We start from the raw sequence: 72,089 nt of genomic DNA on the forward strand, positions 1-72,089 counted from the left end.
TTCCCACGGCTAGACCTGGTTCTTAGCGCTGCGGAAGCGAGGGTATCATATTGTTTGTGTCGGCATCGGCGGCGTTGTCCCTGAAACCAACTCCGCAGCTGGGGTTGACTCACTATCGGCGTCAGCGGCATCAGTCAGTCGCTGCTATCTCTTCCCTCCTCCCTTTATCGTGTTGTCCGCTTGCTGCGCGCGCTTCTGCCCCCATCGTTTGCCGCTGGGTGTACACGCCGCCCCCCTCCCCCCTCTTCCTGCGAGTCTCCGGTTGTCAAAGCGCCGGCTCGAACTTAATTCCTTTCTTCGCTCCTCCTCCAATGCAACCCCTGTGCGGTGGCAATCAGAGAGCCAGATCGGTGGCGGCGGATCTGTATATGTGCACCGCCCGAGCCGAAATTGCCGCTGCCGTTCGCCCTGTGCGGTGGCAATCAGAGAGCCAGATCGGTGGCGGCGGATCTGTATATGTGCACCGCCCGAGCCGAAATTGCCGCTGCCGTTCGCCACTGTGAAATTATCTGCCAGTTCTTTCTGAGCCATGAGCGAGACGACCGATGGAAGTCCTCCGTCTGCTGCTGCTGCTGCTGCTGCTAAACGAGCTGCCAGAGCAGAGGCCCAGCGCCGTCGCCGTCAGAATCTAGAGGTGCGTGCCGCCGAAGCAGAAGCTTACCGTCGCCGCCGTCGAGATGATCCAGGAGTACGGGAAATATAAAAAAAAAAAATTCTGTGATAGCGCATACATGTGTTGCTCGATTTCTTTGCCTCAATCTATCGAAAAGGTGAAACAGCTTATTTGCTGCGCTCAAATTTCGCATTAGGAAGTAACGTAATCGTCGGTAATTTTTTTCTCTATCAAAAACGATAACTTAAATGCTTCCACTTCAGTTCCTTTGGCAAATAGTCAAGATTGCGTCGCATTGCGAAAGCAAATTGGCGGCTTACGTTTGCCATCAGCGCGTCGGGCATTCTTCACGCCCCGAAGAAAATGTCGGAATGTCGAGAATATCCCCTCACTTTTCCTACACCTGGAGTTCTATGCAGTGACGTAATACGCGGCTTAGTTCAACCTAAGCCCCAACAATTAAAGTACCATCGAATCGTGCGCGCCTAGGTGACATGCTGGTTGCCTGCACAGGGCTACGGAGTGTTGCGTATTAACTCGGTATTAAGCAGAGTCAAGATAACCTCTGATAACCTCAGATAACCTCATCGAGCGAAGTTGCCTAGAACCTTTCGTGGCTGCCTAAATGGGACCTGCACATATAGCGCAAGTAAGGCTGACTACTGGGCGAGGTTTACTTCGGTTCGTTGGTGTCAGTTCGTTCGACATCGCATTGTTTTGCTGTATGTTCCGGTTATTCACTCGACAGCTGTTATTAAACAAATAAATCACCAAAATACTTCAACCGACAAGGTCTCATAGCAGACATTAAGAGGTTATGGAGTGATTCACTACCAAGCCGTCTTGTTCACTTATACAAATTTTATATGGATGACATTTATTCCGGCTCAAATTCATGTTAGGGCCCCTTCAATTGTAATATGCATAGATACAAGCACTCTGGCTGATTTGCATTCGTAAATTACATGGTATACTATTGTCACAACGTCTTGATAAGGCCACTTGCCATACTTTATTGCTAGTAAAAAAGGAGCGAATTATGCACTAGTCGGGTAGGTTAACTAACACTCAATCCCGACAGGAGCGCTCTAGACTACCAAGAGACTAGCCAGTACCAACTTGTGCTTGAAAGAGCCACCAGTGAAGCAAGCCCTCCAGAATTCGTGCAACTCGCAAACAGCTTAAAACATTTATTACTTCTAGCTACTTCCTTGTAGAGGAGTGCGTTAGTTTTTCTGCGCTGCGAATAAAAAGCATTCAGCGTAAAGGTGCATGCTTAGCTACTCGGACGCAGGTAATCTCTGTTCCGTGTACGAGAGTGATCATCTCCTTACGTATAATTTATGACAGCCGTGCCATTGTGCCGTCTATCTAGAATGGTCGCTCATTGATGGCCAACCGCGTTTGGCCCAAAAATTTGGCGTCGCCTTGGGCGAGTTGGCTATATGGCTATATTTGGGCTACTGAAAATCTGCGACTTCGCTTTGTTTAGGCTATAAGGGGGGCCGCAATCCACAATCCAGAGGTGGCTCTCATCGAATAGAAACAAATCTCGAAGGCTATGTTTTAGCTTGCTGAATCGGCAGCGCGGCACAGGTGCATGTGTGTGTGCGCGAAAAGCCGCACCCCCCCCCCCATCTTCCCCCCTTAGTGCGCCGTTCTCTGAGCAGACGGCTTTGATCTTTGGTACACTTAAATTTACATCGTGCTTCACCGAGCTAACATTTCCACCCGCAATAACGCCTCATCTTCGTCTTATCCTGACACCCGATCACCGGGCATCGGGATGAGCCTGGTAGTAGTGTTTCACAGTACACTGTACTAACATGGCTGTGCTCAGAAACGGAGAGTAATAAAATAGGGTGGGTCGGACAATCGTGGTGCTGGCATGAAAGAAGGGAAGCACGGGTAGATGACACGCTCCAGTGTGTTCATGACCAAGGCTTATTGTTGAAGTATCGCGTCGTGCAAAGCTTTCGACTACTCCACGTTTCTCACGGGAAGCTTTACTGCCATTTTGCTTTGCGTGCGAAATGAATTTTAACGCGAGAGCGTTAAGGGACCGGTGTCGTAGAATATCCGGTGTCGGCTCTGTTGTCCGTATGAGAAAAATGATCCCGAACCATGCAGGCCCTTCGGCTGGGGCATAGGCGTTGCTGAACTAATTGAATTTCTCAAAGTAAAAGGCTTCAGAAAATTCATAAAGTTCGACTTACACACACCCAACAGACATGATAGCGTCGAATTGTAATTTGAGTATACGAGAAAACGTCATTCTGGTACGCGGAACCTCAAACACAAACCCCTTTTCTAGGTAGCGTTTGAGGCCGGTTTTAGTGTGAACGGAGCGCCCCGTTCGGTTCCTTGCAACATCATCCAGATGGCACTCTTGGCAGCGGCGGCCCCAGACGTGCGGGGGGAATGAAAAAAAAAGAACCAGAAAGCTCGCCTTCGTGCATAGCATTTGCGGCCCACTATTGCAGGTAAACATGGTTACGTAAGCTACAGCCGCCGGGAAGTGCGAGAAGCAGCCAGGGACCTTTGAATACTATAGCGTTCCACTCTTAAAGGCGACGCTTGAAGGGACTGAGAACCAATTTTCATGGTACCTATTTTTTAATGCAATGGAAAGCTTAACGGTCAGAGCAGAATCATGAACTGGTAATGCGGAAAACGCTGTGTAACATATTATCAGAATTTGGCGATTTGCAGTGAGAATGTAGTCGTTCATTTTAAGCATGCTGAAACCGGTGATAGGAGAGCGCGATAGCGATTATACGCCGGCATTAGTGGCAGGCAGACGACAAGTGCCGCCGTAACAGCGAGAAAGTATTATTTTGTCTGTCGAGTCGACGTTCCTGCGATTCATGTTTTCTTAAGAGTTCCATTATTGCTACCATAATAGCTCCGTGTTTTCATTGTTTTCTGTCCGACTACTTTGGTCAAACCAGTCAAAACGAAACCAATTGAATCGAAAACAAAACGAATCTTTTACACGTGATACGCAGTTCAGCGTGTTGCCGTAGCCATGCATGTGATTTTGATTTCCGAAGCCTAGAAAAAAACGCAATTGTCTAATTATATAGCAACTGCAATTCTACGCAATAATTATGTTTGTACTTAATAACAGCCGGCTTATGTACAGTAATCTCATAGACTACATACGAAGTACCAATATTTCACTGCTAGGCCTCGCGACTTACTGGCTTTTCAGACTTTCTTTGCCAATTTAAAATTACAATCCCTACTCGAATCGCCAACAGTCTGCTGGATACTGTCACTATAAATCATGGTCATTTCATTTACATCAACGTATCACAACACATTCTGGCCAGTTGTCAGTCCCTTTAAGCGTCCTCCAAGGTTTTTGTTTGTGCTTACTGTCGAGATGGGTTCTACCTCTGCAGCGATTCACTGGAACTTCCGGGGCCAACCGGAAGTTCCGGGGCCAACCAAGAAAGTGTTCTGGGTGCAAGCATCATGTAATTGTTGTTCTTGTCAAGTGTCGACCGTCACGGCGTCAAGGACATTTTATTACGACGGGTTTTGCAAAAAGGGATTACCGTAGTCGAATGTGTAAATGTATATAAAAATAAAAACAGCTATATTGGCTACAAATTTGCTTTGCTCTTTCTGGTGTGTGGCTACGTTTGGGCTACCGTTTGTCTAGCTTTGGGCTACGCCGTCTTGTCCGACCTGGCAACACTGCGTTTAGCTAGCTTCTATTTTAGCGCGTCGTAGGCACCGAAGGCAGAAGTCGTGGCGTTTGCGTTGACATCCAAAATGAAATTTGAACAGCGTGCCCCGGTGATATTTAGAAGGTGGAGCGTTGTGTGCACGGCCCACTGAGCCGTAGCCTTCGCAGTTTTTGACGGATATGACTCGTTCTGTGTAAAAGAAGAAAGAAAGCCTATTTTAACGAGTCGCACTTTCTTGTTTGGAAGGAGGCCAACCTAAGCGTGTCGCCGAAGGCGCAGCAAACGCTGCGTTGTGCTGAACGGCTTTAAACGAATAACGCTACCGCCGATCAGGTGCTTGAATCGATAGCACTTAGAAACAAATTATTATGGTTCTTTTGTTTTTTCAAAATGTGCGCAATAAGGACAACACACAGATTTGGACTTGCTTGTTGCATTAAATGAGGAATAGCGACATTTATCAATAAATGGTAGAAAAAAGAAAAATAATGTGATATAGCATAATCAGCCTTTCAGGACTATTAGGATGCGCCATACTCAGAAAAAAGCCAGTCAAGCTTCGTTAAATATTCAATAGGCATTTCTTAAAAGGCAGAAGCATTATAATTTTATTGCATAGCACGTGGGGCTCGTTTCATGCCTATCGAGCTCATGGTGTCTGCGGCTAGTAGAGTCTTCTGAAAAACCTACTTCGACGACCCATCGCACTTTTCCCGAAACCCTATTTCCTACCGTCTCGAGGAACGCAGTGCACAGATTAGCGGTTACCAGTTTAAGAAGACCCTGGCTAGCGCACTGCTATGCATCATCAATGGCATTGGTTCTGTTTGCCTTGGTCCTTTCTTTTCGCAGGTGAGCGGCATAGATTTGAGTTTTCTCTTTTGAAACTTCAATGGATACTCAGAAGTTATAAAAAAAGTATTGTTTTTCTTTTGAGCCTTACCCCTCAGTTGAACCTCCACATTATTCCTACAAGTCATCCGGGGTAAAGATTTCTGCGTCCATCTATATACGTATGCGACACGGCAGCCTACAGCGTGTGGGCAGCTGACAGAAATAGGTTCTTTCATGATAGTAATATACCTATAATTCACAAAGCGCATGATTCTCCTGAATATGCTTTTGCTACTGAAACGGAAAATATAGCAAATAAGGCGATGCTTGATAAACAAGAACATTGCATTTGAGACGAGAAGAAAAGGAAACTCAGACTCCAAATACAAAAACCACAGCCACTGTGCAGAACACGAAAATCGTAACGTATTCCTGAAATTACGCTTCGAATTATTTACCTTTGCTATCTGTCAAACGCGTTTAGTTATACGTGCCAACACGCGTCGAGATATCGTACGCAAGCTATTGTATGGCCTGATTTCTCATCATCATCATCATCAGCCTAGTTACGCCCACTGCAGGGCAAAGGCCTCTCCCATACTTCTCCAACTACCCCGGTCATGTACTAATTGTGGCCATGTTGTCCCTGCAAACTTCTTAATCTCATCCGCCCACCTAACTTTCTGCCGCCCCCTGCTACGCATCCCTTCCCTTCGAATCCAGTCCGTAACCCTTAGTGACCATCGGTTATCTTCCCTCCTCATTACATGTCCGGCCCATGCCCATTTCTTTTTCTTGATTTCAACTAAGATGTCGTTTACCCGCGTTTGTTGCCTCACCCAATCTGCTCTTTTCTTATCCCTTAATGTCACACCCATCATTCTTCTTTCCATAGCTCGTTGCGTCGTCGTCAATTTCAGCAGAACCCTTTTCGTAAGACTCCAGGTTTCTGCCCCATATGTGAGTACTGGTAACACACAGCTGTTATACACTTTCCTTTTGAGGGATAGTGGCATCCTGCTGTTCATGATTTGAGAATGCCTGCCAAACGCACCCCAGCCCATTCTTATTCTTCTGGTTATTTCAGTCTCATGATCCGGATCCGTGGTCACTACCTGCCCTAAGTAGATGTAGTCCCTTACCCCTTCCAGTGCTTCGCTACCTATCATAAACTGCTGTTCTCTTCCGAGCCTGTTAAACATTACTTTAGTTTTCTGCAGATTAATTTTCAGACCCACCCTTCTGCTTTGCCTCTCCAGGTCAGTGAGCATGCATTGCAATTGGTCTCCTGAGTTACTAAGCAAGGCAATATCATCAGCGAATCGCAAGTTGCTAAGGTATTCTCCATCAACTTTTATCCCCAATTCTTCCCACTCCAGGCCTCTGAATACCTCCTGTAAACATGCTGTGAATAGCATTGGAGATATCGTATCTCCCTGTCTGACGCCTTTCTTTATAGGGATTTTGTTGCTTTCTTTGTGGAGGACTACGGTGGCTGTGGAGCTGCTATAGATAAGCAGCAAGCAGCGAAGCGATGTTTAACGGCTTTTCTGGTAAACGTAACCACTTTATTTCCGTTTCTTTTTCTGTATTACGTATAGCGGGTGGGGGGGGGGGGTCTTTAGCTGAGAGATATATATGAACAGTCGTTTTTCTGGTGGTGTCACATCTTCATTTTTTGGTTAAAAAGTAATTCAAGCACCCGCTCGTGCTCCCGGCATTGCGGACACATAGTTTGCTTGTGCATACTTCAATGTATTAAGGTGACTCGCCGCAGTAGCTTATTGGCCACATGGCAGTGGCTATGGCGTTGCGCAGCTGAACTCAAGGTCAGGGGTTCGATCCCGGCAACAGCGGCCGCATTGCGATGAGGACGGATTGTAAAAACGCTCGTGTACCTTGCATTCGGTTCACGTAAAAAAAAAACAAAAAACCGGGCAGTCCAAATTATTCCGAAGCGCTCCACTACGGCGGGCCTCATAATTATTTCATGGATGTGGCACGTAAAGCAACATATTCATTTTTATGTAAGAAGGTTTTTTTACCATTGTAATTAGCAGGGGATACGTTCCTCCGCATTAATTCATTCCTGGATATGTTAATGCGTTCTTTGAACTAGTGCTTCCATATGTTGCTGCAGTTCAGAGAGTTCAGGCAAGAAGAACTATCTGCCACCGGTAAGAGAGTCCTTTAATAATGTTTATTAAATGACTCCTTTATTAACTTTTATGAACTTACTCCGCCACTATCTTCAAAGAATTCGCATTAAAGAAGTCATTACAACTTCGACACATAAAAAACATTTAGGATGAGGTTCTCCGAGAAAGGTTTGGTAAATGTTCCAAGTGTTACAGGACGAGGGGAGTAAGAGGCGTCCGCAAAGTTCAAATTATAGATTGTTTTTTTTTTTTTGCCATGAACATGAAGAACAATTGGATAGACATTAAGGGGGGATGTCTGTCAAGGTACAGCTGTAGCTTCATGGTAGATCTGTCGAGAAATGCTGCTGGTGACACTTACCGTTAAACTTATGGGTTACAATGCTATGAGGCGCGCGCGTGTCGTGACTTTTCACTGCCTCCAGGATCATCATGTGTTGGAAACCGCATTAAACCGTTGGGAGAACACATATCGTGCACCTGTATCAGGATCAGTCCACAAAGTTATCACCCTTGTTACACGCTGTATCCAGGATCAGCCCAGTTTGTTTGGATAGGCAGCCGTTCACGCAAAGCTAGTGAGAAAAGCCAAATGAAGCTTTGCTTGAAAAACATCACTGTTTATATCGTCAGTTCGAGTGACGCATTGGCTGTTTCACCAAATGTGTGCCGCCTTAATGATTTGTCATACCATAGGACTGGTTTTCATCAGGCTGGTTTCACGGTAATTGATGCCACGGACTGCGAGTTTCAGGTCTGAATGAGGCACTGTATGAGCCGTCCGCATGAGCCATTCATGAAACGCTGCCTGCCATAACTTTGGACAATATCGCGATATACAGGAGGAGGAGGAGGAGGAGGAGGAGGAGGAGGAGGAGGAGGAGGCAGTAACTTAGAAAAATCCCCGCCCCAACACTCCATACACATGGTTAACCAGCGAAGCTGAAACGTGCGGTCCCAGTGTTTATCCCAGGGTTAATCCCGATGGTTCATTATACACTGGCTTGGTAGGCTGTCGGATTCTCGATAGGCATTTGCTGCTTGCGCTCGGCTGCACGAGCCTGTTCTTGTGTCCGGGCTGCAGCATTGGCGCATCGTAAACGAGCTCGTTCCCGGTTCTGCTCGTGCCGTTGCTGATCTAAAGCTGCCTGCTCTTCCGGAGTACGTATGACGCGTAGCCTACCCATTTCGAAGCCGGAGAGAAACTGCTGCGCGTGCGCTCGGCTGCGACGGAGAGCAACGACGTCACTACTGGCGCAGCCAATCGCGCGCCTCTCTTTCTCTTTTCTTTTCGCGCATGCGTATGGGGTTGCGCTAGAGGAGTTTTCGGCGTGCAGGCGACAGACGGACGGACGGACGAATCGGCTAGCCATATACATGTTCGCTGTAAAAAAACACATAATAAAGGGCATGCGGTAGGTAGTGGTTGATATCCAAAAGATGGGCGCAAAGCTATCAAATTGTGAAGCGTGAATTGCTTGCGCACACGCACTTCAGTTCCGCAACGAGTGACAGCAGCTACTACGGTCTTAATCATTCATATTACACTAGAATGTCATGTACACATCAAACTGAAATAGCTGAAGCATCGCCTGACCATATCGTATTTCATGACGTCTGGACCATATACACTTCGCCCAACTGCCAGTGGATGTCTGAGGGCTTCATCTTCTTGGTGTGCCAAATTCCCAAAGCTTCTCGGGCAGAAATGACAAAGCTCTTCGTTCGTTAGTAGTCTCAGCCATTAGCTCGCTGTGTCAGCTAATAATATGCGCACCATTAGGATTGGCTGGAATTTGTTCTTATGAACAATTTAAGAGCAAGAACTTTTTGTGAATACGCACACTTGTTCGTAGGAGCTGTTTTCTTTTGGCTGGTCGTCGTTTGTCTGGTCGCCACCAGACAAACGGCGTTTGTCTCACTGGACGGTGTAATGGTTGGGGTTGGGCATGAAATAGATGTTAGCTGGCCCATGTCGTCGTCGAACTCATCCACGCTGAGGACGTTGTTGAAGGGAGGGACTTGTTCTCATCGAGAACGAGGAATATGGCATTTATTTACAGTATTTACATGAATGGTGGAGAACGTTCAGTTCATTAGTCTAGCATGACTGAGAGAGAATGCAAACTACGCAGCCGTCAACGGCTCCTTAAAAACACTCTATCCTCCCGATATACCAAGGTGAGGGAAAACGGCCGTTCAACCTTCGACCAATGGGAGCGTCCAAATTCATCGTAGCCGACCCGCCTATGAGGGGGAGGGTTTACACACTCACTTCCGCACAGGTTTCACTGAACACACCGAGGATGAAAGGGTTCTCGCAGACAGGGGTCTTGCCCCGAGCAGGCGCCTCTTGATCCCAGAGCTGACCCCGCAGTCAGTGGCCGCCGCGTTTGTCCATTGTCTGTGACGACCGCTGGGGCCCGTGGGAAAGCACCGCAAAACATCCCCTTCCAGCAGTTCACGTGCTCCAAACAGACCGTGAACGCGACAGCGAATCAACTAACAATACTCAGCCTGCCGGATGTGGCTAAACATGCCGGCGCCGAACGGCTGTTGAGGCGGCGCATTGTTGTCCACAGAGAGCGAGTCCTCGCAGCGGGCCGAGAAAATTTTGCAGATTGGTACCCCATACTTCATAGTTAGTAAGGCAGTTAAAGATAGGTTTGAAAGTTTGCTTTATTAAATGGATCGTGCTCTTCATGACGTATATTTATTGTAATTAGAATGCTTAGGTATCATTTGTTTAGTCTCTGAGTTATTCTTTAGAAATTATGGCCGGCAGCTTGGACACCTATAAGAGTAGAAAATACTGTAATCCTTGGAATTCTCTTGCAGTCTAACCGGTCTAAATCAGTCGGTGTCTACGCATGACACCGTTCCTGGCACGTTCCTGGTGTTTTTGGAAGCTTCTCTACGACAACTTTTATCGCTCGGTGGCGTCGCGGTGGCTGATGCCATGCTTTATATCAGAAATATCAGATTAACCAGAGGTTGGTGGGCCGACTCGCTTTGGGGGCCCAAGGTAAAGCCACAAATGAGCAGTGCATTGTGACATGGGTTGCGATTATTTTGTCGGCAGAGAAGAGCAGAGCAAAATTAGTTTTTGAAAACTAAGGAACATGAATGAAAATAAATGGCCGGATTAAGTGCACAATTGGTACCACAACAGCGTGGACAGGGAATGGGGGAACAGGTCGAGAAAGCTGACTACCAAGTACAGGGTAACTGATTTTGAGTAAAGTTGTACGTTGGGCTTGTTGGCATATCACGATGGAGGCAAAAGGCGTAGCGCATCAGAAACAAGCAATGAATCTTTTGGACGTTAAGGATCCATTCCTTGTTAAAAACTCTGAGCAGGTTTTAAAATGTCAACTCACATGCTAGCAAAGGGCTTAAAGTTTTTTCCATCGATATCAAAGACCTATACTACTCGTTACCGCGGACTGGACTTATGACTTGCATCAAACGCGGGATTGATGACTATGACATTGTGAGGTACAGCAGGAACAGGAACTTCTGTGGCTAACTTTTGTGAACTTTTACGTTTTTATTTATAGTCTGCCTTTGTGACTTGGAATGGTGTACCGCACCTGCAGAAAAACGGAGTGTCCATCGGTTCCTGCCTTGCCCCAGTCTTAAGTAGTCTATATCTAGGCATGTTAGACAGATGCCTAGACGAAAGTTTGAAAGAATCAAATGTTCTTAAAGTATTTCGATATGTTGACGATTTCCTGCTCATTCTAGATTATCTAGAATATCTAGAATATCTAGAATATCTAGAATTCTAGATTCTAGAATATCTTGAGCAGGAATGTGACAGTGTAGTATGCGTTGTACGAGAGTGTCTTAGGCTGCTAGAGATTATCTTTGAGTTACCTAGTGACGGTGCCATACGGTTTTTAGACTTGCAGCTTGCTGTAAATGACCACCGAACATACTGGTGTTATCATCCACGTGCTAACAAATCATTGCTCTCATTTCGTTCTTCCCACTAAGTTTGTCAAGAGAAGCATCGTAAAGATGTGCTTAATCAACGCTCTAAAGAAATTGTGCAAGCATCTAATGAATATAAGCTTCGCCCATCAAGTGAAACGCTTTCGTGACTCTGGATACCCTAGCCACATCATCGTATCGGTAGCTGAGGGATTACTGAAGCAACTTCAGTCGAACGTTTCCTCGCTAGTGTGCCCCAATGCAGAGAATAGAGTAGCAGTCATACCGTACACGCATGGATTGTCGCATCGACTCAAGAAAATAGCACAACGCAATAACATTCCTGTGGCGTTTTCAGCGACTAACAAATTAAGCAGTCTATGCACAAAGACCAGTCCAGTAGGTACAGAGAAGATGACCTGCGAAAAGAATCACCGGAATAAGCTTGTAGGCTGTATAACAGGTGTCTACTAGATACCTACGACCTGCGGAGCTTGCTACATCGGCCAGACTGGACGATGCTTTAATGATAGGCTAAGAAAGCATAATAGCAATCTAAACAAAGAGCAGGTCGATGGTTTTCTTGCACAGCATTGCAAAAGATGCCCCTGCCGGCCTCTTTTAAACAAGCAGTGATCCCAGGAAAAAGCCTTAACGAGATGACGAGGCTCATCATCGAAGCTTATCACATCGCCACCTTCAGTCGGTCTTGTATCAGCAAACCACCCATCTCATCACGAAAAGAGGTGGAACTTATGCCCTTGGTATTATTCTTTAACACAGATTTCCTATTCTGCCGCGACAGGCGCTATCAGGTTGCTCGGAGCACGTGTTCTAATGCATGCGGGAGAAGGACATATATGTATGCTGTGATCCCGCAACAAATACTCGTTATTGAAAGTTAGCGCCAAACGTGCGTGTCGTCTGTGTTCTTCTTTTGTCCTGTTTCTGATGCGCTACGCCTTTTGCCTCCATCATGGTGACTGAAAGTGTAAATAGACGATCTGAAGTCATAAAAGAGAGAGTGAGAAAAACAGAGACGGTAAACTGGAGCCAAATGATGGAAACAAAATATACCACAGAGGCTTACAAAACGGCAAGAATGAAATCAGGAGGGAAAATCTGCATGATAGCGCTATTTGAGGATTGAGCTGGCTGCCCGAGGAGAAAATATACCCGAGGAATGCGCCACACAGTATATGTGTGCTGTAAAAAAAAAGAGCACCCGGAAAAGGCTCGAAATATCGTAATTCAATGGCAAGACGTTCACCAAGGGAGACCCGTAGGGAATGTCCACCTTCCAGAAGAGTTGGCATACCAAGAAGATAGGATGATTAACTGGCCAGCAGTCGGCGATAAGTAAGAGACGTTTGACTATTGGCGAAAAGAAAAAGAGAGCAGAAGAGTGATTGACAGAAGCGGAGTGATTGCAAGTGTAAGTAACGGTACAATATAGTGGTAGAGGTTTTGAATACGAAAGTTCAGGTCCAGATTACATAGGTGAAAGGCTAAATGGCGATAGATCTGGTAAAGCCTCACTGAATCAAGCTGGCTAGGTGGTTATATTGTCACGTGGTAGTGACGATGAAGAAAGAAGCAATACGGTGGAATACAAAACTAGCTTTTATTGGGCGAACCTGTGCCCACAAAAACAGGCTACACTTATAGCACAACGATAGCGGCGAACACGTTCGGCGATCGTCGGAAAACTGATCAGCGGGTCAAGCGCGTCGGCTTTTATAGATCAGTCGTCGAATGTTCCAGATTAACTGATGGGACCCGCGTGTCTTCCACAAAGTTCTACACCATTCGTGTTACGCGATGAAATCTGATAACACAAGGTTTGGCGACAACAGACACGCGGATAGAAGCGTCGATAACTTTCCAGAAACATCGGATACATGCAGGCGCGTCCCTCGCTGTGGGATTACAGTTGTTAAGCGGCGAAACGTAGTTGCCCGATAAAGATAAGTACACGTGTCATTACCCCCCTCTTAAAAAGCATCGACCCGATGCTGTAAACAAACGAAAGTAACAAAGAAAAGCACTCGTAGCAAAGATAACAACAAACTAAAGGAAGTTCATCAGCGTCCGTAAAATGGTTTAAGGCGCACCACGTGGACCACTTCAGATCGTGCGCGGCGCCGCTGTGAGTGCGAAATGCCCTCTGACACGACCTCATAGTCTAGTGCGCCAATACGTCGGATGACCTTGTAGGGTCCGAAATAGCGTCACAGCAGCTTCTCACTGAGTCCTCGCCGGCGTATCGGGGTCCATACCCAAACATGGTCGCCGGGCTGGTACTCGACGAAGCGTCGTCGGAGGTTGTAGTGTCGGCTGTCGGTAGGCTGCTGGGTCTTGATCCGTAGGCGGGCGAGCTGTCGGGCTTCTTGGGCGCGCTGGAGATAGGTAGCGACGTCAAGATTCTCCTCGTCAGTGACGTGCGGCAGCATGGCGTCGAGCGTCGTCGTCGGGTTCCTGCCGTAAACCAACTTGAATGGCGTGATCTGTGTTGTTTCTTGCACCGCCGTGTTGTAGGCGAAGGTGACATACGGCAGGACCGCGTCCCACGTCTTGTGCTCGACGTCGACGTACATTGCTAGCATGTCGGCGAGGGTCTTGTTCAGGCGCTCCGTGAGACCATTCGTCTGCGGATGGTAGGCAGTTGTCCTCCTGTGGCTCGTCTGGCTGTACTGCAGAATGGCTTGGGTGAGCTCTGCTGTAAAAGCCGTTCCTCTGTCGGTGATGAGGACTTCTGGCGCACCATGTCGCAGCAGGATGTTCTCGACGAAAAATTTCGCCACTTCGGCTGCGCTGCCTTTTGGTAGAGCTTTGGTTTCAGCAAAGCGGGTGAGATAGTCCGTCGCCACGATGATCCACTTATTCCTGGATGTTGACATCGGAAACGGCCCCAACAAATCCATCCCAATCTGCTGGAATGGTCGACGAGGAGGTTCGATCGGCTGTAGTAATCCTGCTGGCCTTGTCGGTGGTGTCTTGCGTCGTTGACAGTCTCTGCATGTCTTGACGTAACGGGCGGCGTCGGCGGTCAGACGCGGCCAGTAATACTTTTCCTGTATCCTCGACAGCGTCCGGGAGAATCCGAGGTGCCCAGCGGTTGGATCGTCGTGTAGGGCATGCAGTATTTCTGGACGGAGCGCTGACGGCACCACAAGAAGGTAGCTGGCGTGGACTGGTGAGAAGTTCTTCTTCACGAGCAGGTTGTTTCGTAGCGTGAACGAAGACAACACGCGCTTAAATGCCCTAGGGACAACGTCGGTGTTCCCTTTCAAATACTCGACGAGGCCTTTTAGCTCCGAGTCTGCTCGTTGCTGTTTAGTGAAGTCTTCCGCGCTTATTATCCCAAGGAAGGCGTCGTCGTCCACGTCGTCTTGCGGCGGGGGATCGATTGGGGCGCGTGATAAGCAGTCGGCGTCGGAGTGTTTTCTTCCGGACTTGTATATTACCGTTACGTCATATTCTTGTAGTCTGAGGCTCCACCGCGCCAGCCGTCCTGAAGGGTCCTTTAAGTTAGCTAGCCAACACAACGCGTGGTGGTCGCTGACGACTTTGAATGGCCTGCCATAGAGGTAAGGGCGGAATTTAGCTGTAGCCCAAATGATGGCGAGGCATTCCTTTTCAGTCGTAGAATAATTGCTTTCCGCTTTTGACAGCGACCGGCTAGCATACGATATCACCCGTTCAAGTCCTTCTTTCCTCTGGACTAGGACGGCACCGAGGCCTAGGCTACTGGCGTCAGTGTGGATTTCAGTATCGGCGTCCTCGTCGAAGTGTGCAAGTACCGGCGGCGACTGCATGCGTCGTTTGAGTTCTTGAAATGCGTCGGCCTGCGGCGTTTCCCAATTGAACTCGACATCAGATTTCGTTAGATGTATTAGCGGCTCCGCGATGCGCGAAAAGTCCTTGACAAAGCGCCTATAGTAGGCACACATGCCAAGGAATCTGCGCACTGCCTTCTTGTCGATTGGCTTCGGGAACTTTGCGATGGCAGCTGTCTTCTGCGGGTCGGGGCGCACTCCAGATTTGCTGATGACATGGCCTAGGAATAGAAGCTCATCGTAAGCAAAGCGACACTTTTCCGGCTTCAGGGTGAGCCCTGATGACTTCATGGCCTCTAATACTGTCGCAAGCCGCTTAAGGTGATCGTCGAAATTTTCGGCGAAGACGACGACGTCATCCAAGTAAACAAGACAGGTCTGCCACTTCAATCCTCCTAAAACCGTGTCCATCACGCGCTGGAACGTTGCAGGCGCCGAGCACAGACCAAATGGCATAACCTGGAATTCATAGAGGCCGTCTGGCGTGATGAAGGCGGTCTTTTCGCGATCCCTTTCGTCGACTTCTATTTGCCAGTAGCCAGACTTGAGGTCCATCGATGAGAAGTATTTAGCATTGCAGAGCCGATCTAATGCGTCGTCTATCCGTGGGAGGGGGTATACGTCTTTCTTCGTGATTTTGTTCAGTCGACGATAATCGACGCAGAAACGTAGGGTTCCGTCCTTTTTCTTCACTAAAACAACTGGAGACGCCCACGGGCTTTTCGACGTCTGGATGATGTCGTCGCGCAGCATTTCGTCGACTTGTTGTCTTATAGCTTCGCGTTCTCGCGTCGAAACTCGGTAAGGGCTCTGGCGTAGTGGTCGAGCGCTCTCTTCGGTGATTATGCGATGCTTTGCGACTGGTGTTTGTCGAATCCTTGATGACGTCGAAAAGCAGTTTTTGTATCGTCGAAGCAGACTTCTGAGCTGTTGCTGCTTAATCATGGGGAGACTTGGATTTATGTTGAAGTCTGGCTTGGGAACGACGGTCGTCGGGGTAGATGCAACAGAATCCGAGAGGACAAAGGCATCGCTGGTTTCCTGTATTTCCTCGATGAATGCGATCGTCGTGCCCTTGTTGATGTGCTTGAACTCCTGGCTGAAGTTTGTCAGCAACACTCTCGTGTTTCCTCCGTGCAGTCGAGCGATCCCTCTTGCGACGCAAATTTCACGGTCGAGTGGTAGACGTTGGTCGCCTTCGATGACGCCTTCTACGTCAGCGGTTGTTTCGGTGCCGACCGAAATAACGATGCTGGAGCGAGGCGGGATGCTCACTTGATCTTCGAGCACACTCAAGGCGTGGTGACTACAAGGGCTCTCCGATGGTATCCCTTGATCTTCCGACAGCGTTATTGACTGCGACTTCAGGTCGATGATTGCGCCGTGTTGGTTCAGGAAGTCCATGCCGAGAATGACGTCTCGTGAACACTGTTGCAGGATAACGAAAGTGGCAGGGTAAGTCCGGTGATGAATGGTAATTCTTGCCGTGCAGATTCCAGTCGGCGTAATGAGGTGCCCTCCAGCGGTCCGAATTTCGGGGCCCTCCCATGCAGTCTTAACCTTCTTCAACTGGGCGGCGATGTGTCCACTCATTACGGAATAATCGGCCCCTGTGTCGACTAAGGCAGTGACTGCGTGGCCGTCGAGAAGCACGTCAAGGTCGGTGGTTCTTTGTCTGGCGTTGCAGTTAGGTCGTGGCGTCGGATCACGGCTGCGTCGTGTTGAATTGAAGCTGGAACGTCGCTTCTTCAAGTCGTCTTTCGTCGGTGTAGTCTTGGCTTCCTGACTTCGTCGGGACGGTGGCGTGTCGTCATTAGGTCGTCGAGATGGTTTCTTCGTCGTCTTCGTCGGCGTCGGAGGATCTTCGTCAGTTCGACGAACAGCAACCGCACCTCCATCGGTTGCTGCTTTTAGTTTTCCGGATATGGGCTCGCAGAGCGGCCCCGGGCTGGGCCGGTGTATGGTCGGTGCTGCGGCGACAGGTAGCGGCCTGGTGACGGCGAACGGGACGGTCGTCGAGGGCTCCACTGAGTAGCGGCGAGGTAGTCGGCGATGTCACGGGGGCGTTCACCTTCCCTCGGGCGCCGTGCGTTCACGGCGAAGCCTCGCAATCCCAGGTCGCGGTATGGGCATCGGCGGTACACGTGGCCGGCTTCGCCGCAGTGGTAGCAGAGCGGGCGGTGGTCGGGGCGCGCCAAATGTCCGTCTTCCTCGCGTAGGTGCGCTGGGCGACGGGTGGGCGTGCTGGCGGCGGCGGCGGTGGACGACGGAATTGCGGCGTTACAGGGCCCTGGCGTTGTCGCGGAGGGGGCGCTTGACGGCGTGCGACGGCGGCGTAAGTCATCGCTTCTGGCTAGGGCTTCGGTAATTGTGGTTGCACCTCAGGAACTCCTAGCGATCGGTGCACCTCTTCTTTCACGATGTCGGCGATCGAGGCCACTTGCGGCTGCGACGATGGCAAGACCTTGCGCAGTTCTTCGCGCACGATGGCCCTGATGGTCTCGCATAAATTGTCCGTGGCCAGTGATTGAATTCCGGAGTAGCTTGTTGGCTTGGTGCGTCGGTCAAATTGCCAGTTCCGCAATTCCAGTGTCTTCTCGATGCTCGTCGCCTCACGAAGAAACTCGTCGACGGTCTTCGGTGGGCTTCTTACCATACCGGCGAAAAGTTCCTCCTTGACACCACGCATCAGTAGACGTACTTTCTTCTCCTCGGACATTTCTGGGTCGGCGTGGCGGAACAGACGGCTCATTTCCTCAGTGAAAATCGCGATCGTCTCATTCGGCAGCTGCGCTCTTGTCTCCAGTAGAGCTTGGGCTCGCTCTTTTCGCAGGACGCTTTGAAATGTTTGCAGGAAGCCGCTTCGGAAGAGGTCCCACGTCGTCAAGGTGGCTTCTCGATTCTCGAACCACGTCTTGGCGGCGTCCTCCAGTGCGAAATAGACATGGCGTAGCTTGTCGTCGCTTGCCCAGTTGTTAAACGTAGCGACCCTCTCATACGTTTCCAGCCAGGTTTCCGGGTCCTCAAATGTGGAACCGCGGAACGTCGGTGGTTCCCTCGGCTGCTGCAGCACGATGGGGGACGCTGGGGCTGCCATTGCGGTTGCCTTGGCCACAATCTTCTTGGTCTTCTCAGGTAAAAGTCCGTGCTCCGGGGGCAGCTGTTGAAGACGGCGGCTTGCTGGGTGGCCCGGGACTACGTTGGTGTTCTGTTTGCGGTCTGGGCTGGGATCACGGCTTGTCGGGGGCGTCCTGTACATGGACGAAAAGCACCTCCACCAGATGTCACGTGGTAGTGACGGTGAAGAAAGAAGCAATACGGTGGAATACAAAACTAGCTTTTATTGGGCGAACCTGTGCCCACAAAAACAGGCTACACTTATAGCACAACGATAGCGGCGAACACGGTCGGCGATCGTCGGAAAACTGATCAGCGGGTCAAGCGCGTCGGCTTTTATAGATCAGTCGTCGAATGTTCCAGATTAACTGATGGGACCCGCGTGTCTTCCACAAAGTTCTACACCATTCGTGTCACGCGATGAAATCTGATAACACAAGGTTCGGCGACAACAGACACGCGGATAGAAGCGTCGATAACTTTCCAGAAACGTCGGATACATCCAGGCGCGTCCCTCGCTGTGGGATTACAGTTGTTAAGCGGCGAAACGTAGTTGCCCGATAAAGATAAGTACACGTGTCAATATGTCACCTCTCCATTTCGAAGGGGATGCCAATAAACATCATCAGCAGCAGCACTACCATTTTCGCGCCTCTGCTCACTTTTGAACATGTGTATGGGTACTCGTGCGCCAAGCCGCAGAGAGCTCCAACAACGCAGTTTTGCCGCAAATACCCACTCACCATCGCGTCAGCTATATTTTACGCCATCCAACTGGAATTTTTTTTCGTTTTAATCACTTCAATTGCATTAGTCAGCAGTGCCTTGCTCTTTGGACCGGGGTTTCTGATTAGCTGTATTAGGATTTCATCGGGTCCAGCGGCGGTGTTATTAGGGAAATATTATTCAGCTTTTTTTTCCCAGTAAAAGCTCGCCATGGTAAATTTTTATCTCTCAAGCTTTTCCGTGTTCTCAGGCTTTCCCGTGTTCACCTATCATCATTTGGTCTATTCGTTCGTAGACCGTTTCTGAGACTGAGGCGTAATCGACAAATGACTGCCTATTTCCGCACTACCCCGTTACCTGCCCATGAGACTTATTCTCCCTGCTAACTAATACATGTTTCTGTTCATCGCACATATCCTGGACTAGAGACCGTTGTAATCAGTACATCCGTCTAAATTATCCATGTGCACGTTCATATTTCCCACTAATATCACATGGCCTGATTTCTTGAACTCACTGATGTCGCTTCTAATGCAATCAATTAAATACTCATTTTTATCTCTGCTATCACTGCCTGTCGGTAGATAAGTTACTCCCAGCCACGTATTGTTGCCTTGCCATGTGCCATACGCCATGTGTTGCCATGTGCCATGTGCCAATCCATAAATGCTCCTTATATGTCTCTTTCAGCCTTTGCCAGGTCAGACTTCGCCTAATTAGCATGCCTGCAGCTCCGCCTTTCTTTGACCCATTCTGTTGCACCCCTGCCCATACAATATTATCAATAACACGTGGCTGCCCCAATGTCGTAGATGCCTTCCGGTCGAGGCATACACGCTAATCGCTTCGTCATTCAGCTGTGTGTTGGAATTTCCAGCTATTTTCCGCCTTGACCGGAACGTGATCAGCGCACCTGACGCCGCCACCTGCACTAGTTTGTTTGCCTCGTCAATTGACCTTGCGCCGCCGTCCGCAGCGGTTCGTGTCGCCGCAGCGCTGTCGTTTATAGATCAAGTTTTATGCCATTGATAATGACACCGGACTGCGTGGAGGTGAGCAAGCGGCACAATGCCTATGCGTACCTAAACAATTCCCAGTTGAGTTTCTGCGTGATGTTTTTTTCAATATTTCGTTGTCCAGCTAGATAATGGCAAGGATGGGTTTCGATTGTTCGAACGTATTAGCAATCTAGGCTGAATAATTAGGGACGCTTATCACAGCATCTATGTTCTCTACGTGTGTAGTAGCACGAATTGATCTTTATTTATTGACTTCCAGCCTTGATATTCAAATAACAAGGGTAAGCTCGTCGTGAGGTGTTCGCATAATTTAGGAATTTCCGTACCGGAAACAATACATTAATAAAAGAAACAACCTGCATATGTAGTGACAGTGGCATTATATAGTCAAATTAACGCGTGTAAAGTGCAAAATAAATATGGTTCTGGAGTGGTAGAAAAATTCTCGGTGCCGTTTTCTTTTTTTCAAAAGAGAGAGGCTTGCAGATTAACCAGAAGAGAGGCTTATGGTTAACTACTTTGCACTATGGTAGGGTTAAGGGCGAAACGAAAGGACAGAAAGTGTAGCGGAAAAAGAAAGCAAACCCCCCAAAAAAGGATAAAACTAGGAGGCCGCGAATGTAGAAGCATCACAATTTCTCCCAGAGGCTACTAGATCGTAGGAACTTCAATAATGCCTTGACCGATTGTTGGTGTGTCCGCCTGCATTGAACGGCAATCCAAGATTTCTCTCTCGGAAAGCGGCCGGTTGTACAGACGGGCTAACGCTTCGGGAGTGACCACAAGCGTCGGATGTATATAGCGATCTCAACGACAAAGAATTTGTTTCGATAGTTTCCTCGCTATGGCGCCGTCACAAGAACGGTCGGCCATTCTGATGCCGAAATCAATGGATTTTGCAAAAAAGCTTCACCAAACTATAGTCGGCAAAATACTATTGCCTACGTTCTAGATAGTCCAGATGGGAGTCGTAGTCGAAGAGAATGGTCAAGGCGATGCAGACGGGTGGACAGGAAACTTGCTGTGTTCCGTAAGAAATGTGTGGCATCATTCGCAAGCATGTGAATTTCCGCTGTTGCATATCTTCTTGACAGCGGGATGGATTCCTGCCTCTCTCCTCGTGAGCACAACGAGGATCAATTATACAGACACAAGAGCTTAGTCCACGCCGCCTCCGCTGTCGTTCGGTCACTGTATCGATCATGCATATGCGGACCACGCGTTCAGGGTTCCAAGGTCTTGTTACGTCTCAACGTCACCAAGGGTGTTAACTGAACGTTTGCCACGTGTCAAACCACCACACCTTCTATCCAGACGTCAACACGGCGTGGAGAATGACTAAAAGCGCTCACCCCACCATTACCTGGAAATCTGAGCAAAGGTTGAAAAGGATGGAACCGCGACAACTGGTTGGCAGCAGTGAGATCAAATAGGCAGTCCTCACGATCTGGGATCGGCGGACCTGTGTACGTGGCTCCGGGAGACACGAACTTCGAAGATCGACGGAACTACGATGGAAGAACGACTTCTGCGGATCCAGGACCAGCAGACCTCCTCTTCGTGTCACAGGGAGACACAACCGTCGCAGTAACGGCGTGGAGTCTAGGACGACTCGAGGAAACTGGAAGGAAGAGCAGCAGAATGCGGCTCCACCATCTGGGATCGGCGGACCTGGGAACGTGGCTCCGGGAGACAAGACCTTCGCAAGCTCGAATTTCGGTGAGTGCTTAAGCGACTACGTTTTGCCGGCAGATAAGGACATGTTTCTATCGGGAAATCAGCTGTGATTGATCACCACCAGGTATGCGGGCAATATAGGAGAAGTTGCAGTCAGCTCTCGAAAAGCATGGATATTACAGCGTTAAAGAAAGAGGAGGAGGAGGAGGAGGAGAAACTTTATTATTGCAGAAACCGTTGCGCGGTTTATTCCTGGGTGGTTCCCTCTGACAGGGCTCCACTGGCGATCGCGGCTCGCCGGGCCTGGTCGAGGGTCGCCAGTTGGCTTCCCAGGTCCAGTTCGGAGAGTCTCGCCTCCCAAGACCACGTAGTGAGTGTGTGTGTTGTGACTCGTGGCGAAATTGCGTCGCCCGGACGGTCGGTGCATTCGTGTGTTATGTGCGCGAGTGTCGCTGTGTGCTTGCTACACCAGGGACATGTTCGGGACGTATAACTGTCTGGGTAGATTGCGTGTAGACGAGACAAGTGTGGGTATGTGTTAGTTTGCAGGCGGCGCCAGTCCCTTGCCTGGAGTTTATTGACAGCTTTGTGTGGGGGAGCGTATTGCGTTCCTCCGAGCCGTTGGTCCTGTAGTATTTGTTGACCTGTCGTTAATAACTCGTGGGTCGCTCGTCGGTCTGTCGGGGGCTGAAGAACGGTGTGGTCTGCCGCTCGGCTAGTGAGACCTCGAGCTGCGCAGTCCGCCTCTTCGTTGCCCCGCAGGCCTTCGTGCCCGGGGCACCAGACGATACCATGGGTCCATTGTAGTGTGCGACCCAGGATTCGAATGGCTTGTATAGGGAGTGTTCCATTCAGTTATAAACGACAAGCCGCTTGTGAGTCAGTAAGGACGCGGGCGGACCTTGCTCTCGGCGTCGCGAAGTGCGAGAGCGATTGCTGCTGCTTCTGCTGCTGCGCTGCATGTGGCGCGGATGGAGGCTGAGGCTACCAGGTTCCCCTGATTGACAACGGCGATTGTGTATTTGAGCCCGCAGTGGCACTTGGCAGTGGCGACGGAACTGTGAACGTCGTGTTAATTTATCTGCTTCTGTACAGGCTCACGTGCATTCATTCACCGGTGACACCCAGGCGGCCCAATTAATATTTGGGGTTTTACGTGCCAAAACCACTTTCTGATTATGAGGCACGCCGTAGTGGAGGACTCCGGAAATTTTGACCACCTGGGGTTCTTTAACGTGCACCTAAATCTAAGCACACACCCAGGCGGCCCAAGCGCCCGAGCTCGGACGCAAGGTTGGCGTGGAACAAGCTGCGCCTGCGTGCTGTCGGGCGCCTGCGTGCTACTACTGCCTCATACCACGTGACAAGCTACAGTCTACAAGAGGAGCATTCCCGTCAGCGGCTGCTTCACTTGGCAGTGGCGACGGAACTGTGAACGTCGTGTTAATTTATCTGCTTCTGTACAGGCTCACGTGCATTCATTCACCGGTGACACCCAGGCGGCCCAAGCGCCCAAGCTCGGACGCAAGGTTGGCGTGGAACAAGCTGCGCCTGCGTGCTGTCGGGCGCCTGCGTGCTACTACTGCCTCATACCACGTGACAAGCTACAGTCTACAAGAGGAGCATTCCCGTCAGCGGCTGCTTCACTTGGCAGTGGCGACGGAACTGTGAACGTCGCGTTAAGTTATCTGCTTCTGTACAGGTCAGTGTTTAGGCGAATTGCATTTCTTCTAGCGAATTTTTCTGTTCAGTGTTCCGCCGCTGCTGCCAAGTTGTCAGTGCTATTCTGTGTGTTGCCGTATTTGTTTGTCATTTCCATACCTCGGTTTCAAAAGTCAGAAACTGATTTGTTATGGCAAAACTCAAAGAGGAAGTAAAGATGGAATGCCTGAAATTTAAGGAAGAAATACAGCAGGAATTTAAAATGTTCCGTGAGACTGTAGAAAGAGATTTCAGAAATGATATACGAGAATTGAAAACAGAGCAAAGAAACATGACGAAAAGTATCGACTATGCTCATGACACAATCGCAGACTTAAAGAAAAAACTGGACGAAGCTGTCGCCAAAAACGTTCAGCTCGAAACTGTAAATGCCACTCTGCGCCAAGAAAACGCGACCCTAAAAAACTCTTTGAATGATCTAGAGCATCGAGTAACTAGCAGTGAGCAGTACTCTAGGAACGTGAATTTGGAACTGCAGGGTGTCATTAAGAAGGAAAACGAATGTGTCCATGACCTGCTGTGCAAACTTGGTGCAGCCATCGGTGAGCCGATTGCTAGAAGTGACATGGAAGCATGTCACCGCGTACCAAGTAGAATAGAGAACAAAAGCCACATTGTTGTTCAGTTCAAGTCTCGTGTACAGCGCGATAATGTACTGAGAAAAGCCAAAAAGGCACGCCTCACTAATGCAGACTTGGGCATAAGCAGCTCAACACCTTCTTCGCCGCCTGTGTACGTAAATGAGCATCTTTGCCCGACGCTGAAAAGGCTGCTGTCACTTGCGGTGAAAAAGAAATATGAAATGAAATGGAAATTGGTGTGGTCCTTTAACGGAAAGATATATGCTAGACAGTCCGACGCAACACCTGTTGTGCACATACCAAGCGAGCGCGACATCGATAAGATTTTTGTAAGGCAGGGCGGTTGTTGAACTAGAGTAACGTGCTTGCCTGTATTTATAGTAACTTTTTTTTTCTTCCTGATATGGATTATATGGAGCTCGCCCTTCCCCAGTGCATTAGTTCACGTCATCAAACAAGTGACTCAGTTCTACATATTAATACAAGATCACTTAACCACAAGATGGATGATGTCGCAATTCTTCTGGAACAATTTCAGTTAACCTTTAGCGCTATCATGTTGACGGAAACTTGGGGAAGAAATAATGATCAGGCATTCAATTTGGACGGTTACAATTTATTTTCCCTAAATCGTCCAAACAAACGAGGTGGGGGTGTGGCCCTGCTCATTACAACAAAAAAGAATTGCCATATTGTCCCTCAATTTACTGTAGTAACTGCTGATTATGAAATACTAACAATTAATTGTAAGCTTGAGCTGTTTTCTGTACTGTATCGACCCCGAGGCGGAAGTATTACCAATTTCTTGCAGTTCTATGAAACTTTTTTGGAATATGTTTGCAATAACAGCTTCCACCTGGTTTGTGCAGGAGATTTCAATATTAATATGATGGAAGAAACCAATGTCACCCGCGAACTAAACCTCCTGTTAATTTCCACTGGATTTACTAACTTAATTACGACGCCCACTCGTATTACATGCTCCACAGCATCGGCTTTAGATCTTATTGTGACAAATATTGACACTATGGTCTACAGCGCAGGTACTATTACATCTGATATTAGTGACCACTGTCCTGTCTTTCTAAATTACGATAACGAACCACTAAATAAAAATTTACGACAGGAGCAGCTGATTATTCAACAAATAACAGCTGAGAGTATTGAATTATTCAAAAACGACATAATGAATCAAAGCTGGTCCACTGTAAAGGATAAGAAAACTGCAAATGACGCTTATGATGATTTCATTAAAATTTTTATTCGTATCTACACGAAACATTTTCCTTTCAAAACTTTCAAACCTGTAAAAAAGTCTAAAAAACCTTGGGTCACCCGTGAGCATCTGAAAATGATAAAAAGTAAAAATATCTGTTATCATTCATTCTTGCGCACACGCTCTATGGAAGTGTTGAAAGAATTTAAGAAACTTCGAAATCGACTAAATGCAGAACTTAGACGTGCTAAAGAAGCCTACTATCGTCGTATTTTTGAACATGCTAGTCGACAACGATGTAACGCCACTTGGAAGCTCATCAATAATATACTTGGCTGTGAAAATAAACATGCTCTGCCTGAATCCTTAACACTTGGCAGTCGTGATTTAACTGGCACATCACTCGCAAATCACTTCAACAACCACTTTCTAAACGCAGTAACTCCATGTAATGAACATATGCAATTGGCTACAGGACGCGGTAATATGAAGCAGAGCATCTTTCTTGATCCAACAGATAAAAATGAAGTGTGTCGGACTTTTATGTGCTTAAATAATACTAAATCACTCGATGCCGATAATTTGCAGATCTCTCCTATAAAACACGTTATACATTTCATCACAGAAGTTCTTGCACATATCTTTAACTTAATTATTGAATCTGGAGTTTTTCCAGAAGCTATGAAAAGAGCCAGAGTATCAGTCATTTTTAAGGGAGGCGATCGTAACGTAGAAAGTAATTACAGACCTATTTCTGTCCTTCCTGTCTTCTCTAAGTGCCTAGAAAAAATTATCTTTGTTCGAATTACGCGGTTCTTCAGTAAATTTAATGTCCTAACAGACGCACAATTTGGCTTTCGAAGCGGCAGGTCTACTGAAACTGCATTGCTGACACTGAAAGAAGCTATAGTTCATCGCATTGAAAAAAACGAATTCACACTCGGTATTTTTTTAGATTTCAGCAAGGCTTTTGATTCCCTTGACCACAGCATTCTTTTGCACAAACTAGAATCAAATGGCATTCGTGGTAGTTGCTTATCTTTACTAGAATCCTATCTTCAAAACAGATTACAGAGTGTACACATTAATAAATGTAGCTCGTCATTCTTACCTATCACTTGCGGTGTACCGCAAGGGAGTATTCTGGGCCCCCTGATGTTCAATGTTTATATCAACGATATCGTGAACACGGACACAACAGTTAAGTACGTAATATACGCAGATGATTCAACGATACTTATCTCTGACATTAACCTGCCTCATCTAATATCCAGAGCTAACGACGTACTTTCGGAGATTTCCTCGTGGTCAAAAATCAATCGACTAAAGATTAATCCAAATAAAACTAAAGCTGTAATATTTCATGCTAAAAATAAAATAGTACCTACTCACCAGCCGTTAATTCTTGATTCACAGCAAATAGATATTGTTGATACGCATAAAATACTTGGGGTTTACTTTTCATCGAACTTAAGTTGGGATGCTCACGTTAATTACTTATGTAGGAAAATCTCATCTGTAACAGGAGTCGTGTCTCGCTGCCGTAGTCTGCTGCCACTCAAGGCCAAACTTCAAATATATCACGCATTATTTAACTCGCATCTAAATTATTGTACGTTGATTTGGGGCACAACAACAAAAAGAAACATAAATAAAATACTTGTTCTACAAAAAAGGATAATTCGCTACGTTGGAAACATTGAACGTCTGGGAAACACACGCAAATCATTTGAAAGGTTCAGTATCGTTCGGGTTGACAATGTTTACTCATACCGCTTGTTGAACACACTCTACTTTTCAAACAGAGAACTCTCGGACTTTATTACAGCCTTATCATGTCTAGAGCGTCGTGTTATTACAGTACCTACAAGAAACACCCATATATGGTCTATACCGCGATTTCGTACCACTTATAAATATCAAACTTTGGCATACAACGTCCCAACAACACTAAACACGTATGAAAACACAACCAGTTGCAGTAAAAAAACAGTTACGTTCTTTCTTTTGTTCTATTGTTTGCTAGTAAAAGATTCAGTATCTTAAAATATCTACTATATATAACATATATGCTGCTTGCAAATCGGTTATTAAAAACATTAATTTTTTGCAGCATTTTTAGAGTGTTTGTGTGAGTGTAAATATGCGGTACTATATGTCGAAATTTGCATATGCATTTTCATGTGCATCGTATTTCAAATGTATTTGTGTGATTTGTGAATGTTATATTATGCATTGTGATCTGCATCTTTGTCATTTTTTGTAACAGTGTATCTTAGTATTTTTCCTCTGCGCTCTGTATAGCCGCTGCCATGTAACGGTTACCTGGGCCCCGTCAAGCCGTTTTTACGGCTTTTAGCCCAGCGGACCTTCCAGCTTATTGTCTGGTAAATAAACTTGAATTTGAATTTGAACGTGGCGACGAGGGATACGGGCTAGCGTCCGTGTAGTACGTATCCGGGTCCCTGAAACAACGTTTGTGCAACATGCGGGCACGCGCTGCTCTTCTCTCCTGATTGTGGGTGGGGTGCATGTTCTTGGGGATAGGGTCTACTACAATGTTCTCTCTAATGTGGTTAGGCAAGAGTTGTGTTTCTTCTTTGCAGTACTGAGGTGTCAGCGGGTACCCTAGCCATTGTAGAAGGTGTCTTCCCTGTTGAGTCTTGTTGAGGCGCTCCCTCTGCGCTATGAGCGTGGCACTTGCTAGCTCCTCAAAGGTGTTGTATACGCCTAGCGCTAGTAATTTCTTTGTGCTTGTGCTTGACGGTAGCTGTAAGGCCGTTTTGTACGCGGTTCTTATAAGAGTGTCCATGCGTTCTGTCTCGCTTTTGCGCTTGACTTGATACGGTAGCGCGTACGTGACACGGCTGATGACGAGGGCTTGTACCAGTCTTAAGGTTTCGTCCTCTGTGAAACCATCTTTGCTGCGCGCTACTCTGGCGATGAGTGATGCGGTGCTTCTTATAACGTGATTTAATTTCTCTGAGGCTAGCTTTATGCCGTTGTTCTCCTGGATGTGCATACCTAGTATGCGTGCGGTCGGGACGCGCTTTATAGGTTGCCCGGCAATCTCGAGATGGATTGGCGGGACTCGATGTTCCTTAGTTTGCTTAGGCCGGACTTGAAGGTACTCCGACTTGTGTGGGGCACACCTCATTCCTGCTGTGGTTAGGTATGACTCGATGTATCCTATAGCTGCGAGTAACGTGTTTTCTCTGTCGCCGTATGAACCCTTGGTTGCCCATAGAGTGATATCGTCGGCATAGAAGGCACATCCGAGTTTTGGGATGTTTTCCAGTTGTAAAGCAAGTTTTCTAAGTCCGATGTTGAAGAGGAAAGGAGATAATATTGACCCTTGCGGAGTACCCTTCTGCGGTAGATCATATATGTCCGATTGTACGCCTGCTATGCCGATGCGAGCTTTGCGGTGGCTGAGAAAAGCCACGACATAATGGTATACTCGCTCTCCGCATCCTATGGCGGCGAGGCCATCTAGGATGGTTTCGTGTGCTATATTATCAAATGCTTTTTCTACGTCGAGGGCTAGGAGTATGTTGTTGTTGCTGCCTGGTTGTGGGTTGAGGACCTCTTCCTTGAGGAGGAGGAAGACATCCTGTGATGACACGCCTTTCCGAAATCCGTACATGCAATTGGGGTGTAGACCATGTTCTTCCATGTGTTGTTCCATTCGAGTGAGTACAATTCGTTCAAGAAGCTTGCCTAGGCAAGACGTAAGCGAGATCGGTCGTAATTGATCGAGCCTGCGCGGTTTTCCAGGTTTGGGTATAAGGACTATGTGAGCCGTAGTCCATTCCTCGGGTAATGTTCCGCCCGGTGCCCATATTTCTTCGTTCAGCTGCTTTGTAAGGGCTCGCAGGGCTTCATCGCTTAGGTTTCTCAAGATGGCGTTGGTGATTCCGTCGGGACCCGGTGCCGTGTTTTTCTTGAAGCTCTGTGCTGCCGCGTTAACCTCCGCATACGTGATGGGTGCATCAAGTATCTCGTTCGGAGCTCCCGGATATTGAGGGTATGGTTTCGGATTCCCGGTCCTGATTCCCGTGTACGTTTGCTGGAATTCCTGTATGAGTTCATCCTCGGTTCCCGGATATTCGCCAACGAGTTTTTGTAGGGTTGTGTTTGTTTCTGTTTTGGTATTTGAAGGATCGATGATGCTGCGGAGTATGTTCCATGTCTTTTGGTGCTTAGCGTGCCTTTAAGCGAATCGCAGAACGTGCGCCAATTGTCCCTGTGAACCTTCAGGGCATAATCGTTGGCCTGTTTAGTGACGTTTGAAATCCTAAGTCTAAGTTTGCGATTTAGCTTCTGTTTTCGCCATCTTCTTGTGAGGCCTCTGCATGCTTCCCATAAGTGTATTAGATGGTTGTCGATTGCCGGCGTGTCGGTATCGGTTTGGCAGCAGAGCTCGGTACGGAGATTAACCATAGGTTAAGGAAGCCCGAAATTCGTACGCCGATTGACGAAGTGGGTTTCGATGAGGACGAGCTCGCAGAGGACTGGGAAAAGATATGTCGTGAAAAGGAAAAGAAGGAGCGCGAGAGGATAGAAAGGGCCGAGGAGAAGAAGCGCGAGATAATGGAGCGCGAGAGGAAAGAAAGAGCGGAAGAGAGGCAGCATGAGATTGAGCTCGCGAAAATAAGACAAGAGATAGCGAGATTAAAGCACAGGGCAGATACGGCGCCGCCACAAACGCAAAGCGTGCAAATGACGAGTTTGCTTCAGCCGTACGAAACAGTCGATGACATCGGTCTCTACCTGATTAATGTTGAACGGATTTGTGAGAGGCGATCATTTCACCAGGACACATGGCCGGAGCAGTTGTTTGAGCTGCTGACGGGAGAAGTAGCGCAGGTCGTAGTCGAACTGAGTGCAGCCGAGGCAGGCAGGTACAATTTTGGGAAGGTGGGTTTGCTCGCTAAATTCAAGCTATCCCCAGAGGAATGTTGGGAGGAACCGCTTTCCTCAACTGAAATGCAAGAAGAAGGCTTGGCGCAGTGTTACGGCGCGGAAAACAGTACAGAGAAAGAGGATGAAACCACTATCTCGAAAGGCGTAGTTAAGCCCGAGGAGGAAATCCTTCCGATTTCCTCGACAGAAATTCAGAAAGAGGATCAGGTGCTGTGTTACGACGCGGAACACAGTGCAGAGAAAGAGGATGAAGTAGCTAGCTCGGGAGGCGTAATTAAACGTGAGGAGAAAATCCTTTCGATTTTCTCGACAGAAAACCAAGGCCGAGGAGCCACCAACGGAAAGAAAAGAAAAGCACTCGGAACGGAACACCAAAAACAGTGCCAAGAGAAAAAGGCGACGCGGCCGAGTTAAAGTCACTAAAACCTGTGGGGAGCGCCGAGAAAGGCGCGTTTGTCGTTTGAAAAGTTTCGAGTTGGAGCGCGTACGAGTCACCAGACGAGGTTGAAAAGAAAGCGACGTTCGGCGTTCCCCCTCGTTTAGTTCATTTCGAGGTGTAGCCTGTCTGACACGGGAGAACGAGGCGGTAAGGCGAAGCGACGTAGTCATACCCGAAAGTGCATTCCGAGGCCAAAGCCAGAAAGGCAGCTGGACAAAACGAAAGGTATCGGGGCTCTGCAGCAAGGGGAATTACATACGTGCCATTTGCATTCTCGTGTTGACAAGTTTGACAGGAGCTTTCAGACAGCGCCCACCTCGAGTGCGGTTTAAGGAGACGGTATTCGCGCGCGTAAAGTTTGGAAACTTTTTAGAGCGCAGCTCTTTGGCGTCCGTTCCTGGGTTTCGCGTCGTCGTCGTCGTCGGCCTCGTAACCAGCTCCGCCCCCCTTTCATCCCCCCAGCGCTAGCAGCGACCGACTGATACCGCTGGATGCCGCTGACGCCGCTAGAGAGTCAAGATAACGTGACTGCATAGAACACCGTCGCCGCCATGCAGAAAGAGGAGGAAAGGGTCTCCCCCCCCCCTGTTCTTGTGTGGCGGATAGGGTGCTCTTCAGTTGCCGACGCGCCGGTTATTCGTTGTCCCTGAAACCAACTCCGCAGCTGGGGTTGACTCACTATCGGCGTCAGCGGCATCAGTCAGTCACTGCTATCTCTTCCCTCCTCCCTTTATCGTGTTGTCCGCTTGCTGCGCGCGCTTCTGCCCCCATCGTTTGCCGCTGGGTGTACACGCCGCCCCCCTCCCCCCTCTTCCTGCGAGTCTCCGGTTGTCAAAGCGCCGGCTCGAACTTAATTCCTTTCTTCGCTCCTCCTCCAATGCAACCCCTGTGCGGTGGCAATCAGAGAGCCAGATCGGTGGCGGCGGATCTGTATATGTGCACCGCCCGAGCCGAAATTGCCGCTGCCGTTCGCCCTGTGCGGTGGCAATCAGAGAGCCACATCGGTGGCGGCTTGACATAAAGACAAACAGCAATTTCCTAACACTTATGCGGGAGAACATCCCGTTCCTCTCGCTCGTAACGCGTCCCACGGCTGTGACAACCTCGCGAGGCACTTGTATAGATCTCGTCTTTGAGAATCAAGCATTGGTGTACCAAGTCGAACATATATCAGTCTATTTCTCCGACCACAAAGCTTCCTTCATGACTGTCAAGAACTGTTAGTGGAGTCTTTGTTAAAGGAATACGTGTGAAAAATAAAAAAAAAATTCTGTGATAGCGCATACATGTGTTGCTCGATTTCTTTGCCTCAATCTATCGAAAAGGTGAAACAGCTTATTTGCTGCGCTCAAACTTCGCATTAGGAAGTAACGTAATCGTCGGTAATTTTTTTTATGTCGTTTTTTGTTTAGCAGGTAGGCATTATTTTCTTTTATATGCTTGCACCGCCAAGTCGAGGTTAATTGTTTTAAACCTGGAGTGGCGCGCTTATATATCAGTTCACTATTCATAACTGGCCGCGAGATTTTTTTCTTTGGATAAAAGACGCATTATTTATCGGAGCCGCTGTTAACCGCACCATTTAGAAAGTGTTAGTACTGTCCCTTTGAGGCGTGTCATGTTGGCACACAAACAATCAAAGCGTTGGTGCGTATTTCGCACGAGTATTCATCAGACAGCCGCGTTTGGTATCGCTTAGAGCGTGCGCGGTAGAAATTAGAATTAAGCTCGAATCTTCGTGAAATTTCAAGTGCGGAAGTTACGCAACATGGTTTTGCTTTAGCATTAGTGCGGGTCCTTTGTGGACAGGAGAAAGACAGTGTTAGTGTGTGAGTCGCACGAAAGTTAAAGATTAGCGGAGCTCATTCAAAAATGTGGATTGCTCGAGAACGAAGCATTGCCTTCATGGCCTGTACTTGTCTTGCCAGACTTCTGCAGAGAATGCATTCTCTGGTGTGACGCCAACAACCGTTGTCAAGGTGCCGTCCTTGTCATAGCGAAAGCGGTGAAGCGCATCCTGCGCTGTACCGATCTGTCGAAAACTGAAACCGGGAAGAGGCTTTCAGCGCCTCGGAGAAAGAGTATTTTTGCATGGTATGGGCAATTAAAAGCTAGGATGCGACATACAGGGCGTTAAATTCTCGGTTGAGATCGACCATGGCCCTCTAGCATGGCTGAGGCGAATGTCAGAAAGAAACGGGAGACGAATGAGATGGTCGCATTTGGCCTGAATCAGAATGCAGGCGAGCTGGGCCGGGGCCACGAGCTCACAGCTTTTTGAAACGTCTTTTATACGTATCGCTAGTGATGTTATTAAGTTAGGCAATCTATTTTCTGTTTTGTAGAGAGCTGAGCCCGAATAGAAAGGAGGAAAACAGTGAGAGTGGTAAAACATCGTAAAGTGATACGGGGATCATAGCGTCCGGTAGGCGTGTCGCTCGGACACGCCGATGAGTGTGTGTGTGTGAGTTCCTGTGTATTCCCAGGGAGGCGGACACAACGTAGCGAGGGCTTAGTTCATCACAACTAGAACGATCCACGAGGCCGCGGCCGAACATCGACGCCCTCGAGCAACCTCACATCTCGTCACCCTCATGTCGGATCTCTTGGCGGCGGAGGTATTTGTTAGGTCTCAACACTACCAAGGGTGTTAATTGAACGTTGCGCCTGCTATCCAGACATCAACACGGCGTGGACAACGACTAAAGGTGCTCGTCCCACCATTACCTGGAAACCTGAGCAAAGGATGAAAGGGGGGAACCGCGACAGTCTCCAGGGACACGAGTGAGGTGCAGCGCGTTTGGCTCCGAAAGGAAGAACAACATTCTGCATTCTGCTGCTGCCCATGAGCGTCCTGAGCATAAACAATGGCGTTCCTACTTTAGAGCCATGTGCCTACCACTCCGCGGAGCATACAGAGGTCGGAGCTGGAAATAAACTTCAACGTACGAGTGCTTTCCTGTCAAACCCATCTCGTGCACCATTGATGCATGTCGCCTCAAGCAACCCTGGCGGCGCTCCTAATCACGCAAACCTTGTCTCATGCCTGTTAGCAACCAGGGTGCTGTTTCTGCGACGCAGCAACAGACAGGGCGCCAGCATGTAGCACTTTCTATCGTTAGAACAGCTAGCGGCCTGTGAGCTCGAATACACCGCCAAAGCTTGCTATCATTGTCATTGCTTCACTCTTGGGAAGAAACTGCCGAGTCTTTAAAAGCTACACTCAGTGGATGTAGCAGAAAAATGTCATGATAGCGTCAGCGAACATGTCATTTGTTTATTGGACAAAACTAACTGCCTCTGTACATTCTTACACCATATATTTAAGCTAAACCAAAGGACAAATCCCCCTTCAAAAAAAGAAAAAGAAGAAAGCAGGAAATGCCAATCTGAAGTGCATGCTACAATTTTAGGATGCAGCCTTCGTTATTTGGTTCGGGTGAACTAAACAAGCGACCATTCTTTCTGAATCATGACGGAAGAAACCAAAAAATACTTCTTGCCAATTTGAACTTAAAAGCCTAGCTGAAACCCTTGAGTTGGAACCTTACTGCAAACATGCCTGGAATTAGTGCGACGACTTTCACTATATTCCTGTGGAAAATTTTGAATATCAACGGCAATCTAATAAGCCCAATGCGTACTATGTGAATTCCGTTTAAACTCATTGGTCCCTCTCAACGGGGGCGACGCCAATATAGCAGAGCTTAGCCTACCACTCCATTCTTACTTTTTCTTCTTTTCATGGTGCAATAATGGTGGCCTTTGAAACAACAAAGGAGTTGTTAAAGGATGGCAGGATGAGTTCACAACCGCGTCAAAGCTTTCTAGAAGATCCAGAAGGATAGACATGCCTGCGCGAGCTCTTACTCGCGAGTAATTCTTGTTGGCGACTCATGACTGTAAAACAATAATAACGTAATCATACATTAGAAAAGCAACTGCTGCAAGCATCGGAATAATATTTGCGTCGTATGTTCATGGCAACATTGTTTACTGCTAGCACATGTTTTCCTACGGTGTTGGACAAATAGTACAGAGTCTCTTTAACTTTTCCGTATGACGAAATATTTGTTGAGTGAGATGCATTAACTTTACAATGCTTCCTCATCATCTTTCGTTTTCTTTTTTGTAGCAGAATAAAAGCGCAAGAGTGAAAAAGGCTGCCCACATGAAACAGACTCTTGCCACAGAACATGTGACGTCATAGGTCACACTCGCGGATTCTGCGTTGGGGAACAATGTAAATGTGTGCATTGACTAACTGCTCCGCTTCTCCTGCACTCGGTCGTCATCTGCAAGCCTTTGTTGTTATGAAACGGTGCATAAGACAAAGCAATAAACACGTGGCGCGAAATATTCCACGAAAAATCTTGCGGCTGTTTTCTGGTCACATTCAATGTATAGCCTTTCCTGATAATTATGATTTCAGCTTCTCATAATCTGATTGCGAATCAATCAGCCCACGCGTGGGAGAACGCCACGTGTGCAGGAAGGATATCACAATACACGTAGATTGGGTCGTAGAATGAGTAGTAGCATAGCAGATGAGAGAGCATGCTCGAACAAGTGGGAAAACGTCAGGATGTTCTGCCCTCTATGACCACCTCCTTCACCGTTACACGACACATAAGCCTCCTGGGAACCGGTCAAGCCGGCGGCCGAGACCAGTGGGGCCCGGGGCCCTGGAGGCCAGTGGGGACCTGGCACGCTTCGGCCTCCGCGGCCCCAACCCACGGGCCGCCCTGCTTTCAGCTCCGATCCCCCCGCTACCGCTTGGGTGCTCTGGAGATGCTGCGCCGCCTGCTTTAATATAACCTCAGGTGCTCTCCTGAGGCCTCCGTTTGCCGGTTACATGTGCCCTCCTGGAAAAGTGCTTATAAATAATGCAATCGATCGTCGCGACTAAAAAAGCGCCCGCGACTTATACAACACCATTCAGAACCTTGCCCCTTTAGACACAGCGATCACCAAATCCGTGCCCGCTGCCTCACCGCGCGCCCGGGTAGCCAGCGGCGGAGCGTAAACAAACTGGACCGCACTCCGCAATACCGGCATGCCTAGGGGACAAACGCATACAACACGTGTTAAGAAACCTCCCCCGTTTTGCCTAGGCAGACTCGCATATTCGAGGAGCAAAGGCCCCCAGATTTTCTCTCTCGCACACACTCTTACTCGCGCCTGCGCCGAAAGTCGAGCGCCGTGAGAAACGCCGCGCCCCGCCGCCAACTTGCGATGCTAATTCAGCACTACCGCACCCCGCGACTGCTGCCGGCCCGCCTAAGGACAAACGCTTACAACGAGCGGTAAGAAAGTCCTCCGTAGTGCCTAAGCAGAGTCGTACATTCAAGGAGCAAAAGTCCCCACATTTCCTCTCTCGCACCCGCTCTTACTCGCGCATGCGCGCAAACGTCCGTCGTCTCCGCAAGTGCTACGCACCGCTGTACCTACTAGCAATTGTAAATACGCGCCCGGGGCTCGGGAGAGACTCTCCAGGTGGCCGAGTACACGCAGATCGGCCGTGAGGGAGACGGGCACGCGCCAGTTTCCGCCAGTGTCTCCGCCACGCGCGAGGTACGGGGGAGACCGTGGCACATGCGCAGGGCTCGACGGTGATCGCGATCGATGCACTGCCACAAATTAGCGCGAACAGAGCACAGCGGCAGCGCGTAGAGCACCTTTGACAATGCGAGAATGTCGTAAAGGCCCATCGCAAACGACGGGGAACAGCCGCCGCCGAGCGCGAGAAGCCTTCACACCGCGCTCTTTATTCGGTGCATCTCCGCACGTAGCTGCCTCACTGCAGGAGCCCAGGTGAGACGGCGGCCTATGGTGAGGCCGAAGTACCGCACCGTCGCTCGCCAGGGTAGGGGGAGGCCGTCGATAAGCATGCAGCCGGTGTGGCGGTGGGGGGCAGCGCGGGGGTGTACCATGAAGGCCTCGCTCTCGGTCGAGGAGAGACGTAGACCAATGGCGAGAAGGAAGCCAGACACAGCATTCAGGGCCGCCTGTAGCTGGTCACGCATCTCGCGCATGGTGGTGGTCGGGCCACGAACCTAGAGCGCAACGTCGTTCGCGTAAACCACAGCGCGCATAGGGAAGCGGCCTGGAAGCGCGAGGTTAAACAGGAAGGGGCTCAACACGCTTCCCTGAGGCATGCCGCAGGTCACCGGGCAGGGCGAGCTAACCGCCCTACCCTCGCGCACAGCGGACGTCCTGTCGTTGAGGAAGGCCCTGATCTACACCAGGAGCTTATCCACCATGCCAAACGCGCTCACCGCAGCCAGGATGGTCTCGTGAGGCTGACAGACGAAAGCGGCCTGCACGTCGAGGAGGAATAGGAAAGCGGCTTCCTCGTCGAGTCTAGCTTGCTCGAGCGTGCCCATAAAGACGGCGAGGCAGTCAGCCGTGGAGCGGTCTGCTCGGAAGCCACACTGTTCAGGGGACAGGGCAGCACGAGTCTGCGCCATCTACTGCAGCCTCGAGAGGGCCATGGCTTCCATGGTTTTGCCAGGTACCGAGGTGAGTGATATTGGCCTATACGAGGTGAGGTCCCGTGGCGGCTTGCCACGCTTCAGGACCGGCATGATAATTGCGTGGCGCCATCGACCCAGGAGACAGCTGCTGCGCATGACGCCGTTGCACGCGTCGAGCAGGAGATGGAGCTGATCGTCGCCCGGGTTGCGCAGCATCTGGTGCGTGACCCCGTTCGCCGCGGGGGCACTGCGGCGCCGTCCGCGGCACATGGACCCGCTGCAGCTCGTGGAAGAAGTCAGCCTCGCACAGACTTCTGATCGCCTGCGCGTCGGTTGGCTGTTCTCCACCTCGCACAAAGACAGCCTCGTAGAGTGCATGTAGCACGAGCACAGGCACGCCGGGTGTGAGAGATGCAGCGGTGGTAACAAACGCATCCGCGAGTAGCTCGGCTAGCGCCAGCTCAGTGATCCCCCGAGCCACCGCGATAGCGAGGACAGGGATGCGCGGTGTCCCGGGGTTCAAGAGGGCTCTGAGGACTCGCCAACCGCGATGCTGGTTGCGTGGATTGGCAAGCGAGGAGCAGAGGCCCGTCCAACTGCGCCGGCGCAGTAGCCTCGCGTGTCGTCTGCACACCGCGTCCATGCGGTTGTAGAGCGTCCAGTCTGCAGTGGCAGCCGTACGTATCGCACGCCGGTGGGCACGACGACGGGTCGCACGCAAATTCCATAGCTTTATGTGCGGGCAAGGGGTGCCGGCGGGGACCACTGCTCGCGTCGAGGCGCGGTTCGCGCACTCTCCAATGCGCGCGAAGAAGTCGCCACCGCACGGCGGTTCACCGCAAAGCTCACAAAAGAGGGGCCAGCGCACGATCACATAGACTCGCGTGACACCACGGCTGGGGTGGGAGGGGCTCAGGGTGATCGGATAGTAGTCTGATCCCGCGGTATCCGGAGCTCGTTGACACACGTATGAGCAACGCTCCGAGACTAGCTCCAGATCGACCACTGTGGTCGCGAGCTTGCGGCGGACGAAAGTTGCCTCTCCGCTATTTAGGACGGACAGGCCAGCGGACACGGCTGCACTGGCGAGAGTTTTCCCGCAGTCGTTGGTGCGATCACAGTCCCAGCAGATGTGGTGCGCATTAAAGTCGCCGCACACAACGCAGTCAGGCGAGAGAGCCGCAGTGAGACGCGCGACGAAAGAAAGTAGCCGACGAACGGAGGGGAGGGTAGTGATGGAAAGAGCGAAACGAGCGAAGGCCGCGTTTCGATCATCGAACGCGTGCAACTCCACTATTACGGCACCTTCAAAAATTCTCGCGGCTACGAGTTCGTTGCAGACTCGTGCACAACTACAACACCGCAATTAAATTTCGACCTCGGGGTGGTTTAGGGGCCCTTTAAAAGCAAAACATGCTGTTAAAGAAGGAAATTATAAAAAAAATAACCTTGATTTAATGAAATCGGAAACTTCGTATGAATACCTTAGAAGAATTGTGCTTTACTGTACACTATCCTATCTATGCCGCGACTTTATTTTTATTAGATTGATAATGTGCTCAAGAAAGACAAACTTGGGGCATTTTCGAGATTTTTTATAGCATTTTTATATTGCTCCGCAGTTGTTTTCTTAACTATTCCTTGCGTTATTCTACCGACATAATAAGCTAACTTATTATGGCAGGCAATGACCATGAAATATTGGAAAGAAATGATTCCAAATTGGCAAAAAAATTGCATTTGTGTAACCTATTGTATTCCGCATTTAGGTGGTTCAGCTAAACATACGAAAGGTAGGGTGTTTCGTAGAACGACTTCTGAAAATCTGTTTCAGAATGTTTAACCAGAATAATTTGTTGTTCTCGGCTGCAAACTTTTTTTTTCTTTAAGTTTGGTCCCTACTTTATACGGCGCCGTTGACCAGCAGTGCGTCTTCACTGCAACACAAACCTCAGGTTGGCGGGAAACATTGTGTACTGAACGCGTTTCTTTCAGGAGGGCGTGGTCAAACTGCTTGAGACTGCCGCGCCTCTATTTTTTATCAATAACGCTTACCTTAATTTAAGAATGTGTGTCAGCTATACAGCCTACACACATCACCGTTTTAACGAGTACTGTAATTTAGTTAGCACAGCGTTAACAACAGCCCTTATAAAGAAATCCCGGCGTGTTGCACAGCAGCCGCTCTGAGGCAGGTTTAACCCCGCTTGCCTTACCACACATTGTACAAGTGTTGAACCCGATGGGGGATAGAGAAAAACAAGGAAAGGCAGGGAGGTTAACCACACCAACACCGGTTTGCTACCCTGCACTCGGGTAAGTGGGATCAAGGGGGGGGAAAAGAGACTTGAATGAGCGCACCAAGCATGTGAACGGTTGCAGAGGCCTGCCGACTGCAAGCATTTTAGCATCGTCCTCGTGGATTTCTGCACCAGAAAAAAAAAGAAAGAAATAAGTCACGCTTACACCAAAAGGGCGAAGAACTGACAACAATAGCAAGTTATTGGAATATTACACGAAATAAAGCTCTTAATTTTATGGGCAATTAATAGCTCAAAAACATTCGCTTACTAATTAAACACGCATGCTGTCATGCGTCTAAAGACAAACCCGAACGGAGTTGACTCAATGACCACGCGTGCACTGTAGCCGTCACAAAACGCAGACGACAGTGCGCATCAAGGTACCTGGCCCATCGGCTCGCTCTCACAGTCGCCCTCGCATCCAGGATAGCATGGTGGCGATGAGAGTGCCAGCACACCTGGAGTGTCCGTATAATTGCTATCAGAATCTTAAGCTCAAAACTCAAGCCAGGTGATTCTAGAGCATAGGTAAAAGACAGCTTTGTATTGATCGAACTGTCAGCATTGAAGTGATTTCTATTGGGATGCGCTGTTAAGATACCGCATAACGCTGAAGACGTAGACCGGTTTTTCACCCATATCAATTTTTCACCCATATAGGTCAAAACTGGTCACGAGTGGCATCTTCTGCCTATATGTTGCAGCAAATATGTCCTGAAGGACAATTATCATGAAAGTATTTTTGCTCTCTTGCATTGGATGAGGAAGGTAGAGCAAGGCCGGGAGGTTTGCTAGACCTTGCAGTAACACAGAACCCCAAGATGTAGCCCCCAGGCCCTCAGGTATTCAGGATATACTTTTAGGCCGGTAAATATCGCCTATGCTGACGCATTATAATGAGTCCATCCAGGTACTCAACTGAGATCGAAAAAGGAAGGAAGTTAACAAAGAAAGAATGTGTTATGCCTTCTCTTGCAGCGCCCATAGAGCTACCACGGAGAATGCGATTCCCACGAAGGCATTACTGCGACAGAAGTAATGGCTCGAAACTGCAATTGCTCCGTCCGTATATCTGTGTTCTCCGTTATGCTGCGGCGGAGTTGTCCTGCCTTGACTTATAAGTGTAGTTTTATTGCGTTATGATACGGATGCCATAAACAAAATATTACTGCGACCGTCCTGGCAGAGCTCAAAATAGGGTGTGTTCTGGCGTTTATATTGAACCACGGTACGTCATCCTGCCGTCGCTGTCATGCCACCGTCATAATAGTTGTCGGCATCGTCATCTCGCCATCGGCGTCGTCATACCACCTTCGTCGCCTTCATACCGCCGTGAGCATCGATGTGCAGTCGTGGTCGCCATCAAGCTGTTGACGGCGTCTATGCCACCTTCTCCGTGGGCAATGAGAGTCGTCGTCATGTCGTCATTGTGGTTGACCACATTACTGTGTTTTCATTTCGCCATCATCATCATGCCGTGCTTGTCATCGGGACGCCGCTGTCATGCCACGGTCGTCATCGCTGTCACAGCCCCTTCGTCGCTGTTTTGCCGGCAGTGCTGTTTATGCCACCTTCGCCGTGGTCCTGGTGTCACTGTCTTTGTCACTGTTTTCATCTCGTCATCATCGTCGCGCTTTCCTCAGCATCGTGCCCCAGCCATTGTTGCTGTCATATGGTACTCTCGTTGTGTTCACTACCGCCATAGAGCGGTGCTTTCGTCGTCATCAATCATGCCATCTTTAATTGTCGTCGTCATTTTCATCGTGCCGTCATAGCGGTGCCGTTGCGTTACCGCCGTCTTCGTCTTTGTTGCCGCATTCAGGGATTTCAGGGAGTTTGTACAGGACTACTGCAGAGGTTCAGGGCGTTGGTGGTAGTTGGAAAAGTAACGGCTGCAACAGTACTCTTCAAAAGAAAGCATTTTTTGAGGAATCATTTCGAAAGATTTTCGTGAAGTTGATTGACTCTCCCGGTTCTTCCCCCCTCCCTTCTTTTTTGTAGCAATCTGGGTTTGTGATGGCTGCTTAAATTCTATGGGCGAGATATTTTGTTTTCCTGTGTGAATACTTAACTTTTACTGTAATATTTAGTCATTATTCAGGTCACATCTGCATTATTTACCTTCGTACTCAAAAAATTCAATTTATTACTTTAGTTTCTCTTTATTTCTTTAGACTTTTTTAATTCTCTCTCTAGCCCTTCTACAACCAGATTCATGACCGATACAAATGTGCGGGTTGCGCCATTTCCATAAGAAGAAACAACCAACCATTTCGCGATCCTACTTAGATAGAGAAGCGCGCTCTAGGTTTTTTTTATAAAGGTAAACAAGAAAAAAATGACGTGAGAAATATTCACGAGCGTCTGACTGACGCTGTTTGTGATATCCCCGACGCTCGAAAACACTTACACTTATAGTTCATATTGTCTATATAATCCCGATTACGTTTCTGAATTTTTTTTATCGGAATTGTTTATTCAAACTTGGCTGTATTTGTGCTATATGCGACATGCTACATGTGACAGTCTGTCTGTCGGGCCTGGGTGCTCCTTTACACGCTATTTGCTTGTTACCTTTTCTTAGCTCTTGCGTTCATTTCCGTATTTATCGTATCTGCATTGCCTACACCACCCAATTCTTGGCCCATTTTCCATTCTGTTCACGCGCCAAGTTCATGGCTTATCATCATCGTCATCGTCACGATCGCCGCGAGCTTGATCAAGTCTCGCGTAGAAAACGAAGCTTAATTACCTTCCTTCGTTTGTCGGCGCAACGTCTATGATGGAGGGATATTACGTTCGAAGAACGCAGCAGCCAGTGCACAGATATGCGACGGCTTCGCCGCAACCTCCACCGGCGCAAATACCACGGCAGGGGACCGGCATACTCAAGTACCCTTTCAGTTTTCATAACACCCCGAAAGAACACTCCGTAAAGACCCTGCGGTTTGAGATTGACCAGCCTGTCGTTCCAGTACCTGCTGCAGAACAAAGCGCAGGACAGCCTCCCTCAGTGACCACAGCGGAAGGCACAGGCACCGACCGGTCCTCCATTTCCACCGCCGTTGCAGATAGCGCAGAATCTGATGAAACCGAGGACAGCCAGGCACCATCATTGGGGGCATCTTCAAACCAAAGCACCGACGTCACTGGAACCAGTGCCAAATCGTCTTCCGCAACCTCCGGAGCTAGCGACGCTGAATCCCGGGGCACCAGTGATTCTTCTCGTACCAGCAGCGACAGCGTGTCTTCGCACTCGGTCCCGGAAGATATCAAGCGCTACTTCCGGCGTCACAACCGCAGCGCCAGCGGTAACTCAAGAACCATGCCGACCTCTGTAGGCATCGACGACGAACACAGAGGGCTGATGCCGCGGGGACACTCGTGGCGAACGATATCACGCCGGTACGCGCTGCTGAGCCTCCTGGCCGCGCTATTGACGCTGATGTTGGCTGGAATCAGCGCCGACGTGTACGGTACGCTGTACCACGGTATCAAGGACAGAACGCCGGCAGTCCCGGTGGAGGATACCGTAGCTGCCGCCTTTCCTGAACCAGAGGGACGGGCAATGCCTGTTGTTCCGCCCGAAATGGTTTCTGGAAGCGTCGGACGTTCTGAGTCTGCGACCCAGGAGAGCGAGCCTGACACTGAGAGTACAAATCCCGCAGAGGTAGGGCGAGAAACGGAGCCGTTATCGGACGCGTCGGGAACGAACGAGGACGAACGCGGGGAAGCCTCCACCACGATCAAAGGCGATGACCGAGACGAGACGACTTCGGAGCCTGTAGATAATAAGGAGGTGGTTGGTGGCTGGAAGAAGGAAAGCGAAACTCCACCAGCATCCCTGAAATCACGCGTAAGAGTCTTCAGTAGCCATGTTTGTTGGTGCTTCTATGGGTATGCGTCTTTATGATGCACTTCATCTACGCAGGCTAAAGAAATTACGACGTTTGCATGAATGAGCGCCTGTCACTGCTTGCGTCTCCGCGCCTTGCTACTCGTAAACTGTTAAGAAAAAAAAACATGATTTTGAAAAGAACTGTTATCAGGGCACGAATATTAAACTAAGGACTTGTTCACAATGACGCCTCATGCGACTTTAAACGCAGGGATGCGCACTACCGATTCGTTCACTTGCGTTTACAGCACGCAGTGTCTTTCCTGGCTGATAAGATACCAAAAGCGTACTTATACATGTTCTCAAGCCAAACTATTCGTGAGCGACTAGAGTCTCCGGGCCGGTATTCTCAAACCGCTTAGTAGCCTGTAGACAGCGCTTCATGCGAATAGCTGCCAACAAATCCTTACAGCGAGTACAATACTTGCGAAGACGGACTTCAATAGGAAAACAGGTCTAAGGAAAGAAGAGTTTTGAGAATTCGGACTTTGTTTTTTTTAGCGATCACCAACAAACCACAATGCCAAAGGCATGCCTGGTTGAGTTTCAATCTGTAATTCGAGCATTGGCATCAAGTATTATTTCATCGCGACGTTTTTGTGATGAATTAGCTGGACGCATTTATATTATGGTTGGAGAGTCATAATAGTAATTGTGCTTATCTATTCGCGATCAACCTTTGATGTTTGGAAAGATATTAATTCATATTGCAGGCGACATTCTAGTGACCTGTCTCGGGCACGCTGCATTGAACTACACTGCACTTCAGTGCACGCTACATTGCACAACATAACAGGCGCGCAATGTAGCGCATCGGCTCCATAATGCCGAATAGGAAATCCATGGCGCTGCTTTGGCAGACAACCAGGCCATCTCACGTGACCATGGTCCCCACATCGTTTTTCTCGCCCCGAGCTCATGGCGAAATTCCCGACTGTAACGGCTGGGTATGAAAGTTCGGTATGCAGACGCTCGTCTAAGATGTGTCTCTGCGCGCTGAAAAAGACCGTGGGACAGGGTTTTAGTCTTCCTTTTATTCGATTTATTATTATTAGGAACAGTCGGGCAGACTGATCTATCTCTACAATGGCGGCGGCGTGACGGTGTGTGAGTCACCGTCGAAGGGCAAAAATAGTGAACAAAAAAAAACAAGAAAAATTGGTAATGAGTACTGCCCCAGATGGCCACATTTTACAGACAGAGACCGTAAATATGGCATTTTGCTCAATTATTCTTAGCATTCTGGCAGACGTCATTTGGCTTTATTTCAGAGGGGAGTAGCCTGCGATGAGCCTGCGTTCACGTACTGCCAACGCCCACGACGTGAGTTTTACTACGAGAACGCCATCAGAGCCTGCGTGTCGACTGTGACTCACCAGGTGGGGGTCTGCATCCGTGGAGCCAACAAATTCGACTCCAAGAGGAGCTGCCGGGAAGCTTGCGTCGAGATGAGGAGGCCGTCGGAGCAGTGCTCCCACGCACCGAACTTCATGGAATGCAACAGGTACGTTTGCTGAGTACTACTCTCGCACCCTGTCGAGTGCAACCTTCTTCAAAGAAACTCTCGAAGTAGCCGTGAGCTCTGGTGAAGGAGAATGAATGAAAACTACATTCTCCAAAATCGTATTCAATTGACCTAGTTGGTTCATGGCTAAGGCGAGTTTAACTGCTCAAATTAACTGATGACATTAGACAAGACGAAGACAAGTAACGTCCTTGTGACTTAAGGTGTGCAGATACACTGAGGGCACACCACTACAGTGGCATACAGACCACGGCAATGGTGGCATGCCTGTACAAATTGTGCGTGCCTTAGAAAAATAGTATTTCTGGCTACAGGGATATCAGACCTTTATTAGCGCTTGTGGATCTCTTCGTCAGTACTTTCTTCTAAACCTGACTAATATTTCACGAAGAATAACAACTACTATAGTTGTTTAAAGCTAACTATTTAATTTAGCAGCTGCTATATTGACTGAAGTCACGCAAAAAGCTCAGCAGAGAGTAAAACAGCCAACATTTTAGAAGAAGCCAGGCTTTACGGTATTTTGTTCTTATGGATAGGAAATAATTCTTACAAATTTTAAGAGTACCGCTGATGTCCCGTCCACGCGTATATATTTGCCTTGGCAGCGATAAAAATTGTGGAGCTCTTGACACTGGTGTAGATTAACAGGCCTGGCAAATATTTAGTGTATAGTATCTCTCTCAAGTAGTGCGCGCGAAGAAAAAAGGAAGGAAAGGACAACGTTCGAGACGCACACAGAAATTGTACGTGGACGCGTTGTTCCGCGGTGTTCGGCATCGGCATATCGCGGCAGTACTCTTGCTTGAGCGAGTTGATCAGTCATCCTGGTTCATAAAATAAGACGCGAAAAAGAAAAACTAAGACGAAACAATGGCTAAGAAACCAGACGCTTCAGCTCGACCTGTCGTTACGAGTTCTTTCACCCGTGTTTTCTCGAGCCGTACTTTTTAATCATCATCATCATGTGAAACGAATCTTTCGTGAAGAGGTTTAGGAAATGCTACAAAACTATTCTTTCTTTTTTTTTGCACCGCGTTTTTTTCCACATAGCGATTGTTTGCCTTCGCGGCAAGGCGCCACGTGACGGAGAGCCACACCACGTGATCCACGCGACTGCTGATTACACTGTCTCCAGGATCGGCCCACTTTTTATTACTCCATCTCAGGGTGGATTGGTCCACCATATCATTTCACATTCCTTAGGATCAGCCTTTTTTACACGGTGATAAACCGACCCAGCAGACGCGGAAATCCACGGGAAGGAACACACTGAAAGCTTCGCTTTTGCAAAGTAATTATGAGCTTTAATGCTTACATTTGTTGCGGTGAGGACATGTTAATACGGAGTGTTATTTCATCGCGTAATTATGCAGAGAACGGAGCCCGCCACTGGCCGACTTTGCAGCGTTAGTAGTAGAAATGACTTCATCTAAACCGAATCGTTATACGAGCGCTGTTCTTTGTATGAGCTATTCGGCTAGACTGAAGAAGTAGCTAAGGTCAGCGAAGTCCGGGAGGGTTTGCAGAAAACGCTTCGATCTTAAACAAGCCATCTAAAATACGCGCACGAATGCTCAGCGCAAAACTCTCAATCATATATATCGCATGTCTGCATGTTGCTGAAATTAAAGCAGTGCTCGGCACTGCTTTAAACATTTCAACTGCTCTTTACAAGTCCTGAGTTTGTTGACAAGAGGTGAAATATCAGTATACGTTTTTTATTTATCGATTTAGTTATATAGTTAGGAAATGCTGCGTTCATTGAAGAGCACGCAGGTGGGGAGGTGAACAACTAAACAATTATGCACAAATGGAAATAATAAAAAATAAATAGTTAAAATATACAAAAAATACAATGAGTGATCAATACAAAGCGAATGTCTGGCACACATACATACAGAAAACCATATATACAAAGCACCTCGATAATACAGCCAAATTCAACAATGACAATTCGAACAAGGGTTGTTACACTGAAGAATCGTACGAGGAAAAAAATATTGCAGTATGATTGTCCAACCAGTGTGTGGGAGCAGCTAGTCATGCACATGATGATGTCTGGATGCGCGTCGTAAGAATGGCTGCATGCACGTTTGCGCAGGTATATCTAACTTCCTATCATAAGTGGAATGAGAAAATTTTATGCATGCGATTTTGCGGCCATTTCCAAGCAGAGGGATGTTGTTTTCCTTCATTACTTGGTAGGAGAATCTGTTGATTTATACTTTACGAAGATGAAACGTACAGCGCATCTTTGAGCCATCTCACTTTTTTAAATATATTTTTTGAAGAAAGGGCCCCGAATCACTGATGCATATTCTAACTTTGGTCAAAATGCATGTCTTATATGTGAGCATTCTTAATTTTGGAGGTGCTTTTTTCAACTTGTGTGGCAGGAAATCAAGTTCTTGTGAAGATGATGCGCAGACGCTTTTTATATTCGCGTATCATGAAACCGTAAATTTTGTAAGTTAGTGTAGCATGGTTTTTATTTCCGACATCTGAGAGACATTGAATATTTTTTTGGAGTCCTTTAAATGCGCTGCTAAAATTCACTCTTATGTTCAAAGATGTACGACATGTATTTAGCGTAGTTTTGTCGAACTACAATGGTTCCAGTCACAAGCTCGATCATCAAACTCGTTGAAGGGAGAGGACACTGGAGTCATATCATCTGCAGGCCAGTCAAAAACAAAAGCATATGAGAACAGCATCCAGATTACGTCAACATCGTTCATCATGTTCCACTGTGTCTGGTGAAGAGAGCAGCTATAAGAGTGCCACGCTCTCTATATTCCGACTACACATAACGTTAGCGAACTTCCGCACTCGGTAACGGTCTGTTTCAGAGTCACGTGTGAGGCTGCTTTAGCGCAACGTGTAGTAGAGCGTGTAAACTTGTAAACATCGCTTACCATAACATTGACCTTACTAATTTGTAAACATTCGCTTACTAAATTAACAAGCATGGTGTCGCGCGCGCACAAGAATACATGAACACATCTTACTCGATGACCGCGCACACTCGCTGTCAAAACGCTGGAGGGAGAAAGCGCGGCAGCAGCAGCGAGTGAATTGACCTTCGTGCTGCCTATCGCTTCAGCGCGAACCAAGCGGCGAGAACAGAGCGCATACGAAGCTATTAGCCCTCGGTGCACCTACACTCTGTACTCATCGCAGATCACTTTCAAGATGGGGCCCGGACGGCCGCGTCATGCGCACAGGCTGTCGGGGTAGAAAGCCCCCCCCCCTCCCTCTCCTCCCCCCGGTGCCTTGCGCGCGACGGAAGACGGCGCGCTTCCTCCCCGCTTTCCGATTTCCTCCCTCGACTTTGAGCCACCATCTTCAACTCACCCTGGCTTGATTTCACCTGCACAGAAATTATTCGGTGCGCGGCGACGATGTTATCGCCCTTGGACTTTAAACGCAATAAAAAACAGATAACTTTTAATACATTTTACAGCAGTTTCCGTTCCTGCCACCATACGCTGCCGTGCACTAGTCTTCTTGTAAAAAACGCCTTTGCAGCGGCCATTCAGTGGAAAATTTCAGGGCGCACTAGGCGCCATGGCACGGAGAAAAAAAATGGCGGCGATTCCATCCTTTAGCGATCATTGGAGGCTTTAATGCTGCTATCAGTTTATTCTATGACTGTTCGGTAATTGTGGACGATGTGTATTATGCAGTGATTATTATGAAAGGGGCCATATAACCGTGACACATGCCCAGTGAACGAAGTTGGCAACAAAGACGGTCATTCAAGAGCGGCAGACAGACAGACAGACAAAGAACTTTATTAATGGTCCTGAGGAACCGGCGTTAGGGTACCTCCCTTTTCAGGGAGTCCCCGTAGCCGTCGCGGGCCGCACCCACGTCGGGGTCGGAAGATCGTGGTCCTCCGCCCTGTCGCAGGCCCTCTGGACAGCCCGTAGTTGCTCTGAGAGGTCGCCGCTCTTAAGGGCTGCCTCCCAGTCGGTTAGAGTGGTTAGCGATGAGCTGCGTAACGCAGGGCATTGCCAGAGCATATGGGACAAGGAGCAGTACGCCTCCCCAAAGTCTGGACAGTGGGGTTCTACATTAGGCGCATACTGATTGGCAAACACCCGGTGACTCACGTTGACGTCGAAGAGGTTTATTAAAAAGAACCATACCCACAAAGTTACTCACAGAGTGACCCAAGTTGGTGCGACGGTTTGTTCTGAGCTCGGTTCCTCAGTACAGCAGTCCAGTGTTCTGCCCATTTTACCATGGACCACCTAGTGACCCAAGCTGGCGGGAAAGAGGTTAGGCGCAGACATATATACAGCAAACTGGGTGAAGTTGCCAAAGAAGGGTAATCGAATTAAAGATGATGCAGAAACCAACGAAGTTAATTGTATAAGTACACGAAGTCTTTCATTGTGCGACAACCTTGGCCACCTTACACCATCCTGGACCATCACACCATCCTCATCCGCGACCTTCCCGTACTTAGAAAAAGCAGCTTCACGAGCTGCGTCACTCTTAACTTGTCGAGGAGCTACTGCTTTTCGAGTAATTTCTCGCCAATTTAAAACACACCAGTGAGCCGTACCCCTTCTGCGATGACAAAGCACAGGGACATGTCCGCCGCGGCGAGTATATGATGTCATTATTGAAGCAGCCACTTAATCGGCCACAGTCCTACACACTCTCTTTGTGTCAACCCTCTCACTCTCACTTTTCCACAATCTTCCTCCTCTGTGCTACACGGCTCTCCACACTCACTCCTCATCTGCCCAGTCTAACCACCGCAGCATCAAAACCCGTCCTGTCCCGTGCCGAAAACAAAGCTGCGCTTTATTATGCGCATTGCTGAAGGCAACGCAACACAGAGGCAGTTTGAGTATGGCGCTGCATGGAAACAGCAACGATTCAATGGCTACAAATAATATTGCGAATAATAAGTCGAGACCGTTGTTACCGAAGCGAACAGCATGAGCAGAAAACCAAGTACCGGCGCTGTCGCCATCGCAGAAATAAGAGCAGTATAAGCGTTGCTGCTTCAGCTTCGGCGTCTCTGCAAAACATTGTAGTTGCTTATAACGCCGTACGGGGAATGGCTGCACGATGGGAGAACAGCAAGTGCGCAACTCTGCTGGCTATGAGAAGCATGAACAGAAGCCTTTTATGCACTCCAAGCGCTCGACTTTACAACAGATCCCTCGGCCGCTGTTCTTGTGCGGTTACACGTGATCAAAGCGGAAAGTGTAAGAACTGTTTTGTTGGCCATGTAATTTGAATGAAAGGAAAGCAAGAAGAATGCTCACCTTTAAAGGTGCGAATCCTACGTAGACGTAAAATAAGAAACGGGATTGTGGATGTTCGTAGGTCTTCATCCACACTTGATTTGCTTCTTCATTCAAGGTAAAGCTTCAAGGTAAAGCTTCATTCAAGGTAAACCGAAGACGCTTTCGGAGGTGTTTTAGCGCGCACGAGATGGTAGCGCCATCAAATAGACCGATTGGTAAAGCAAGCTCTTCATCTGTTATTGGGCCGAGCGGCGACAGTAACAGCACTCGCGTTTGTTCTAGTACGCGCGAACAGCTACCGGCGTCTACCGTTGCTAATGAACATCAAGAGAACGCGCTGTCCTGAGCGGCGAGCCTGAGACGAACAGCTCGCTTTCCTAATTGTGCCGTTTGATCGGGCTGCTATACCGTGCGCACGAATGTGCAGCCACACTTCCTTTTTAATATTTCGCAGGCTCTCTCTCTTTGCCGGAAAAAAAGTAAACACGCGATGTGTACCTTGTTGAAAACACCTGCTTTTGACGAATCTTGCGATTCTCTTCAACCTAGTGACATCTGGACAATTAGAACTGCATTTAAAGGTTAGTTCATTGCTTTTAGTTAACTAATTGGATGTCAGGAGCTGAATTACTACTGGCTGTTTCTCAACAACACGGTAAAGAAAGTACACTACTTACTGGCGTAGAAAAATCCACCTTTTCTTTCATTGGCGCATGATAGCTGGGACAACCTGTATAAGCAACCGACAACTATAATGCATGTCGCAGAAGATGAGTAATTATGCGTCTTAACAGCTGAAACGTGCTAAGCTGCTACATCCAGCCGCTCCGTTGCATGCAGCGGAGACGTTGTGGGTACGTGGTGGCACTTCGACGGGGAATCGTGCCGGCGCTGGAACTTCACGTCGGGCCTGTGCCCGGCGCACGGCGGCGGCGGTGCGTTCGTCTCCCGCGAGGAGTGCCTGGCCACGTGCGTGGGACGCCGCGGGAGAAGCCGGCTGTGTCGAGTCTCTAGCCGGCCGGATCACTGCTACAGCGACCAGCTGCGGTTCCCGTACTTCGCTGTAGCCACAGAAGACGGAGACGAAAGGAAGCCGCTGCATTGTCTCAAGGTGTCGTCCACCAACTACCACGGCAACCGCTGCCTTGTTGGTGACAACCGGTTTCGAAGCATGAAGGCCTGTCGCATGACCTGCGTCTTGAATCGCAGTGAGACCGAGCTTCTGGGTGCAGGAGCACCATAATATATGGAGCTATCGCGTCTATTCTCTTTGTCTTAAATTATATGTGTGAAGTAAGCTGCACACCGGGTATGGGGTAGGGCGGGGGGGGGGGGGGGAGATGGAGTAGAGCGTCACATTGCTTGCGCTGCGCCTAGTGGTTAGGTAAATTCAACCACGACAGTTAATCAAAATAATGAAAATGAGCTGATTGTAGACCGCGTACTTAAGCGGCTACGTTGACGTCAATAGGGAACAATATGCGGCTCCAAGGAAGCAGAGATATCTACATGATTGCAATAAGACTGACATTCATTTGGTGTTAAACTCAAACTACTAAAGAAGTGCCCTAACTCGTTGTTTCGGTGGCTTGCTGCACTCAATCGCCAAATGAGAAGACGACAACGGCACGAATGTGCATACATGGAAAACTTATTCGATCACGTTGAGACTATCTCGCCACTGAATCTAAATACATAATAAAATTGTAGATATATATGAATAACAGCCTTTGAGACCAGGTCGAACAAGAATAGAATAGCGCCAGAAGCGAATCGAATCGAATATTGAATATTTAGAATTGTTTGACAATGTACAGCGTTCTCTTCATTGATATTAAACAATTTTCACGTCTTGGTGCTTATCACAGTTTTCCCCTCATCGGCCATCTCTGAAAAACCCATATCCAAATGATCGTCGTCGTCGTCGTCATCATAATCATCATCATTTTGAAAATTTTTACATCATGAACACCGGTGCTGCACCGAAACAATGCGCGCTGCCGAATGTCATGTCAACATAAAAATTTTATTGCGAGCGATCGTGGTTTTGCCGGAAGAGCTTGACTCGCTGATGGTTATCGCGTGATCTCCTAAATTTTATGCGTGATTGTGCCCAGTGGACGGGCTGCAGTATTAAAAAACTATTTAAAAAAATTTTCGTGTTTTCTAGTAGCAAGTATTAATTCGAGGACCCAAGTGAATAAGGGAATACTGGATTAGTCATGTTAAATTTTCGAATATTCAATAATGAAAAAAAATCAATGATGCAAAAAATATCACCATCAGGAATGGCTCATACCCCCGTAAGCAAGAAAAGGTGCAATAACAACATGAATGAAGAAACGACATAAGGAAACAAAGAAAGAACGAAAAGGAGAACGAATGAAAGAACAAAGAAAGAATCAAATAAATAACAAAAGAAATACAGAAGGACGGATACAGAGAGGACGAAAGAAAGAACGAAGGAATCTTTAGGTAGTGCATTAGGCGCTCGTAAGTGTCGTTGAGGATGTCGACCTACAACGCCATACGTTTACTTCAAACTGCGGCGCGTTATGTCTTGAAAGAAGTCTGACCCCTTAAAATAACTGACCCCGCACAACTTAATCCATTATCACATGCGTAGTAGGCTTTCGCATGCACGTGTTAAAGGAGTTTAACATGCTGCTGAACATTTCAGCGATGTCACATTATGAATGATATTATTGGTTTGACTTTAATCGTTAAATGCCTCTAGCCAAATCTCCATCATATAAAGCCAAGAGTCAATGAAAAAAGCATAGGGGAAATTATCGGGGGTTGAAATTGAAATGCAGAAAATGATAAAGGGGGGAAAATGGAAATAAAAGTGGACGAAAAGATAACTTGTCACCGGTGGGGACCGAACCCACAACCACCGGCATTAAGCGTGCGTTACACTACCAACTGTGCTACGGTGATGGCTATCAATCCGTCCATTAACGTGAGTGCTTATGTTTTTACTAGATCTAGCCATGGGAGTGTTAGCCAGCGCCACTAAGAGCCAAGGTGGGTGGCTGTGGAACATCCTTATTTGACCGATGGCGTCACGTAGAACGTGAACTTCGGAGAGCAGGCGCGTGGCTAATAAATCCTCGTATGCAGCCTGATGACATCAATAATATATAATAAAAAATATGAATAAAACAGCGCTAAAAACGGACATCGGACAACAGAAAGGGACACACACGGCGCTGACTTACAACTGCGTTTATTGGAAAAAACACGATGGCTTTTTAAAGCCCTACATCAAACAAGCGCTCATTCTCGATGTGGATAAACACACTTGTCCTTCCCAACACATGCCTCGTGGCCGCGGGTGAGATTAACACCGTTGTTCACCCCAGTTCAGCAAGCCTATTTCCTTCAAAGAGAAGGTTATGGATGGCTGACTAACACACACACTACCATTTCTCATTATGTGAAATGCTTCCGCCACTTCCCTTGTATGCTATCATTGTGCGCAAACAAGATTTTTCTGTCATCAAAGAACAGTTTACACTTACACTCGCATTCGAAACAGTGCTTTGCCAGGTTTGTAGATTTCTTGCCTAAAGAATTCTGGTGCTCCGATAGCCTTACACTGATGCATCAGCCTGTCTGGCCTATGTACAAAAGGCCGCATGACAAAGGGATTTGATAGACAACAGCAATCTTACATGGTACGTGCTAACTTCAACGGTTTATTTTACAGCCTGTGTTCTTTCCTATTCCTTCTCTCTTTCTTTGGATAGCTGCTTCCACCTTACCAAGCGAGGAGCCATAGAGATGGAGACGCCGCAACCACGCGGCAAGCGCGGGGTCTGGCAATTGTGCGCAGTGCCGCACACCACCAAATTTGTTGCGTGAGCGAGTAACCAAAGTTGAGCGCAGATGCGGCGAAGGCTGAGAAGAAGACTCCGCAGCAGTAGACGTCTTTCTAGACGCATCTGCTGCTGCTGTCTGCCGTGTCAGTAGATGTGCATACCGCCGGCAGCAAATTATGAAAGTCAAAAACAGATGTTTACTTTCGTTGGTTAGTTGTACATGTTGCAAGTAACCTTTTTCTCATCAGTAAAAGAATGAAAGCGTACAGCAATAAGAGAGAGCTGTTAGATACGGGACCGTTTCCTGAGCCTACTTCGAGTTCACCAAACCACATCGAATCGCACCACAGCTAACTAAGGAGCGCAGAAGCACGGATACCACATTCCTGAGGCGCGGCACGTGCAAACAAGTTGGCGGGCCCCACTTCGTGTGCCGCAGGTGGAGCTATTCACCGTTTGACTCTTCCCGAAAGTGAAGCGAGAGCCTGGCACTGTTGCGGTTAAAGTGGCTCCCGAAGCAAGACGGCTGTAATGCGCCGTGAAAACCAGGCAGCGTCGCCCCCATCCATCTATTGTGACGGCGCATTGCAAGTCAGCAAGGCAAGACCGCAGGGATAAGTAAGTCCTCGCCGATTGGCCGAAAATGGCGTCACCTGAGCGGGCTCTCCCATTGGCCGAACGTGACGTGTCTTCGAGACACCGAAGGGCTTAAAAAGACACAGATCGGGAGCAGCAGGAGAGCATTTCTAGAGCATTCCTTGATTCATCTCTTTCGAGCTTCTTGCCATGGGCCGCAGCGTCCGAGTTGCTGCCGGCCCGTAATGACTCTACGACTGTTAATTGACTCTCACTGTAAATAATGTAAATAAACCTCCCAAGTTTTCATCCCAAAGTCCTCCTCAACTCTTACAGAGCCTAAAGGCGTGACCTCATGCGCGAAATAAGGGAGTTTTGGAAACAGCGCACCCAAAGCGCGACACCCTTTGGATGGGTTTGCTGTTCTACAGCAACGTTTTTCGAGTTACTTCCTCCGACGTTCCAGATGCTGGCGGCTGCGTTGCTGAATAGCTCTTGCCGAACGCGTGGGCCATACGGAAAGCAATGTCGCCGGCTCGCCCATTCAAAACTGGTTAAGAGAGGTATCGTTCATGCTTGCTTGCGTAATGCACTAACAAAATCCTGTTATCATTTGATAGAACCTAGTTTCAGTTCGCAGATCGCTCGGTTGAGGGCGGCAGGGTACCCTAGCAACCTTCTTGTCTCAGTCTCGGAGAACTTGCGTAGTAAGTTAAGCACTGATCCTCACAGCAGTGAGCCTCAGGTACACGATCGAAGAAACAAAACAGCTGTTGTCCCGTACGTGCACGGGATCTCTCACAAACTTAAAAAAAAATAGGTTGAAGAGCAGGTATCAATGTTGTTTTCTCTGCTCCAAAAAAACTTGCCCATCTTTGTGTCTGAACTGATTCTGTTGCTAATGAACGTAGGTCTTGCAGTATTAATCACAGAAAAAAGTTTACAGTTTGTTCTAAAGGTGTTGTGTACAACATACCCCTGAAATGCGGTCGGTCTTATATAGGGCAGACAGGTAGATGTCTCAATGTTAGGTCGCAAGAACACAGCAATAAACTCCGTAAAGGGCGGGAAGGGTTTCTAGATGTCCAATGCGCACAATGCGGCTGTATCACGTTTTTTGAAGAAAAGAAAAATACTATCTTAGCTCGGCATCCTTATGAATGCCCTAAAATTATCATTGAAGCCGCAGCGATTGCTGAAGGTGACTCGGTTAGTAAGCCGTCAATTGCTTGCTTTTTTGAGAACTTGCTTGCTTTAGGTCGCGCATGCGCTCCCGTTCATTTTCAGGTGGCGGTCATGGTTTCTTTGAATCATATTCGTGTCGTTTTTATGCTTTGGTGGGGGGGGGGGGCACTTTTGTCTTAGTGTCTCGGTATATATACGCGTTACTGAAACAAAAATCATGGGGTTTTACGTGCCAAAACCACTTTCTGATTATGAGGCACGCCCTAGTGGGGGACTCCGGAAATTTCGACCACCTGGGGTTCTTCTTCATCATCATCATCATCATCATCATCATCATCATCATCATCATCATCAGCCTAGTTAAGCCCACTGCAGGGCAAAGGCCTCTCCCATACTTCTCCAACTACCCCGGTTATGTACTGATTGTGGCCATGTTGTCCCTGCAAACGTCTTAATGTCATCCGCCCACCTAACTTTCTGCCGCCCCCTGCTACGCTTCCCTTCCCTTGGAATCCAGTCCGTAACCCTTAATGACCATCGGTTATCTTCCCTCCTCATTACATGTCCGGCCCATGCCCATTTCTTTTTCTTGATTTCAACTAAGATGTCATTTACCCGCGTTTGTTGCCTCACCCAATCTACTCTTTTCTTATCCCTTAACGTTACACCCATCATTCTTCTTTCCATAGCTCGTTGCGTCGTCCTCAATTTCAGTAGAACTCTTTTCGTAAGCCTCCAGGTTTCTGCCCCATATGTGTGTACTGGTAACACACAGCTGTTATACACTTTCCTTTTTTAACGTGCATCTAAATCTAAGTACACGGGTGTTTTCGCCCCCATCGATATGAGGCCGCCGTGGCCGGGATTCGATCCCGCGACCACGTGCTCAGCAGCCGAACACCATAGCCACTGAGCAACCACAGAGGGTTGAAAAGTAAAAACCAGCTGGAAGTCAGCGCTTGTCTTCGTCGCTCTTCTGGTCCCTGTCTATGTCCAGTCAACCGCAAAAGTTTACAGGGCGCAGGATCTGCCAGGAAGCTGAGTTCTCGCGAAGCGTGGTCACACAGCCTCGAATTAACTGTTCCAGTATGCAGCAGCCTTCGCCACCTACACAGTGATTTATTAAATACGAAGTGTCATGCCTTAACAATTGAGGAATTCACATTTGAAGGGGAAATCGCATCCCGTTAACTTTGGCTGTTGAGTGTAATCGCTGTAAGTGATGCTTGAAGCTATAATAAGCTCTCCTTGACAATTGGATACCAAGAGGTATTTGTTTCGCATCACATTTTTGTGTAGTTCTTGCTGATTTTCGTCCAACTTTTGTCTTCGTGTACAACTCAGACAATGAGCCATGCATCAGCATAGGAAATATAACTTTCAGAAGCGTTTCTTGTCCTCAGGTTCGATCTTCAAAAGCTGCTGAACACAATTGTGTTCCCCCGTGTTGCTTGTCTCCGTGTCGCCCAGCTTGCACGATATCAGTACGACGACCAGTATTGTCCCAGATGTTCCACATAGCGAGTCCTTGAGGTTGCGTGTCAGCTTGGAGCGGCAACACTAGATTGGGCAAGGCTTACTCTACTGTTTTGGGATATTGCGCGCCGTTGAGACTTGCTGCATGCTGCCAAAGGCGAGGAGGGAGATGTTTTTTATCGCTTCACTGATGTTGTCCGTAACAGATGCGCTGGCTTTAGGAATGCGTTTTGAGAAGTCCAGCACAACAATTACCAACTTCAACGCACGACTGCTTTCCCAAGCCATGGTTTCGATCTGCACGGCGTAGACGCGGGAAATTCTGTTTATCTGCGTCAGTTGAGCTTTCAAAGAGTTTACGTGCCAAACATTCGTTCGCGTGGCTATTCCAGAAGCGTGTTTAATAAAGGTTTCTTCGCTCATCTAGATAATCTCGAGTACTGGGTTCCAAACTACTCATTTGTTTTAACCATGCGGCTAAAATCAAATATTTAAAATTTAGTTACCGTAGCTTCGTTTAATACGAGAACAACTGCTCAACTTACTCCGTATCTAGATGTCACCCATTTGAACGCTCGAATGGTAACAATAATGTCAGGAATATTTTACATTCATCTATTTCATAAAAATTGGTGGCGTTAGAAATATTCATGGTGCGGTACGCTTCTAGTGATGGAAGTGCTGCGCCGATTGCGCCAAACTGCGCCGTGAAAGAAAACTTGGTACATGCTGCGCCAAATTTTCATTTATCGCAGTTATTGCGCCACGCCTGCGCCGACACGCACCTGCTCGGAATTGGAAATATTTTGGGCGAGAAACGCTATTCCAGACTGCCTGTTTAGAATAGCGTTTCGGTGAACCCGTCTTTCCACTATTCTCACAATCGCAAGAGGGGTTCTCTAACTTGCACCTAAATCTAAGGAAACGGGTGTATTCGCATTTCGTCCGCATCGACATGCGGCCGCCGTGGCCGGTATTCGATCCCGCGACTTCGTCCTTAGCAGCTCGAAACCAAGTGCCCGATGTCACTGCAGCATTGCATATGAGATTAATTTAAAATTTGTACTCTCCTATATTATTTTTCAAAATTCAGTTCTTGTGTAAACCAATACTTAAGCCGCATATGTGGAGGCAGTTTCTGTGTTAAAGGCTTGATGGTTTTACGGTTTGATGACTCGTTTTGAAGGAGTCTGAAGAAGTCTGGGGGGCATTGAGATAGACTCCGAGGCCAAAACTTCTACTACATGCGATGTTACGAGCGAAATGACGCAGTACAACCCCCGATATTTGAGCAATTTCATTTTCTCTGTACCTTCGCAGTACCACTGAGCAGGGAACTTTGGGCCTGTGAATACTATGATGTGCAAAGCTACGTGTCATTGTCGCTGCGTATTCATTCTTGGCACTGACGTTCTCGATGCTTTCGACGTTGTTCCCTACTAACAACTTTAATCTGGCAGTGCCCTTAATTGAGGGTATGTGTCATGTTTGATCATTGTTGTCATGTACCCTTCCTTTGTGCAGCGGACGCTGTTTTCGCGAGCATTATAACAGAGAATTGCACTCAAACACAGTGCCATATTGTCAGGAACAATTTCTATGCGATTCGCCTACTATAATATCCTCGTCCACTACAGTTCTCGCCTCCGAAACACTTGCACAGATGCCACTGCCCTCGGAGTCTGTGCGGAGAGAAACCTTTATAACTAATTGGCCAGCACTGTTGTTGCGCGATAACTGAGCGGTTAGCACGCACGACTAGCAAATGCACATTTCTGCACTGGCATACGTTCAAATCACAGTGGAAAAGCTTTATTCTTCATGCGGTTATGACGAGGTAGCCTGAGGAAAAAATAGTTATTGTGTGTCTTAGATGACAGCGTAATGAAATGGACGGACCCGGACAGACGGACAATCCATACATAGCTTCGAGCCTCTAACTGCTGTTGCAGTCAAAATAACAAACAATGATTTTCGAACACGTGACATCATCCGAAGAGACAAATTCAAAGGAGCAAAATATCCTAAACCTGCCGGCAATGTGTGCCACGTCAAAACTAAGAGTCCATGCCGTCACTTAACGTATTTGTCAAAACGACTAAGAGATGTTACGCTGACGCATACTGTTCGCTTCTTGTGGATGATTGTACGCGTCAGTTTTCGCACGATGGTTTCGATCGACGTTTCATCACTACTGTATTTGGGCGAACAATCACGCGTGTTGGTGCACTGCATATCCAGATTACTACCTGTTGTCCCATCTAATAATTCAAGTGGCAGACTCGCACAGTCCGCGAATAATTTCCATCTCCGTATGTCTAACATAAGATTTCAAAGTATTAAGCGGATGCCACAATAGACGTTGTAACATTACACTCTATGAGACAAATCTGACAATATTTACCGCAGCAGGAACCACTTGTGTGTCTTCGGCACTCGCCTTTCGGCGTAAGAATGCCCGTTGGCTGGGCACGGAAACGAAAACTCGGGCGCCTATTCTGCCAGCAGTTTTCTCGAGCCTATGCGACGGACCGTCAATACGATGAACACCGGCTGCGCGTGAACGGCATTTCTGTTTTGTTTTTTTGCAGCTGCCCATGCGAAATGCAACAAGAAGGCATTCACCCGAGCTACACGGAATTTCGTTTAAAAACTCTGCGGGCGTCAGTAGTAGCCCATGGTCAATGCCCCCCCCCCCCTCTGACTTGGTACACGATCATTTTCACCTGAAGACGACATGGCAACGCTGCCAATCTCAGAGGTCATACTTTTCCGACCGTAACTGTCTGCTTTGAGTCGTAAGTGTGCTCAGAGAGGCCGCTACTCTCCTAAATATAGCGCCAAGAAAGGGGCGCGAAGTGTTTAATTTTGTAGGAATGTCCAACAAAAATAGCTAAACTGTATTTACTCTTACGAAACGAAACGTGTTCCACTTTTTAAAATTTTTTATTCAGTGCTTGAATAAAAGATATCATCTAATAATGGGACATGTGACAATATGGAAACGGGAGCCACATATACAGGGTGTCCCAACTATAATGCACCAAGATTTAACAAAAATCACCACCCAAGCACTCCATACAGATGGTTAACCAATGAAGCTGAAACGTGCGGCCCCGGTGTTTATCACTGGGTCAATCCCAACAGTTCATTAAACGACGGCTTGGTTGGCTGCCGGATCTTCGGTATGCAATTGCTGATTGCGCTTGGCTGCACGAGCCTGTTCTTGTGCCCGGGCCGCAGCATCGACACGACGTAAACGAGCTTGTTCGCGGTTCTGCTCGCGACGTTGCTGATCGAAAGCTGTCTGCTCCTGAGGAGTACGTATGACACGTGGCCTACCTATTTAGGAGCAGGGTAAAAACTGCTGCTTGACATCATGGATCGGAGTAAACAGGTCTTGTGCCACCTAGGTGTTGTGGGCTAATCGCGCGCCTCTCCTTTTCTTTCTCTCTTTTTTTTTGGCGCATGCGCATGGGGTACACAGGCGACCACCAAACGGATGGATCGACGGACGAATCGGCTAGCCATATACAGCTTTCGCTGTAAAAAATGTGCAAATGTCACGTAGCTGGATAGAACCAAGGTATAGTGTTGTTTGCGGTCGCTTGGAGATACTCAGATTATCTTTTTGCATTACACCTAATTCCACACGGCAGCAGTGCCGCAGCATTGGGTTGCGGCACTGCTGCCGTGTCAGCGCACTCATCGATTATGTACCTTCAGGTTAGTTATTGCACGTGGTGCAACTTCCAGAGTGATGATGCATGCTTGATAACTGTGTCGTGGCCCCCTGGTTATTTGAAACGTGTTCGTGAAGCAGTGCTGTGTATCTGGAGCATGTTATTACTTAGCGGGGATATTGAGGAAAACCCGGGGCCAATGGCTAATGCGCAAGAAGAGAAATTGAACTCTGTGTTTGACGCAGTTACCCGCATTGTATCAAGCCACACACACCTTTTGGATTCTGTCAACAAAGTTTTGACCATGCAGATTACCGTGCAAAATGCAGTGTAAATACTTAAAAAGTGAGTTCTTGCGCTTGAGTCATAGGCTGGCGTGGGAGCTTGTGCGCAGGTTCCTCAGTCTTACGAAAAAAAAAAAACATTTTGGGCCATGCAAGACAAAATTGATGATTTAGACAACCGTTCCCGCCGTGCCAATGTTCTGTTCTTTGGAATTGATGATACCGAAGAAGCGGAAACGTGGCGGCAATCTGAAAAACTTGTGCGTGAATTTTGCTCCGATAAGCTCCAACTAACTGTGACCACCATTGCGAGAGCGCACAGACTAGGCGCATTTACGGCAGATAAGAAACGACCAATTATAGCAAAGTTTTTTAATGAGAAAGAAGTTGAATCTGTTTTAAAGATGGGCATCAAGTTAAAGAACACAACTCTTAGTATCTCCCGAGATTACTCAGCTCCTGTTCGTGAAAAACGCCGAAAGCTTTTACAGTTCGCTAAAAGTATTAAGAAAGAAGGTGATCGCACTAAGCTCGTTTTCACTAAGCTCTTTATCAATAAAGATGTGTACGTGTGGGACGCAGACAACAACTGTGCAGTTCGTCTTAACACCAACGAACGGGGCACAGAAAATGTAACTGCTATAAATGACCAGACCAAATGACGCAAATATACATGCTTTCCCGCCACAACATTAGTACCTTCTTTACACAACGCGCAATTGGCCTGAAGTGATGTTAGCTTTTTGTACACAAATATGCGAAGTGTTCTCCCAAAAACTGTCCCACTATCTTCATTGATAGATTCCTGTTCAGCTTCCATAGTGGCTCTTATCGAAACCTGGTCGAATTATAATGTTCCTGACAACTGTATGTTGGTGAGCGGTACAGAATTTAATTTTTTTTCGTACTGACAGGCTTCATCGAAAGGGAGGCGGTGTTCTTATTGCCACAAAAAATTATGTAGTGGCCGTTACTGTTGCTGCTCATTCCTTTCTTGAATGCGTATTAGTCTCCCTCAAGTGTGGCCCGACATCTTTTGTTATCGGTGTATTTTATCGCCCTCCTGATATGACGTGCACGTTTGCGAGCGAATTTCGCAGAGTTTTGGATGATGTGGTAATCCAATTTCCCAACTCGGTATTAATTATTTTCGGCGACTTCAACTTTCCTTCAATGGACTGGTCAACGCTCACAGCTGTGTGCAAAGATACCGAAGCGAACGAATTTGTTAACACTTGCCTAGACCACTCGCTACCACAAGTAATAGATCAACTTACGCGGCACTCGGCAACCTCGACAAATATTCTCGACCTCATCCTTACAAACAATCCTGACCTTTGCTCGGATATCACCCACTTAGATGGCCTTTCTGGCCACGCCATTATCACCGGCAACCTCACACGCCCGTTTAACACATGACAAGCCACCAACAAAAAAATCAGATGCTACAACAGAGCCAACTTTGCTAGTATGAATTCCGAATTATTGAGTTTTTCAGAGCACTTTATTGACAGGCACCTATCATTCACGGTAGAAGAAAATTGGCTTCTGTTTAGAAACTTCCTCAAAGAACTAAAAGAAAAATTTATGCCTACCATTACAATAAAACGCAACCGTGCTGCTCCCTGGTTCACGCAGCAGGTTCGGCGTTTAAACAATAAAAAAAAGCTACTCTACAGACAGGCCGACAAAAACGTTACTTCGGTTTCTTGGCTGCGTTACAAAGCCTGCGATAAAGAATACCAAACATTACTTCAAGGGAAGCTGAAAGCTTTTTCAGAAAAAATGAGTGAAGACCAGTACGCCGTGGTTTTCAACCTTCTGAATTCGAATATCGCATCGAAATTGAGCGAAAGAAAGCGCCAACATATTTTATTTAGACGAAAAGTGCAGCAGCAGACACGCCCAGCTCGCGCGCCTCGTTTCCGCCTGTCATTGGTCGGGCGCCTCGTGACGTCAACAATGGTGTTCGTCCGGACCGACTGCTGCCGCTACACACGAAGCACGGTGCAAAGTAGTTTGGTGGTGTTTTGCTGAGACAGTCATGGAAATTTTCGAGAGCTTGCGTTTCTCTGAGGAGTTCGTCGTTAAGTCCAAACTCTACGAGAGGGATTTTGCGCGCGACGGTGACGGGCGACGGCTTCGAGCGACAAAACGGGTCGTCGCTTGAACAAATCGCTCGGTGTTGTCGCTCGATCGCTCGTTTCTAGAAATCTAGAACTCGTCGCTCGTCGCCCGGAAATGCTATGAGCGACTAGCCAATTGTGCGAAGCCGAAACTGGATGTACATAACTCAAATGCTACTGTTTGTCGCACGGAACGAGCAAACTATTGAATTTTACACGTGCAAGAATAAGAACCTAGTGCAAGACCTTCAGAAATATTTTGTGCTCCTTCTTCAGTAAAATACATCAACTTAAATTGATAAAGCATGCGTCACGCTAGTTTCGGCGCGTATATTGCTGCCCTCATAGCGGGAAGTCGTCGCTCAAAGCCGTCGCTCGCGTGGAGTTCGGCTTGCAGACGACGAGTGAACGTGACAGCCATCGCCTCGCTTGTAGCGCTGTCGCTGTCGCGTGCAATGTCACTTGTAAGGGGTTTATACTTGTACATACTACACGTACGTACATACTTGTACCTACTACATGTATGAGCCGATTGCGAGGAGCCGGCCTCTCCAAGAAGCAAAAAATGCTGGTGCAAGCACTGCTTTCCACGCGAACGAAGGCGAAGTGTTAGGATCTCCTTGTGTTGGAAATGTTCTTTGGCGAGTATGTTTTTTGCTAAGCTGCATTCAGCGTTCCAGTGAGTACGTTTCCGGGCAAACAACTGTTGTGTTTTGTTCCTGCATGCCTCCTCGTAGAACGTAAGCGGTGATGCGATCTTCAGCATTTGTGCGCTGCCCCAAAGCTGTCGGCAATCTACACAGACGGTTTAAACGCGTGAAAAGTTTACCGGCTGTTGTAGCACGTGTAGTATAGAACCTTCATCAGCGCGCCATCCGCACGCTACTCGTAACGGGCGAATTCCGTCGGCTACCTGAGATGGTCGGTTTCTTATGTGTGCGAGAGAAGGGGGAGCACAGCGTCTTGGCGTGAGCAGGCTTTCTAACACATGCAAACTTTTCGCTTGCACTGCGTTATGGTAGCTGCATGCAGGCTGTTTCACAACACACGTGCGAATAGAAAATTCGAGGCACTTGGCGATGAAACCTGCGTCAAGGGTGGGCGATAAACATGTACCTTCCGTTCAGCGTGCTAATTATTTTTTTTTAGGAGAACCCAAATCACGCATTATTTATAAACTCCGGTAGTAATCGTCACGGAAGTGGTTAGAGCACAGCACTGTTGTTCTTGAGCGCTTGAAGTTGTTTCGCTTCACAGCAGCCTCCCACTTAGCTGAAAGCTTCTTGTCTTGCAGGAACTAATGGAACATGGGAACATCGTCGCGGCCGCTGGTGTTCGCGCAAGCGTAGGCTGCACAGAACGCCGGCATGATCGGCCTACAAGTTCAATTGATGCTGCGCACGTCAACTACCACTCCTATATACACACAAATAAAGGAATGTAGGGTCGAGCAAAGCAGATTAGGACGGCACGCACGAAGAAATACGCCCGGTCAGGCACGGTCGCGGAGACTGTGAAGAAGCGGAACACCAGTGTTAACGTCACTAAGCCGCGGTTTCCGGTCTCCGCTCACATCGTCAGCGTCAGCAGCAGCGCGTGGCGCTCGACGGAGGGCGGAGCTACAGCGCAATTTTAACCTACGATTGCGTCGCTCCTAAGTGAAAAATCCCCCCCAAAATTTTACCCTCATGGTTTATAAGGTTCCCGCATCCGTATATGAGCGTCTTATTGAATTCGACAAACTCTTCAGCTTCCCTTTAAAACACGCCGTCATTTCTTTTGCCATAACTTAACATTTATGCTTAAAGATAACCGTCGAAGATTCTGGCGCATCGTGAATCCGAAACAACATCCTGATATCACTCTTCATGATAGCGACCCGCCGTGGTTGCTCAGTGGCTATGGTGTTGGGCTGCTGAGCACGAGGTCGCGGGATCGAATCCCGGCCACGGCGGCCGCATTTCGATTATGGGGGCGAAATGCGAAAACACCCGTGTGCTTAGATTTAGGTGCACGTTAAAAAACCCCAGGTGGTCAAAATTTCCGGAGTCCTCCACTACGGCGTGCCTCATAATCAGAAAGTGGTTTTGGCACGTAAAACCCCAAATATTATTATTATTATCTTCATGATAACAACATCACTTCACTTCCGGAATCACAATGCGCAGAACTTCTGAATGAGACATTCACGGCTGTCTTTACCTGCGAGGATATTACTACCACACCTATGAAGGATTCTATTTCTGACATTGACATGCCAGAAATTAATGTAACCGAATGGGGCATGGGCATATTTTCCCATTTTAAGTAAACTGAAAATTTCTTCTGCATGTGATCATAATGGTATCAGTCATACTATACTGAAAAATACACGCCACGGCATCTGTAGTATTCTGACCGCCCTCTTTTGACAGTTCCTCGCGACAGGCACTATCCCCGATGATTGGCGAATAGCCAAGGTAGCACCTTCTTTCAAGTCAGGCGACCGTTCTTCACCATGCAACTACAGACCTCTTTCGCTAACAAGTACCATGTGCAAGGTCATGGAACACGTCATTCACTCCCAAATCGCCAAATACTTAGAAAGCCACAACATAATATACCAGTATCCGCACGGTTTCCGCAAGAGCTACTCTTGTGAAACACAACTTGCAGGGTTTGTTCATGTTCTAAACTCAGCCACTGACACTGGCTTACAAGTAGATGCAGTCTTCCTTGATTTCTCTAAAGCTTTTGATCGCGCTCCGCACCACAGACTACTTCTCACACTTGCATGCCTAAACATCCACCCTAACGTCCTCGCATTGGTTAAAGCTTTTCTTTCCTCCAGGCTCCAGTTTACTTCCGCTAACAACTACATTTCTTCTTTTGCCCACGTTACTTCCGGTGTCCCCCAGGGCAGCGGGTTAGGTCCTTTACTTTTCTTCATCTATATTAACGATCTTCCTTCTTGCGTAAGGTCCCGGGTTCGTCTCTTTGCCGATGATGTCGTAATTTACCGTACAATTTCCTCTGCTATCGATCGCCAATGCTTGCAATCTGACCTTGATACTTGATGACCTTATGGTGCTCCAAATGGCTAATGTCGCTTAATATCTCTAAAACCAAATTAATGACATTTAACGGCCGAAAGTCTCGAATTGAAAACACTTACTTCATTAATAACAGCACGATTGAGTCTTCCACTTCCTACAAATATCTTGGCCTTCATTTCCAGTCTGACCTAACGTGGCATCACCATATCAATTTAACCCTGGCAGCTGCTAACCGCACTCTTGGAATACTTAAACGAACCCTCAAGCAAGCCCCACCACTCATACGAAAACAGGCATATATCACAATCATTCGCCCGAGAATTGAATATGCTGCGGCAATTTGGGAACCCGAAGAGGTATATCTAGCTTCTAACTTTGAAGCCCTGCAGAACCGTGCTGCTAGATTTATTTTTTCAGATTATTCAAGATTCACCAGTGTTACATCTATAAAGAAACGTGCCAATTTGCAATCCTTGAGCCTTCGTCGCAAACACTCTCGCTTATCACTATTTCCTAAAATTTTCCACCCTTCCTCACTTCGTGATGATTTTTTTGAGCCACCGGCGATTATCTTTCTTCGCCGCGATCGCCCTAACCAAGTGAAACGCATTTTGTGCAGGTCATCAACTTTCGCTCAATCCTTCATACCACACACTGTCATCGATTGGAACGATTTACCCTCATACATAGCCATGGAAACTGACATAGCCAAATTTAAGGAAAGAATTTGCACTACTGTGACGTGCTGTCAAAAATGTTGTGTTGTCTTATTAAGAGTGTTTTCATGATATTTTTGATGCTTTGTGAGTTGTTGCTTGCTCCTCACGTCCTTATGTACGTTGTTATTTGGTTCAATATGATAAGTACACGGCCTTGTTGAGCGGTAAAAATTTCTTGTAAATGTTTTTCTTTTTATGTATGCTGTACCTGAATGTACATTTGCGTTTTTCCTTGTAACCTCCCCCCCCCCCCCCATGTAATACCCTCCTTCGTGGGCCTTTAAATGTATTGTAAATAAAAAAATAAACAAACAAAATAATTGTTCTTAATTAGTTAATCAACTTCTCAAACACTGTAATTAGATCAAAAGTGTGAAGCAAAAAATTATAGAGGAATATAAAAAACTCCCGATACAGCTTTCTGTTGCTCAATACGTGCTATGTAAAAGTGCTTTTCCGAGCACGAAAGAAGCCGGCGAATACACGGAATGTGGCTCGAGCGGCCAGTCACGTTACGTGGCATCTGCATATTTTTAAATGTTGGTGCATAGTAGTTGGGACACCCTGTATATTCATAGCAGCCGCCATAAGTCGTTTTTGCCTTTTCGTCATTTTCACGTTTGCCATAATTGTGTTGCCGCAAAAAAAAAATTATGCATTAGGCACATTACAACACTGCTCTATCACATTCGCATGACTTCGCAGCTTGGCAGGGAAGATTTGATACATAGCTGCTACTTAATTATATAAATCAGGTTTTAAATCTCTTAATTTTATACGTAACGGTTGTAATCAAGCTGTGTGAAAGTATTATTTTTCTCATACAATGCAACGTGAGAGAGTCTGACCGAATGCCCCTACTGAAATGGGATAACGTTTGGCAAACGTATAGTCACACAGTTGCACAGGCGTGGCCACTGCTAACGGGAACAGAAAGGGATGCCTCGATTTCAGCGCCGTCTCCCGCGTGGTATCTTGTTACCCTATGGCATTCCTCCGCGGAGCGCCCCACCGGTGCCTCGTAACGACTTGAGGCGCAGGTGCAATGAAAGCGATAGGCGGAGCGTACGGCGCGTCGTCTACCACAGATACTCCCAAATTCTGCGTGCCTGCATGCAGCGTTGATAATTCGGAGCCGCGAATGCGCGCGATCTTGATAACAACGCGCGGCGAAGGGGAGTAACCATAGTAGACGACGCGCCGAGCTTCTTGCCAATCCCTTCAAATGAGAGTTCGCCGCAAGACTTCCGAAGCACCGGTGGTGGTGCTCCACAGAGCGATGCCACGGACTCCCGTGTTGCCGTTAGCAGCTGCCGCGCTTGTACGTATTTAATACTCTAGTTTATGCCTCATCATTTGCGAATGCTTATCGCGGCATCTTCAAAACGCTTGCCTCATGCGCTGACCTGCCCTATGCGATGGATACCTAATAACGCTCTTGTGGCGCGATCGGAGATCGCTGTTCTAAACACACGTCCAGTTTACGTTCAGTTTACGTTCAGTTTCGCCTCATGCGATCAGCCTAGGCCGCGCCGAGTCCGCAGCCGCCGGGCGCGCCTGACGACTCGGCGCGGCCTAAGCTAATTGAGCCGACGTAACTTGTGACCGCTAAAATTATTCCGGTATTTAAAACAGGGGACCATATTAGAACTACGAATTATCGCTTAGCGGCTCTAGTACCATCTTTATTACGACAACAATTAAATGAACATTCCAGGTGTATTCAGCCGTCGCCGTGATGCTCCGTGGAAGGTGCAAGCGCGATGAGGTCGCGGCCGCGCGACGTCAGCTCTCGCACGGCCGGTCTGGACGCGAGCGCGCGCGTCCAGAGGTCCAGACCGGTGCGAGGGAAAGCTTTGCGAGGGTGAGCCGAGAAGGGGGGTGACTTGATGCGGCGGCGTCTGCTCGTGCGCGCAAAGGAGGAAGGCGCTGAAGGTACGCGCCGTCTTCTCGCGCATGCAAGGGCGAGTGGGGGGATGTTCATGCGCTAGGAGGGGCGGGGAAGGGGGCCGGTTAGTGCGCATCTCCTATTTTACTCCGGCTGCGGCGGCTGGAAGTAGTCGCGCGTGCCCTATCTGGGGGGTAATCTGCGTTGGGTTCGAAGGGTACGTGACCCGAGATAGCTGATGGCTTCGTGTGCGTTGTGTTTTCGCGTGCGTAGCTCTCGTTGAAGCGAGAGGCAGCAGGAAGGAGAATTCGCTCGCCCCTGCTGCCGCTCATCATCGCGCCAGAGTTCTGATAGCGAGTGTCCGCGGTCGTCAAGTGAGGTGTGTTCGTGTTTGCCTGTGCCGGGGGGCGGCATGACAACGTGCTTGCTAATTTATTTATTAGGAGAATGTTTAAAGCAGTTCATGTAGCAGATAAAACTACAATCCTTACTTCGTATAGCTGTCTACTGATTTGCTATTGCGCCCAATCAGTGCTTGCCTTTCGGGCAAAACTGCGACTCTTTTAGTAAAATAATGGAAAAAAATGCACATAGAATGGCCTAAGCAAATACCTCTCCGAATTTGACATTTTAGACTAATAAATGTCCTTCCCGAAAGGACGGTCTCCTGACCTTGACTAGCTTTCGTTTACCAGTAAAATTAAACGCGCATTTGACGAAGGCAAATATTCTGGATCCGTTTTCATTGACCTTTCGAAAGCAGTTGACTAGATCAGCCACGTTATCTTATTAGTCAAACTGATTGCAACTGGCGTTGTGGACCCAGCCTTATCTCTCATTAAAATCTATTTTAAAATCTATTTACATAACAGGCAACAAGCCGTCTACATTAATCCAACGCGCTCTAAATTCATTACGACCAGCCAAAGAATACCTCAAGGCTTAATATTTGGCCCTCTATTATTCGTGCATTATATAAGCGAATTTTATGATGGTACTTTTATAAATAGTGTAAATCGAAATCATAATCATAGAAACGTGGTGATTATGTCAAAGAGATAGTTGGCGTTGTCACAGTATGTACCTGCCACTTTTTGGCCAGTTGGCTATCGGGGGCATGTGCCATTGTACCACCCGCTTCTTGAATATGCGACGTACTGTATGAAAATCACTACCATCATTATCAAGACGCAGACATCTTTCATGGCCGATCCCTCTATGTAGGTATGTGCCATAGTAGGAAATCTTGATATCATCAGCACGTGGCGATCATCTCAAAGAGCTACTTGGTGGCACGCTGTGAACCGCGCTCTTCTTGACCAATCGCACGTTGTGGTTACGCGCCATGCTATGGAAATCCTCATCATAATCAAAACGCGCACACGCGGATACCGCGTGGTGCCATGGGTATTCGCCATAATTTGGAAATCATTATAGTTATCAACACTCGGCGATCATCTCAAACAGCTAGTTGGCAGCATAATATCTACCACCCTCTTCACCAATACCTCGATGTGGATATGTGCTGATGGTATGATGAATCTTCCTCATAATCAACACGTGGCGACCATCTTAAAGGGCTAGAGAGAAGTGCACGTTGTTATGATCGACTTGTCAGGTGGAAGCATTCAAACGGGCTTCCCCACGTCAACATAATTGTACTCTTCTCCGAATCGACGCCACCTCGTTATCCACGAGCTGACACAAAAGGGCATAAGAAGAAACCAAATGTCAAGACGACGTACCGCTTTTACCCTAGCTGACACCTGCTGCTCGCTATTTTCGATGCCAGCTGACGCTTCGGCTTACATATGGAAGAAAATTCCTCTCAAAATAACAAGCAGGACTCCGACCGAATGCCGGCTGTTCAGAGACTGAGCCAGAAAGAGAGAGAGAGAGAGAGAAAGGAGATCTGAAAGGCAGATATACAGAGAAGGAAGATACACAAACAGCGATCCACACTTGCACATGCTTGGACCTAATAGTATGCTACTGAAAACGGCTCGTGATGTATAAACAGGTGAAGGATAAGTACTTGTGGACAAATAATGAAGTGAACCTTTTGAAAGAAGGTCGACAAAATGATTCTGCGTGAGAGGCTACCAGTAGTTTTGCCAAATATGATGACAAACATCAAACATAGCAGCAGAAAAAGTATGAAGTGCAGCGGCCGCGGTTCACAAGAGCAAGACTGCCGCGTGCACTGGCCGTAGTTTCGTCATTTCTGCATAGTTCAAGCTTACAGCTCTTTGCCTACAGGTCTGGTCGGTCATGAGCAGCACAAACTTGTACTTACGAGCAGCATCATGAAGCGAATCCCCTGATTGGCTTAACTTTTGTTCGTCCAAAGGGCAAGAATAACTTGACCCTTGAGCGTACTCTATAAAATAGAAAGCACCTTATCTACGCTAGGACGCTGTGATCTACTTCCGCGTTTCATTTAAAGGTATAATTTGCTGTAGAAGCTTGCTGTGGCTGGTTTGCGCGTGCGACAGACAAATTACCCTATTGTATTCAAATATAAGTATGCGCGATTATCAAGAATACAGACTATATGAATTTGCATGCTTCAAATGACTACTCTCATGGAGTTAATCGTAGGTCGTTTTAAACGGTACGAAATAATTTTACAGATATCATAAAAGGTTCATTACTATTGTCAAAAAACATTGTTGACATATGTTTAAAGCGTGTACATCTCGTTTATAATAGCACCCATACGCCAATAAAAAAAATTAAACCAGGGCCTTTAGTTGTGCGCATATCAATAGGTATTCAATTATACTTTACATACGATTAAACGTAATCATTTCACTTTACGCATTTCGCGGTATAAGAATACTCCCTGCGCTATTTATGTTCGCATACAACGCTTACACATGCTGTTTCGTAAAACATATTGTGCCTCTCTCGCGTTATAAGAGCTGATCTGATAAAGGGCGAGTTCGTTCACGAAGAATTTGTGCTCCTTCTCGTATAATTAAGTTTAACGTGTTTACTGTACAGTGTTTCCTGTTTATTTTGGGTAAACGTGTTTGCAGAACCAGCGTTAACAGCTCCGTAGTTTTGCCTCTCAGAATGGGAAACAAGCAGCTGACGCACAAGGCGAGCACGTTAATTTCGCAAGTGACGTCACTGACGCTGACGGGTCGAGAGGTTAGGATGTCGGCGCTGGACGTACACTTCTTTTTAAGTGAGACTGAAACAGCCCGGCGAAAACACCACCAGCGACCGACCGACCAATCGACCGACAAGCCGTTGACCGATCCAGGCTAAACCATGGGATGGCAAGCAACGAAAGATTCGCTGAAAAAAT

The 72,089-nt window shown here is 47.8% G+C and overlaps 1 protein-coding gene across 1 annotated transcript; it reads left to right on the forward strand.

Annotated features, from left to right (window-relative positions):
• The first annotated feature begins 21,476 nt into the window (after window positions 1-21,476).
• LOC142570320 (amblin-like) lies at window positions 21,477-51,220 on the forward strand. The gene is made up of 3 exons (XM_075678739.1): window positions 21,477-21,660; window positions 44,451-44,683; window positions 50,818-51,220. Exons 1-3 carry the CDS (start codon window positions 21,583-21,585, stop codon window positions 51,218-51,220), a joined length of 714 nt encoding a protein of 237 aa, XP_075534854.1. The 5' UTR covers window positions 21,477-21,582.
• Window positions 51,221-72,089: the final 20,869 nt, after the last annotated feature.

The sequence above is a fragment of the Dermacentor variabilis genome, chromosome 1, assembly GCF_050947875.1.
Source record: "Dermacentor variabilis isolate Ectoservices chromosome 1, ASM5094787v1, whole genome shotgun sequence".
NCBI lineage: Eukaryota > Metazoa > Arthropoda > Arachnida > Ixodida > Ixodidae > Dermacentor > Dermacentor variabilis.

Excerpts from the sequence above, each read along its gene's own strand:
- LOC142570320 (XM_075678739.1), top strand. The coding sequence starts at position 21,583 with ATGCGGCTCCACCATCTGGGATCGGCGGACCTGGGAACGTGGCTCCGG. Across the intron at positions 21,661-44,450 it reads CTTCGCAAGCTCGAATTTCG|AGGGGAGTAGCCTGCGATGA; the intron begins GTGAGTGCTTAA and ends GCTTTATTTCAG. Across the intron at positions 44,684-50,817 it reads AACTTCATGGAATGCAACAG|CGGAGACGTTGTGGGTACGT; the intron begins GTACGTTTGCTG and ends CGTTGCATGCAG.